The sequence below is a fragment of the Vicia villosa genome, linkage group LG2 (assembly GCF_029867415.1).
Source record: "Vicia villosa cultivar HV-30 ecotype Madison, WI linkage group LG2, Vvil1.0, whole genome shotgun sequence".
Taxonomy (NCBI): domain Eukaryota; kingdom Viridiplantae; phylum Streptophyta; class Magnoliopsida; order Fabales; family Fabaceae; genus Vicia; species Vicia villosa.
The window spans coordinates 178,709,443-178,781,531 of NC_081181.1; the positions used below are offsets into that span (position 1 = coordinate 178,709,443).

The 72,089-nt window shown below is 35.1% G+C and overlaps 3 protein-coding genes across 3 annotated transcripts; all 3 read left to right on the forward strand.

The window, feature by feature from the left end:
* Positions 1-4,768: 4,768 nt before the first annotated feature.
* Positions 4,769-8,693, forward strand: LOC131653115 (probable NADH dehydrogenase [ubiquinone] 1 alpha subcomplex subunit 5, mitochondrial). Its single transcript, XM_058923165.1, has 2 exons — positions 4,769-5,166; positions 8,240-8,693. Exons 1-2 carry the CDS (start codon positions 4,854-4,856, stop codon positions 8,479-8,481), a joined length of 555 nt encoding a protein of 184 aa, XP_058779148.1. The 5' UTR covers positions 4,769-4,853; the 3' UTR covers positions 8,482-8,693.
* Positions 8,694-32,313: 23,620 nt separating this feature from the next.
* LOC131653117 (protein SGT1 homolog) lies at positions 32,314-34,767 on the forward strand. Its single transcript, XM_058923167.1, has 10 exons — positions 32,314-32,602; positions 32,721-32,790; positions 32,874-32,998; positions 33,218-33,335; positions 33,476-33,572; positions 33,703-33,768; positions 33,900-34,038; positions 34,127-34,212; positions 34,293-34,397; positions 34,483-34,767. The coding sequence occupies exons 1-10, from the start codon at positions 32,443-32,445 to the stop codon at positions 34,588-34,590; spliced, it is 1,074 nt and encodes a 357-aa protein (XP_058779150.1). The 5' UTR covers positions 32,314-32,442; the 3' UTR covers positions 34,591-34,767.
* Positions 34,768-34,887: 120 nt separating this feature from the next.
* On the forward strand, positions 34,888-38,119 carry LOC131653116 (cation/H(+) antiporter 4-like). The gene is made up of 3 exons (XM_058923166.1): positions 34,888-35,459; positions 35,554-36,582; positions 36,843-38,119. Exons 1-3 carry the CDS (start codon positions 35,232-35,234, stop codon positions 37,962-37,964), a joined length of 2,379 nt encoding a protein of 792 aa, XP_058779149.1. The 5' UTR covers positions 34,888-35,231; the 3' UTR covers positions 37,965-38,119.
* Positions 38,120-72,089: the final 33,970 nt, after the last annotated feature.

Below are 72,089 nucleotides of genomic sequence, written 5' to 3' on the forward strand. Positions count from 1 at the left end.
GCGACGTTATCAACTCCGCAAACGGCGTGTCGCGCGAGAAGCGAAATTGGAACGGCATCGGGTAGCCGGTTTCAAAGTAGACGAATGCTAGGTGGGGGTAGGTTTGTGTCATTTGTGTTTTGTGGTGTGAAGAGGATGAAGAAGAGTGTGTTGTATTTATAGACTTATTGGAGCAATGATGGCCCAACAAACCTTATCCTACTTCAGTGGACTTTTCGGAAATGAACTTCCGAAAATTGGAGGCAGACTAGCATATTTCGGAAGTTCATTTCCGAATTATGCAGAAAACAGAACTAAATTTTGCATTTTGTTGATTGCTTAGTGTTTTGTGTAAAAAATACAAAAGGAATTCAAAATACACATAAATTAGCCAATGATGACATAAAACATACTTATATTATATATGTATTGAATCGATCCAATTTTACATGATAATCAACAATACATACAAAAATGGTCATTACAAACAAAAAACGATCCGGAACAAACTAAAATTCACCGAACCAATCGGTGGATCCTAAGTCCAAAATAGGCATGTTCTTCGACCGTTCTCTATTTTGCTCGCGCTCTTGGCGCATCATTTCTTCAAACTCCGTCATTCTTGAAACGAAAGGATCCGGCCAAGTCTCCGCCTCATTTGAATGACGCGCCGTCCATTGACAAGAAGTAGCCGGTATAGGACATCCCGGTTTCAAAAACACTTGGACGAAGTGCCGCGATTGTAGATACTTGATGCATATGATCCGGCTCGACGCGTCCAATGGCGGTCGACTATGAAGTGGAAAGAAAGTCTCACTTAGTCCAAACCTCGTCAAATCGACACATACCATATCATATGCACTTGCTATTAGATGACCCATATCGGGGAATGACATCCACGTCGAAACCGGAGCGATACCGGTAAGTGATGGAACAAGTGAATCATGAATTTTCGCAAACTTTTCTTGATTTTCATATAGTCGGACGTAGATGTCCCGATACGAAGTCAACTCCGCAATAAGTTCCCGTCGGACTAAAGTGTGATTATTTTCCCCTTTAGCGAGCAAACCCGCAACGTCCCGATATCCACAATTGCCGTCGCCTCCAACATCAACGATGTTATCGATATATTTGTGCATAAAAAGTGGCATTTCATCAATGTAGACAATGGGTGATTTTTTGATCGGTGGTGTGCGAGGTGGCTTCGAAATATAGGCTCCTTTGTTACCACTACGCTTGGACTTCGGCGTCGGTGAATCCGGGAACGATGCATCAACATGTTCAAAGTAGGAAGGAGATCGTTTTGTTGACATGTCATCTTGTGTAATTTTGGACTTTTTCGGTGCACCTTTCGTTTTAACCGGTTGAGATGGCGGTTTCAAGTCGGTGGTCTCCGGAAATGCAATTTTTCGTAATTGTTCTTTAATGTGCATTTTCGTTGTGTCATCCGCATTAGCAAACTTCTCCATTATCACTTCCAACTCGTCGGAGATGGTGATTTTGGAGTCATTTTCTTTCGGCGGGTCAAAATCATCAAAACGAAGCTTCTTCCAATGGCCGACTACCTCATCCATGCGTATTGGTGAATTCAACTTCTTCTTTTTTGCAAGTATACAAGCACATGGAAGGCCGTATGTCTTTCTAATGGTAGACCCACATAAAGAACTATCCGGCCCCGTGGTCTCCGACCGCTTTGCTTCATGAAACAAAAAATTCAAACCCGATCGGGATATGTTGTAAATCAATTGGGAGAATAAAATTTGGCCCTTATACCGGTGTTCCATAACCATCTTGCTCCGACCGAACAATGTTTGAATTTCATTGTGTTGATTTTCAAGCATTTGGGTTCACGGTGTCCCATCCCCGCCACAAATCTCCCTTGCTATCACCCAACCACCTCTTGAAGACCGCATGTGCGGATTCAACTCGGTTAGTCGTGGTGCAACCAAGATGTCTAACTCGATTTGTCCAAGCGCACACGACTTTTTCTCTAACTTTGTCAAGAATGGTGGATTCGACGTAATGACAAAAAGTCTTAATGGAACCACACAAAGACCTAAAGTGTACTAATTTCTCGGTAAACACCTCTTCGGAATATGCATCCAAAATTTCCCTCCATGCCGCCATTATCCTATCAACCACAACACCGGCTTTGATTACTTTACCATTTTCATCCGGCCTATCTTTTGTCCCAACCGCGGGTTTCAACTTACTTCTCACGTTGCAAGTTATGTGATACCGGCAAAGTAACGCGGTCGATGTCGGGAAGACGGTATCGACCGCATTCATCAAAGCATTGTCCCGGTCGGTGACAATGACGTTTGGCATACACTTTTGATCAACTAACAAAGACTTGCATATGCCTAAAGCCCATGTAAAGTTTTCTTCTTTTTCACACTCCAAAAAAGCAAACCCGACCGAATAAGTCTTGTCCGTCGAGGTCACACCCACTATCTCTAGAAGAGGAAGCCTGTATTTGTTTGTCTTGTACGTCGAATCCATGATAAGAACGGTTGGAAATGTGTTGAATAATTTGATACTTTTGGGATGAGTCCAAAAAATATCACGCACCGTAACTTTGTCCTCGGACGTTCGGAAGCTTGACACATATTTGTTATCACCCAATAGTTTCAAAAATTGTTGCATTTCCGACCGAGGGCCCATTTTCAAAACTTTGAGATTGTGCCGTTCATTGTAAACTTGCTTGATATTTGAAACGCTATCCGGTTTTTTACGCTTCAAATCGGCAAGTATGTTGCGAGGCGCCACTTTGACTATCGTTAAATCCGAAATCACATTCTTCTCTTCGCGGGACAAACGACACGCCATTGGATGTCCGTGTAACTTGGCCTCCAAGGCATGATTATGAATTCCACAAATTACGGTTAAACGCCACAAATCATCAACCCTCCGAGTCGCGCACAACTTAAATGGACACCCACACTTTCTCGATCCCGTGTCTTCGTGTTTTAGAACCCGGTTTGATTGTACATAACTCCCACCCCGTTCCCAATTCAAAACAACGAAAGCATTCCGCCTACTATTTCCATTGTCGGACCTTAAAATAACAATACCAAATCCAAGTTTACTAGCTTCGTTCCGAACCCAATCGATCAATTGTTCGCGACTACCGAAGCTCCGATCATTTGTAAATTGTTGCCGAACATCGACCGCATTGATCATAGGATTAACGTCGATAACCAGATCGTTATTAACGTTGACAACTGCCGGAACTACTGCGTCATTGTCTTGCACATTGTTGTCCGGATGCACCATACCTAAAATATGCAAAAATTATCAAAATTGGCCAAAACTGTTTTTTTTAACTGCCAGGGCATATTTTGGAAGTTCATTTCCGAAATTTGTTAGGTAATATATTTCGGAAATGAACTTCCGAACCATCGCAGGTTCAGCATAAAATTCATCAATCAATGTAGTGAAATAGGAGATGAAATGAGAGATGTTTACCTGAAATTGTAGCTTTCTATGCTCCCTTTAACGTGATCAACGGTTTGAAACTTGATTTTAGGACGAAAAATGGATGGAGATTGATTGGGTTTTGGAGAGGGTTTGGAGAAGTTTTGGAGAAAAATGATGAAATAGTGAAGGAGGGAAAATTGTATATGCAGCAATATTTTCAGAAATGAACTTCCGAAATATTCACGGTTTTGAATTTTTTTTTACTTCGGAAATGCATCTCCGAAAACACCACTTTTTTGGCGTTTTCGGAGATGCATTTCCGAAGTAAAAAAAATTCAAAAAAAAAAAAACTTCGGAGATGCATCTCCGAAGCAGGGGTAATTTTGGGATTTCGCTGGGGGTGACCCCCATAGGGAGGTGGGTAAAGAAATTTTCTTCTAAAAATACCCTTGTGTCTTTACAAGACATTGGTCACTTAGACCGACATGGACAAACGAGCTCACACACTTTCTCTCTTTCACAAGCCTAAAGCTTAAGTCTTGGCTTCATTATCTTTGAGTTTTTCATCACATAAACTTAAGTCTTGATTACCATCATTTGAGAGTTAAGAGGTTAAAACACATGTGATCCTATAAATAGAAGTCTTCACTTGAATGTCGTTTGGCCACAGTTTTAACTTCAAAGAGATGACTTGATCTTCAATAACATATTTAAGATGACAGCTTGATGGATCATCTTAAATATCTTTGATCACTTGAGCTATCTTCACCAGATAAAGACTTCACTAGATATTATTTGATATCAGGAGTTGTCATCATCAAAACTAAACAGCTACTCAGTTGACTCGCATTTTGGCTATCCACAAAGTTTACTAACTTGGATCACCTTGACAATACGTGCAAGCACATAGATTTATAATTTATGTATTTAATATATACAGAGGGCAAAAAGGTAATTGTACACATAAAAATTATCAATTTTGTCACATCACAGACATTTTTGTGACTTGGATAACAATTATGCGTTTATAGATACCACTCATTATTTATTATATTAAATATATGATTTAGTATTATTGTCAACGTCACGAGAACATATAACGTCACATAGATAAAAAAATTAATGAGAGATAAAATGAATAAGTGAAACTTGTTCGATTGTGTGGTCTTAGAATGCACTAGAGTTAATTAGTGAAGTACAATAAACTATAAAAAATGATGTACTTAAGTGCAATACATAATATCGTAATACATGTACGATTATCGCGATTTCGATAATATACTTTGTCACATTTATTTATGTAAAAGTGAAACATATGGGCCAAAACGCGACCCAAATAGATCCAATAAAACCGGACCAAAAGAACAGAAGAAAAAAAAACAAAATCTTAGTATTACACTCCATTTCTGCGAAGAAAAGTGTGCGTGAGAGAGAAAAACAGAAACCGATCGAAGATGTTTCTCCGTGCGGTGGCGCGGCCATTGATGGCGAGGATAAAGCAAACAACAGGGATCGTCGGACTAGACGTTGTTCCGAACGCAAGAGAGGTTCTAATAGGTCTTTACAGTAAGACACTCAACGAGATCCAGAAGGTTCCAGAAGATGAAGGCTATCGTAAAGCTGTTGAAAGCTTTACCAATCACAGGCTTAAGGTTTGTCAGGAGGAAGAAGATTGGGAGAAAATTGAGAGTCGTCTTGGTTGTGGTCAGGTTGAAGAACTCATTGAAGAGGCTCAGGATGAACTCAAACTCATCGGCTATATGATTGGTATTTTTTTTTTGTCTCTTTTGTCTTTTGAAATTGAAGAAAATTTGAATGCATTGGGATTTTGCTGTGAATTTGCATTATTGTTGATTCTTTGTGTGTTAAATGTTGGGAATTGTTTGGGGAAATTCCTTTTAATGAAAATTGGGAATATATTTAAGGGAAATTAGGGTTTCATGATGCTAGTATTCAATGTTGTGTTGTTTAGAATCTGCTCAATATTAATTGTTGTTGCACGGATGTTGTTCATTATGTGGTGTGATGGATTTGTGAGTATTTTGTTTCTTATTTGTGTCCATGCTTTTGTTTCTTATATATCATATCCCTTGTGTCCATGCCTTGTAACAAAAAATGGTACTTATGCTAATAATCTTTGGAAAGCTTGCTGCACTAAAATATGCAGAAGTTTACTGATCAGATCATGCATAGTAAATACAACCCAGGTTACGCTCATTAAAAAATATGAAATATTTGTGAGCGTTAATGTAGCAACGACAGTCTAACAGTGACAGAGTGTTTGATGTGTGTCGGTATCTGGGACTGGTACAACATCGGGGGATATGTGATTATGTTCAATAAGTTCAATTTTCTAAAATTATTGTGGATGTCTGTTTAATGTTTGTGATTGTGTCGGTGCATAGAAGGTACATAAACCCAGACCCCTAGAGATACCCTCAAGTCCCTGAAACAATACACGCCCACCCTTGCAGCAAGACTACATCCAAAGTCACTTTAGAGCTTCTATAGCAATGATACAGCACTTTAGTGTGGTGTAATTTGATCAAATTGCTATTTCTTGCAATCTGCAACTGAATAAAAATCTAAATTAATGGTTAACCACCAAAGTCAATGCCATTAACCTATGCTTCAAGTCATATACCCTTCGAACAGCCTATTCTTGCGGCCTTTTCTTTCATTTTCAATGTTTGCGTTGAAGAAAATTTGAAATTATATTGTCTGTAATTTTTTTTTATTTGTTGCATTTTCTAGATTTTGTTTTTTTTTTTTTCCATTGATTAGTGTTTTTATTGAGGGTAAACATGAATATTTTATTTAAAAATTGTAATAATTGATTTTTTATCAACCAACCAACTAGAATAATTTGTTTCAGTGTATAGTTAGTCAGATCAGTTGTTGATGAAATAATCAATTATTCTAAGTGGTTGATATATCAACACTTGTCACTTGATGAAGCTAAATTTATTGATTTTAGATGACTTCATTTTGGTTGTAGTGGTGGTAGTAGTTATTTGTTGTTTTAATTTATAGGTTTCTTTATGCTGTGTGTTTTGGTTATTTTGTCTTTCTAGGTTTTGAGATGCTGTTTGTATGTTTTTTAATGTGAAAGAGAACTATAATGAATGACAAATGGTAGGCAATGGGAGCTATTTGTGAATTTGGGGAAAATGTGGGGGAAATTGGTGATGGTGAAAAAATGGCATATTTATTTGGGGGAAAGATGGGGTTCTTGATGTAGTATTCAATGTTGTGCTGTTTAGAATTTGTTCAATCTTACCAATCGTTAGTTGGTTCAATGGTGATTGGCGTTGGACTTGGTAGTGATAATCACAGTTCGATCCCCCGCAACTGCGATCGGGAGGGGGCTGAAACCACTTGATGCTAGAACTGACTCCCGAACCGGACTAAACCAGTGGTGATAAACCAAAAAAAAAGAATTTGTTCAATCTTATTGTGATGTTCATATTGTGTCTCTTCTGTATTATCGACTGGTCTAAGATTAAGATCTATTAGGAGTACATAGTACCTTTGTGTTTGTTCTCTATCACATTTCTTGATCAATGAATTGAAACATTTTTTGAGAATCGCCTGGTACAGAATGACCACTCTCTGATAAAGTAGATAAAAAAAATTATAGTATTTGGCAACTCCTTAGATGCCTATTTATTCCCTATGCATTGAAATCAACAATACTAGGCCAGAAAATCTCACCCTTTTGGTGCTGACTGTTTGCTTACCAATGTTAAATGTTTCACTGATGTATGTTGTTCATTCCCGTGGTGTGATGGATTTGTAGGCATTTTGTTTCACATTTGTGTATTTTTTACCTTTGTAGAGTTTGTGTGAATCAAGATTAGGAAAAAGGCAAATGCAAATTTGTATTTTCCTGAATTTTTAAAATTTTTTGTATTTGTTTACTTGTTATTTGGTGTCACTGACACTATCATTTGAAAATTATGAAATATTTGTGATGAAAGTCTATGTGGAACCCTTTGTTTACTTGTTATTTGGTGTCACTATCATTTGAAAATTATGAAATATTTGTGATGAAAGTCTATGTGGAACCCTCACTTTAAGTTGAAGACGTGTTCGATACTAGAATGACAGGGGCACATGTCTTTCTTTACATTTACTCATTTCTATTTTCTCAAATTAATACCTGTATGTACGACATTGTAGTGTCGTGTTCAATGTCATTGTGTGCCTTAGATAGTGTCGAATCCCAGACACAATACATATCCAAGACCGACTATCAAAATCACTACATAGGATCTATTCACCTTTGTAACCAACATATTCATGACTTAACCTTCGCACATTACCTTTTTGGAATGAGAAAACAATCTATTGAGAGTTTAAAACCCATATACTAATAAACACTGAAAGGAAATAAAAAACCAATCACCCACCAAGTTAAAAGCCATTTTCCCATACTTCAAGTCATATACCCTTTGAGCAACCTATTCCCGCCGCTTTGAACCACAACTGCATCCAGATAGCAAACCCATTTCAAAGACAATTTTTCAGTGAATGAACCCCTAAACCCTTATATATAAGAGTTCCTATTTGTTCTTTTCCTTTTAGTTCTAATAGTCGCTGACCTTCTTTGCTTTTGCAAGTCTCCCTAGTTCTCTACTACGACTTTATCCGAGTCTCTTAATTTTTTTGGTTCTTTGTTCTCATTTTTCAATTTGTTCTATGTGGATTTTTCTTACTGCATTGCAAAAATTAAGTTGCATCTCTTACTATCATTATTATGGTGGAAAGTTTTTGCATAAATTGATAAGGAAAATGTTATTTCTTTGACCTATATATTATAATATTGGATTGGATGCAGAATGGGATCCTTGGGGTATCCCTGATGATCACGAAATTGAGATGGTTGAAAATGATGCACCAATTCCAAAGCACGTTCCTCAACACCGACCTCTTCCTCTCCCTAAGGAATTTCGAGATACGTTAGAGGCACTTATGTCTCAACCAGGAATGACAGAAAAGCTTGAGGCTCTTGTATCTAAATCAGTAAAAGATGGTGCTGGTGCCAGCTCTAGTGAAGAACCCTCAAAGCCAAAGCCTTGAACCTCAGCAATGCTTTGAATTCTCCATTTCAACGTGTTTTCCCTTTAATTGCATTATTAAACTAAACTGGTTGTGTTAAGTAGTTTCAGGGACAAATCCTCTGCTCCAAAACAACTTCAAAGGTTTGAAATAACAAGAAATATCATTGTACTCTATGCTTGACATGATTTTTGATATTAAGAGCTTCCATAATGAACTATCTGTTGAATAAATCAGCATTTTAAATATCATATGTTTTATTTATTTATTGATTAAAACAGCAATTGGCATTTTGTTCATGTTCTTCATCAACAGGTGACCTGTGTAAGTTGTAAGATTGATTGATCCTTTTGAATGTTTGCACTTTATATCTTAATCTTATGTAAATTTAATGTATAAAAAGTGAATGAGCTATCATTAGACATTATACATCAAAGGCCATATCAGGTCGTTAGATCTATTAATAGATGATAAAGTCAAATATTTTTTGGTTGAAAAAGTTGAAAGATCAGGTCATAGTCCAGATTCATTTAATATGCATTGAATAACAAATTTTTTATGATCACCTAAGTAGTTGAGAGTGTTGTTAACATTCTTAAAAGGGATTCTTTGACTTATCAACGAGACTGCAAAATTTAAGTGTTGTAGAAATGCACTCATTTTTAAATTTTTTTTATGGATGAAGTATTAAAATTATATTATTAGGGAAATGTTAACAGTGTCTTTTGGACATTAATAGATTAAAATAGTAAGTTTTTTAAAAAATTTGTGTAATCAATACATTTAAAATGTATTGGAAATTAAAATATTAATTTTTGTAAAAATATTTTTTTTATTTAATATTATTAAAGGTGCTTCGGAGGCACTCATTAGCATGACCATATTATTATTAAATTTTTGTGGTCATTTTTATAAACTTTAAAATTTTGAGGTAAAATTTGAAATTTGGGACCAAGTTGCAACTTTAAAGGGACCAATTTGCAACTTTTAAAATAAAATTAAGAGTCAAATTGTAGATTTTTAAAAAAATGGAGACTACTTTGCAAATTTTAAAATAATAACTATTCAATTTAACATTAATTGATATATACAAGGAAGTTAAACTCTTTCAAATTTAAATTTAAATAACAATTCATAGTTTAAATAAGTATGAATTTCATAATATCAGTTTTTAGCATTTTGTCAGCTAACAACTTGTATCAAAATCATTGACTTCATGTCTATTTACAATTGCCAAATTTGACCAATAACAAATATATAAAAATAAATTATTTGATTTAAAATTTCAAATTAACTGATTTCTATACTACTCTATTCACGATATACCAACATTAGATGTTACATACTTGTGATCAAAGGAAGGACAAATCCCTTTCTTAAACAATGTCCTCTCTTTATTAAAGAATACGTAAAAAAAGCCATTTCATGAGTTGGTGTCTAAAGATCCTTTTATAAGACATTAAACTGGAGTATTTTATTTTTTAAATTCTAGATCCTTTTATATATATATATATATATATATATATATATATATATATATATATATATATATATATATATATATATATATATATATATATATATATATATATATATATATATATATATATATATATATAATCAACTTACTCTAAGAGTAAGTGTTTTTAGCTTACTTCACAATATTAACTTTTAAATTAGATTTAATCAACCAGTTAATTAAGTAAAAATGTTAATTAAAATTTTTAACCATTAAATTTTAGTCCAATTAAAAGACTAAAATCTCAATTTTTAACCATTAGATTTAATCAAACGGTTAATTAAATAAAAATGCTAATTACAATATTTCTCCTCTGTTTGATTTGATTCAAATCACACACCTAAAATCTCAATTTTAAAAGTTTTAAAAGATGATTTGAGATTTTACTTTTTTTTTTTTACACAATTTGAGATTTTACTTGTGACCTGACTTTAACAACCTTAGATATGGTTCTTGTTCCAAAAACTCGATTAATTGACTTAAAATATATTGTTTATACTCAATCATAAACATATTGAATTATGCATGCAAAAAATATACGAATCTAAAACTCGATCCTCAAAGATGCGCAATTAAAGAGGAGACTCAATGATTAAGACTAAAATCAAAATAAATCTTAAGAGACAAGCAACAAAACCATTATAAAGACATGTATAGTCTCCCCTTAACGTAGCAGAGACATACAACTTTAAGAGTCATTTCTTTGCTGAGAATAGGCTTTATGTCTATCTTCAAGTTGACCTATCTTAGGAGGAGACCTGTTTGAAGAAGAAATTGTTGGACTTTTGCGAAGTTTGTGCTTTTTTTGACAGTGCCACACCTTCTGAGGCGAATTCCAAGAAACAAAAGAAGCAATACATAGAGACACGTTTGCTGGTGAAGACCGCCACTAGAGAGGATATGTGTGTCTTCTTTGGTAAGTAGCATATAAATGTTTTGGCTTTCTTTAATAAATTTTTGGCAATGGTTTCTTTGACTCTCTTAATCGCTTGCTCGTAGATAAGATGAAGTGTCACAAAACATTGCTTCAAATGAAGAGGATGCCTAGGGTTGCCACTTTGCTTTCAGATGTTGTCCACGTGTCAGCTTCGGTAAGAATTCCAAACAAGTATTTATCCAAAATATTTTATCTTTACTACCTCGTCCAGGATAAAGGTAGCAATTTCTCCTAATCGACTTGTTTTGGGGGTGCCTCACATTCGTAGTCACGTGCAAACAAAGACAATTCCTTGAGGTGGTATTCCCATGATGTGACTTTTGGTAAAGAGCGAAATGACAAAAGACCCCTAACAGTTCTACATTATTTGAGAGGATATGGTCCCAAAGAATGCTCAACCTCAACCCCAGGTGCATGGTCGTCGCTGCTTCTGGCCCACCCTTGTCCCCATACGACTAGGGAACTTCAATATTCTTTCAAGATGATCTTCATGATTTATTTTGACTTATACAAGGAGTATGCCAAGTTTGTGGAATATAGTTATTTTATTTTGTAGATCACTTTTGAGAATGCATTAAGGGAGTAGAATTTTTCTATCTCGAGGTGCAAATATAAAGGGGACATATTCTCCTTGAGCAATTGATGATGGATAGGAGGTCGATTAATATTGAGTCAGACTCGTAGAATTTTTTGTCGAGTTGCTCTCGCTCAATATACCACTTGCTATTGAGTAAATTAATATGTGCATTATTGCTTTTATTTCATTGCTTTTTCTTTATTTTCTTACCACTATGATTACTTGTTATTGCGCTTCCTTAAGTCTCAAGTTCTTTTCGATGGGAATTATCCAACATTTGAGGTCGTGATTAGAAGTTTTATTGGATGTCTCTGAAGATTGTTCCCAGCCAAGGGTTAATCCCCCTTCCTTACCCCCAAGTTTGAACTTGGTTTGAGACCGATGTAGTGAGGACTTACCTTAGTGCTCTAGAGAGTGACTAACTACCAAGACCTTGGGGAGGGGGGTGAGCCCTTATCACCACCCTGATTTATGGTCTATTGTCCTTATCTTTGCGACTTTACTATAGGAGTTTGATTGATTTAGTCATACATCTATACTGTTTATGACAACACCCCTTAGTCATGCATACCCTTTATGGTTATGAAGAAGATAATTTGTTGAAAACTTTATATATCGACATGTAAGAGATATTACATGATAATGCAAAATAAATTTTACATATGTTGAATAGAGATACTTAACCAAGTGACTATGTTACAATTTATTGATATATGGGTAACTCAGTGTGGCATATCTTGGTCGTCTTCAGCCTTCCTTTGCAGTTGTCTCTTGCAGTTATCATCAGTGATTCATGTCATACCTAGTGGGACCACCAACTATCTTATTTGGTGGTTGGTCGTCATTTCTCCCAATTTCTTGACAAGGGAGGCTGTGTTGATCTCAATTTCATTCCTTTAATGGTGCCCTTGGAAGGGTTCCTTGGCCTTGGAAGGGTTCTTCTTTTTCTTCTCACTACTACTATCCTTCTTCCCTTTGGCCCTGCCCACAACCTCTGTAGTTTTCTTAGGAAATCCCATTTCCAAGCAAAGGGGATCTTTTTTTTTCTTTATTTCTCAATCATCTTTCCGACCACTCCCTAGGTGTACTGGACGAGCCTCTTCTTCTTCTTCATAAAGTCATCGATTGGTCTTTCAAATGGACACATTCATTGGTGTTGTAGCAGTGAATCACATAGAAACATCTATATATTATTTTCTCACTCGTGGGGATTTCCTTGACCAAATAGGAGTTTCGTATCCCGACTTTCATGAAGTTGGTATTTGCGCAATCTGTAACACCCTTCTAAACCCCGCGGCAATTAAATAAAAATTTTAGAGTAAACATGAAAACAAAGGTGCCACAATTCAATAAAACAATTCATTATAACTCACTTGTCAGGCTTCACTAGTGAACAATCATCAATTCAATAAAATCATGTTTCTACACAACGGAATATTCATCATACGAATAAGCATAACATCATCTATGCAATATCCCACAAAATTAATACAATAACAACAGAATAGTGTAACATCATAGACTTTAAACTAGCGTTCCCCAGTGTTACAATATCAGAGCATGACACCGACTCTATACTTAAACAAACTGGCCTATGAGCTATCCTCACCGAGCCAAAAGCCGCTACTCGCCAATCTGAAATATCAACAGTAAGGGTGAGTCTCATTCACAATTAACAAATATTATAGAGTCATAAACAATAACACATCATAGTCACATTATTCACCCAATTGTATCATATACAGATATTTCAGACAAGTTTCATCATCATAACAATCAACACATCATCAATATTCATAACACTGGAAAACATCCAATTATGTTATAAAAATCATGCATATGAATGCAACTGACACTATGCATGTGGTACCAACATCATCAATGGGATTAACCCATCGACCGATCCAACATCATCAAGATACGGCCCTGCCAACACAAATTCCACACAATGGGAATTATGCCCTTCACTGAATTCACACATCATTCGGATTCAGCCCTCAAACATATGATTATGAATGAATGCAAACATATATGAAACATACTTATATCCTCGTCAAGTTTATGAGTAACATCATCCAATACTCAAACCATCATCATCATCATCTTCATCAAGCATGTTTACATATGTTAACATCATTCAAATACTATTCAATCATCGTCATCTTACAACCAATAAATCATCACATGATTATTGCTTCAAACATAACATATATTATCGCATCTCATCACATATATGCACAATATATCATCCATCAAACAAACAAAATATTCACATCATACTCATATCATTGCATAGAATGTCTCATAAGCTTCATAATACAATCAAACAAATCATCACATAACTCATGTTTTAAACATAGCATGTATCGTCATATCTCATCATATATGTCCACAACACATCATTCATCAAAACAAGCAAATTATGGTTTAAAAATAAATTCGAGCTACTGCTCATTTCATCATTATAACACAAAGAATATTTCATAAGCTTCATCCTTCTCGAAACGGCACTTAAAACAGGCAAACGGTTTGAAAGTTATGCATCTTTAAACTTTTAAAAAATTATTAGTAGCACGCGGCGCCACACATTGTTCGCGACGCGCTGCCAGGAAACGACGCCTTCGCGGCGCCAACAAGGGACGCGGCGCAAACTGAGTGAAATAATTTTCCTTAAGCTTTCTGCCAAGCAGTTCGCGGCGCCAACAATTGGACGCGGCGCGAACTGACCAGGTCAGAGATCCCAATCGCAAACGACAGCATACAAACCTGAATCCCAAATTCCTCAACCTCGACCAAATCGATTCAAGTTGATCAAACACCACAAAACAGCCAAACAACATATATCATACACACATATAACATATATTATGCATCATTAAGCATCATACAACACCAAATTCATGAGATTAATCAAAAACAGATAATTATCAACAAACATCCCAAAACCCAAACTCTATCATTCGACTCAATTGACATGAAATAATATACCTATATCAGTCCTATTATCCATAACCCGATAATAGATGTTAATCGGAAGAGTCCCCCCTTACCTTAGCCAAGAATCTGGACTTTTCCCCTTCTTCCCCATCAAACCCGTAAGCCCTCTTTCCTCAAATTCAGCAAGAGTCTCCAATCTTCAAACTCGCTTATCTCCCTCATCACGAACTTCCCTGACACGAATTAATATATCAAATCGAAGGAAATTTCGTGTAGAATCCGAATCTTCAAGAATTACCTGGGGCCACGAGCAGAGAGTTATGACTCGTTTTGTGAAGGCTGCACCATGAATACGAAAATAGGTCTTTGTCCATGAGCTCTCTCCTTCTTCCTCTTAGGTTTTCCTCTTCTATTTTCCAATTTCCTTCTTTTTCTTATTTTATGAAAATATATTATAATTTTAGAAAATGGCTTACTAACATAGCACCCCCTCTTTACTAACACCAGGCTTGGCCCAATAGCCCATCTGTTAAGTGCCAAAATGTAGTTATTTTGTGTTTGTAAATAGTGGCACTTATCGATACTTTTTGTTAATACCGTTTGAATAATTCCCCGTTTTTGTGTATATTTGTATCGTTTGTGTTTTGTTACATTTTCGTGTAAATATATACCGTTTGATAGTTTTGATGTCTTTTTGTAGGTATTTATGCGTGTTCGGAGCTTCGAGGAATAAAGTGTCGAAGACACGGTGGCGAACGCGTTTTTAATGAAATAAAAGTTGCTGTTCTGTTGAGCCCGCTTAGCGCGCTCTTGTGGCGCTTAGCGCGGTCTGGAGATTTTGAAGACCAAGACTGGCAGAAAGTTGGGCGCTTAGCGCGAGTTTTTGGCGCTAAGCGCGCTCTGGCGGTTTAGCAAAAATAAAGGGCAGCCCGCTTAGCGCGGTGGGCGCGCTTAGCGCGGTCTGCGATTTTCAGTTTTGCATATATGTTGTAAAATCACAGTTTTTTAGGTTTTTTTATCATCCATTTCCCCCATGGAGTGGCTCTGGTCCAATTTTGATAGTTTAGAGGCATAGGAAACACCATTGGGTGCGACATCATGTGGATTGATCATGGATCTGTCTCGATTTCATTGTACCGGTGAGATCTTTCCGGTTCATCTTCTCTCTTCCCTTTGTTTCATTCCAATGGTGGGTGTTGTATGTATGTTTCTACTCTTATTGTATGTATATTTGTGGATCTTGGGATCATTTATATATTCGCTTTACAAATCATCATTGTTGTTGTTCTTGATCTTTTTGCTTAAATGCTCTGGATTTGTGTTGTTGCAGATATGGACACCATAGATCTTGATTAGGAATGATAACTGTTAGTTTCTGGGTTGCAGACATGGATTTAGGACTAACAATCGTAGTGGGTATCGAGTCTAATGCCTCCGTGTTGTTTGTGTCGGTGGAGAAATCGCTGATGTGAATAGTACGGTTGAGCTTTCGTCGGTGTTGCAGACATGGACACCGATGTGGCATCTCGAGTGATGCCCGGTGATGTTGATGCGTATTGTGAGTGTCGAGCGATAGATCTTCAGATTTAAGTATTCGACGGGTAGAACGAAATGCAATTCCATAACTATTTCTCTTAGACTATTGAGATTGTTTATCTGCTTTTATTTACTTTTCCCGCATTTACTTTCCGCACCCAAATCATGAAACTTAGAACGCGAGATAGTCGAACGGCAGTTTTTCTCAACCAATCTCTGTGGACTACGATACGATATAACCTATATCACCCGGTAATAAATAATACCTATTACTTTTTGCTTGCCGCTTTACCGCTTCAACAAAATGGCGCCGTTGCCGGGGATTGGTTTTGAGATTAATCGCATTGCGATGGTTTTGTGTTTTAAGTTTCGTAAATATGTGTATATCGTATATTTTGTACATAGATGTATACTTGTATAGTTATACTTGTTTCGTTTTGTTTGGTGAACTTACTAAACAAGTTGAACTCGGATTAGCTCTTAAATTACATATCTTCAATTTTCAACTTGTTTAGTCCATTTCACCATTCCTTGTATATTGGTGTTTTTACACATACTTGTATAAACTTTTGCTTTTGATTCGTTTGTTAAGTGTTTGGGCAGGATGTTTCCTTTAGGTTGCGTTTGAGGCGAAAGCATTGGCGTACCGCGAGGAAGTTTCTTACCATTCGCGAAACAATAAAAGGCGTCGAGCTAACGACGTAAAACGAGCGCTTGTTGGGACGCACCCCAACGGTTTTATTTTTCTGTTTTTCTGTAAATGAGTTGTGTAGGTGATTAGTGGAGGTTGCTCTTAGTTTATGTTTTGCTGCATTGGTTTTTCATTTTCTGGTGTAGCACGCTTAGCGCGCTCACCGCGCTTAGCGCGGCCTGGGAGTTTTGTCCAATGAACTCTTTTTAATGGTTCACTCGGCTCGCCTTTTTCCCACTTCCACCAAAGCCTTATAGTGTAGTAATTATTAGTAATATGTGTTAATTCTTTTGTTGTTGTTTAGATTCAAATTTTGGCCCGATTACTTGAAGTCGCATTTGGTAATTCTTCAATTTTGATTGATTCAACATGCCAATTGTGCGGTAATGATTGTTCGAATTTGTACATAGCAAGGTACTCGTTTATCGCTTTCTATAGCATAACATGTTTAGGAGACTTTTCATTTGTACAATTTTCATATTATTCATTCTTTTTGCATAACTTGCTCATGACTTGAATCACATTAGTTTCCCCTTTTACCATAAATGTGAGGTGGCTTTCCATTGTGTACATATGCGAGTGACTGACATTTCTTGTTTTAACTGGATATTATTATGTTTAATCTTTCGTTTGTGTTGATTTTGTGAATGCACGAAAGTGATCAAGGCACTTGTTTGATTTTGAGCACAACTACCATAGCCAAATGTCAATTCACCTTGTGAGTGTGTGACCATTCGTAACCCCTTTGCACCTAATTTGTCATTGTCCATTTTGTTTTTGAACTTGAGACATAGTTCACCTTTTTGATGGATTTTGATTATCGTTTTTCTTGAACCCTCATCTATGATGTTTAGTTGGATTTTTACCTTGCCTTAGAAAGTAGGGAGTATTCACTTTATGTTATGGTTGGATTCAAGTTGGGGAGAGGATGTTTGCTTACTTATATTGTGGTTGGTGTGAGGTTGTGAAAAGAAAAAAAGAAAAAAAAATTGTGAAAAAGAAAGAAAAGAAAAAGAAAGAAAAAAGAAAAAAAATTGGAAAAAGAAAATAACAAAAAGAGTTGGGAATAAGATTGTGCTAATAAGTATTGGGTTTGGTGTGAAACATGTGATGAAAAAGAAAGTTTGATTGAAATTCCTTTGTTTGGAACTTTGTGGAAGTAACTACTCCCTTAGGTTTAGGCAAGTTTTTGTTTCGATTAGCTTTAGGACTTATCGCTTGTTTGTTAACCGAGCCACATTACAACCTTTAAAGCCCTTGTGATTCGTGCCGTTGCATTTTTTATACTATTTTTGGATGAATGCATAATTTTGTCTATTGTTTGCAAGATTGTCGGGTGTGTGTCAAAGTCCTCGCCTTTCGGTGTTTTTCATCTACCGGTGAATTTTTGCTAGGCGTGATTCGTGATTGAGCTTGTTTTGTTTTAGAATGTTTTGTATGAATTTTGTACTTAGGATCCGTTTCATTTTCATGTTGTCGTTGTAGGATTGTGGTAAGTATTTACTTTGTTGGTACATTTTTGTTTGAACAGTACAATTGTTTCGTTTTTCCAAATCTTGTTGATTCTTGATTCTTTGATTTTTACTTTTGCGATTTGAGTGTTTGGCCTTGTTTGAGGACAAACAAAATTCAAGTTGGGGAGAGTTGTTAAGTGCCAAAATGTAGTTATTTTGTGTTTGTAAATAGTGGCACTTATCGATACTTTTTGTTAATACCGTTTGAATAATTCCCCGTTTTTGTGTATATTTGTATCGTTTGTGTTTTGTTACATTTTCGTGTAAATATATACCGTTTGATAGTTTTGATGTCTTTTTGTAGGTATTTATGCGTGTTCGGAGCTTCGAGGAATAAAGTGTCGAAGACACGGTGGCGAACGCGTTTTTAATGAAATAAAAGTTGTTGTTCTGTTGAGCCCGCTTAGCGCGCTCTTGTGGCGCTTAGCGCGGTCTGGAGATTTTGAAGACCAAGACTGGCAGAAAGTTGGGCGCTTAGCGCGAGTTTTTGGCGCTAAGCGCGCTCTGGCGGTTTAGCAAAAATAAAGGGCAGCCCGCTTAGCGCGGTGGGCGCGCTTAGCGCGGTCTGCGATTTTCAGTTTTGCATATATGTTGTAAAATCACATTTTTTTAGGTTTTTTTATCATCCATTTCCCCCATGGAGTGGCTCTGGTCCAATTTTGATAGTTTAGAGGCATAGGAAACACCATTGGGTGCGACATCATGTGGATTGATCATGGATCTGTCTCGATTTCATTGTACCGGTGAGATCTTTCCGGTTCATCTTCTCTCTTCCCTTTGTTTCATTCCAATGGTGGGTGTTGTATGTATGTTTCTACTCTTATTGTATGTATATTTGTGGATCTTGGGATCGTTTATATATTCGCTTTACAAATCATCATTGTTGTTGTTCTTGATCTTTTTGCTTAAATGCTCTGGATTTGTGTTGTTGCAGATATGGACACCATAAATCTTGATTAGGAATGATAACTGTTAGTTTCTGGGTTGCAGACATGGATTTAGGACTAACAATCATAGTGGGTATCGAGTCTAATGCCTCCGTGTTGTTTGTGTCGGTGGAGAAATCGCTGATGTGAATAGTACGGTTGAGCTTTCGTCGGTGTTGCAGACATGGACACCGATGTGGCATCTCGAGTGATGCCCGGTGATGTTGATGCGTATTGTGAGTGTCGAGCGATAGATCTTCAGATTTAAGTATTCGACGGGTAGAACGAAATGCAATTCCATAACTATTTCTCTTAGACTATTGAGATTGTTTATCTGCTTTTATTTACTTTTCCCGCATTTACTTTCCGCACCCAAATCATGAAACTTAGAACGCGAGATAGTCGAACGGCAGTTTTTCTCAACCAATCTCTGTGGACTACGATACGATATAACCTATATCACCCGGTAATAAATAATACCTATTACTTTTTGCTTGCCGCTTTACCGCTTCAACACCATCTCATAATTCTTTCCAAATAATTCCACAAAATACCGAATAATTCCAAATAATAATTTAATTTCCGATTAAATTAAAATTAGAAAATATGGGGTGTTACACAATCCCCTATCCCCATCGTCTAGGCAAAAATTATTGTCTCTCTCTGGCCCACAGTCATTTTCTAGGTGTCCATCTCCTCGACATTTTCCACCTCTTCGAACAAGTGTTTTTCCTCTTAATTTATGTAGGGATGACCCTAGTTAAAAGTGTTAGAACAAGATTTGTTCTGATCAATTATCTTAGTTTTGATGATAACAATAATATGAATTTTGCTTAAGATAATATGGTACTCTAATCCAATGCAATTTCCTTTTCAGGAAATATATAAAGAGTATGCATAATTCAGCGCTCAGAAGCTTTGTCTCAAAGGGTTGAGCATGCAACATCAGAACATGGTCTGGCAAGACATCAGAAGATGGTCGAAGCAGAATCAGAACATGGGTCTATGGAAGCATCAGAAGAACATGAGATCAGAAGCACTGAAGTTCTGATGGTATCACGCTCAGAAGCACTTCAAGGTCAGAAGATTAGAAGATGCTTTGCACCAAGCTGTTTGACTCTGATGATATTCAAACGTTGTATTCACAAACATCAGATCAGAAGGAAGTACATGTGGCAGGCTACGCTGACTGACAAAAGGAACGTTAAAAGCTATTAAAGGCAACGTCAGTAGACACAGCGTGAACAAGGCTCGAGGTAGTTGACAAAAGCGTATAACATTAAATGCGATGCTGTACGGAACACGCAAAGCATTAAATGCACTCAACGGTCATCTTCTCCAACGCCTATAAATATGAAGTTCTGATGAGAAGCAAGGTTAACGATTCTGAACAAAACAACTCATATTAACTTGCTGAAACTCTGTTCTATTCAAAGCTCAGAATCTTCATCTTCATCAAAGCTAACTACATTGCTGTTGTAATATATTAGTGAGATTAAGCTTAAACGTTAAGAGAAATATCACAGTTTGTGATTATAGCTTTTAAGAAGCAATTGTAATACTCTTAGAATTGATTACATTAAGTTGTAAGGAACTAGAGTGATCGTGTGGATCAGAATACTCTAGGAAGTCTTAGAGGTTATCTAAGCAGGTTGTAACTAGAGTGATCGTGTGGATCAGAATACTCTAGAAAGTCTTAGAGGGTATCTAAGCAGTTGTTCCTGGAGTGATCAGTGTGTGATCAGAAGTCTCTGGAAGACTTAGTTGCTGACTAAGTGGAGAACCATTGTAATCCGTGCGATTAGTGGATTAAATCCTCAGTTGAGGTAAATCATCTCTGCGGGGGTGGACTGGAGTAGTTTAGTTAACAACGAACCAGGATAAAAATAACTGTGCAATTTATTTTTATCGGTCAAGTTTTTAAAGCTACACTTATTCAAACCCCCCCTTTCTAAGTGTTTTTCTATCCTTCAATTGGCATCAGAGCGCCGGTTCTAAGGTGCAAGCACTTAACCGTGTTTAGAAAAGATTCAGGAAGAGAAAAACGCTTCAGTAAAAGATGGCTGATGAAACTGCAAAGTCTACATCTACATCTGGCTCTGCTGAGCAACACAACGGTAACAATGGTTATACTAGACCGCCGGTATTTGATGGTGAAAACTTTGAATACTGGAAAGATAAACTGGAAAGTTACTTTCTTGGTCTAGATGGTGATCTATGGGATCTTCTGATGGATGGTTACAAACATCCGGTAAATGCCAGTGGCGTAAAGCTGACAAGGCAAGAAATGAGCGATGATCAGAAGAAGCTTTTCAGGAATCATCATAAATGCAGAACTGTTTTGCTGAATGCTATCTCTCATGCTGAGTATGAGAAGATATCTAACAGGGAAACGGCCTATGACATATATGAGTCCTTGAAAATGACTCATGAAGGAAATGCTCAAGTCAAGGAGACTAAAGCTCTTGCTTTAATCCAGAAGTATGAAGCCTTCAAGATGGAGGATGATGAAGACATTGAAAAGATGTTTTCAAGATTTCAAACTCTTACTGCTGGATTGAGAGTTCTTGACAAGGGATACACCAAGGCTGATCACGTAAAGAAGATCATCAGAAGCTTACCCAGAAGATGGGGTCCTATGGTGACTGCATTTAAGATTGCGAAGAATCTAAATGAAGTCTCTTTGGAAGAGCTGATCAGTGCCCTGAGGAGTCATGAAATTGAACTGGATGCAAACGAGCCTCAAAAGAAAGGTAAGTCTATTGCATTAAAATCCAATATCAAGAAATGCACTAACGCTTTTCAGGCTAGAGAAGAAGATCCTGAAGAATCAGAATCTGAAGAAGAAGATGAACTGTCCTTGATCTCCAGAAGGCTAAATCAACTCTGGAAGAACAAGCAAAGGAAGTTCAGAGGCGTCAGAAGTTCAAAGAAATTTGAACGTGGAGAATCTTCTGATGACAAAAGATTTGACAAGAAGAAGGTCATGTGCTATGAATGCAATGAGCCTGGACACTTCAAGAATGAATGTCCAAAACTTCAGAAGGAAAATCCCAAGAAGAAGTTTCATAAGAAGAAAGGTCTTATGGCAACCTGGGATGAGTCAGAAGATGATTCAGACTCTGAAGATGAGCAGGCTAATTGTGCGCTGATGGCGACAGAGGATGACGGATCAGAATCTACATCAGAATCAGATTCTGAAGAGGTATTTTCTGAACTAACTAGAGATGAGTTAGTTTCCAGTCTAACAGAACTTCTGGAATTCAAGTCTCAGATTAGTCTCAAATACAAAAAGCTGAAAAAGCTATTTGAATTTGAAACAAAGAAGCTTGAGTTGGAGAATTCTGAATTAAAAGAAAAACTTTTAAAATTATCCAATAATGTTGGATCTCCTTCTGATTCAGAAAAATCCACTCCTAGTCTAAACCATATTCTGAAAGAATATGATTTAAGTTTCAGGAAGTTCTTATCTAGAAGTATTGGCAGAAGTCAGCTAGCTTCTATGATATATGCTGTGTCTGGAAACAAAAGAGTCGGCATTGGTTTTGAGGGTGAAACCCCATACAAACTTGAACCTGTTGATGAAATGAAAATCACATACAAGCCATTGTATGACCAGTTCAAGTATGGCCACTCCCATGATATTAGGCACACTTCACATGCTCAAAGTTTTCACATAACACACACCAAAAAGCATGTGACACAACCTAGGAAATATCATGAAACTCATATTAAGAATTATCATGCTGTTCCTCCTTCTGCTTACAATGTTAAACCTAAGTTCAATCAGAACTTGAGGAGAACTAACAAGAAAGGACCCAAGAAGATGTGGGTACCAAAGAAAAAGACTATTTCTTTTGCAGATTCTCTTGGCGACAAAGAAGATAAAAGTCAACATGTCATGTCACCTGGACTCAAGTTGGTCTCAACACTTGAAGGGAAGAAGGACTGTCTTCCAAGTTCTGGTACTTAAATCTGTTGAAGAAACTATGTTCGTAGGAGATCAGAAAAGAAAGTTTATTAGTCTTGGAACCATCTGTTTTGTTTGTTTCTAAAGCAATGGTGTTTCGTTCTTGATTATTCTGAATGCTCTAAATGCTACAGAATATACAATATTGAAACATTGATTGTAGAAGAATCAATCAATATCTGGTTTGATGATAAACTTGGTTCCGATGAAACAAAGCAGCTTAAGAATTTCTGCAGATACAGTTTTGTCTTATCAGAAGCTGCAGAACAAAGAAGTGAATCTCCAGAAGCTGTGTATATCAGAAATAATGGATCAGAAGATCATTCAGATTTACATCAGCACACTTCAGAAGGAGTGTTTCCAGAAGAGTAACTTGATCAATTCAGAAGCAGTGATCGGAATCAGAAGGCGTAAAGCTTATTGAATATTTCACACCTGTCATCTATTATCTGATGATGAACACGTGTCTCTACGGTCAGTACGAAGCGTGCAGTTGAAAAGACGCCGACCTAGGTAACTGTATTAAATCATTTCATTTACCATGCTATCTCTCCTAATGTCATTTCTCATTTAATGCAAAATGATTTAATTATTTTCAAATCTTTTAAATAGCCCGCTTCAACTTCATTTTTTTTTCTCTTTCTCTCTATTTTGTTCTACATCTTCTTTTCGCTGCATCTGTTTTTTTTTCAAACCCTAGTCTTTGTTCTGATCTTACGGCATAATCATCATGAACTCTTCCTCTTGTTCATCTTCCTCAAAAGAAAAACTTACTTCTTCACAAATCCTTCTACGAAATTATGAATATGCTCCTTTGAAAACTTGCTTGATACCCACGAAGGACTTGGAGGTTTTATGTGAAACTGCTGTGGACTTAAACAATCTTAAAGCGAATGGCTTTAAGTGTGATGCAAGAATCCTTGAGCAAGGATGGTCCAAGTACCTTAATAGATTGGTTGGTCCAATTTATCCTGATCTTGTGAAGGATTTCTGGGTACATGCAACGGTTACCCCAACGGCCATCATTTCATTCGTGCTAGGGCATGAAGTGGTTATCTCTGAAAAACTGATCAGGAAGCTATACAATCTGAATGATGAAGAAGGTTGGTCTGGTTTTCGACATGCATCTGTTGATTGGTCGATAGTTGAAAAACAAATCTCTCAGTCTTCTGGGATTGACTCGAATAACACAGGCACCTTGAGGCCATTTTATAGAGTATGGGCTGAGATTATTCTGGGTTCTCTTCACCATAGAAAAAGGATGCTCTCCTCTTCTTACATCAGTCCAGATCACAAGCACACTCTTTTCTGCATTGGCAAAAAGACTGAGATCAACATTTCTCATATTCTGTTTGAGAATCTGAAGACTTCAATCTTTGAGTCAAGAGAAGAGGAAAGGGCGAAGTACCCTCATCTTTCAAGAACGACTATTCCGTTTGGAAGAATGATTTCAGACATTCTTATTGAAAGCAAAGTGCTGGACTCCATCAGAAAACTCAATACATCCCATTTGCTTGGAGTAGTTCAAGGTCCCACTTTCAATGGTGTGGATTTGTTCAGATTAGAACTCATTCAAAATGTACCTTCTGTGTGCTCAAGCTTTCCTGACATTCTCTCAAGAAGACTTGCTGTTGAAGGTTTTGCCTCCTTGTTTCAAGAAGAACTGCATCAGGTTGTCAAGTCTTACCTGGAAGATTGTGTTAGGAAGCAATCAGATATTGATCCTGCTTGGATCCGTGGCAGAGTACTTCCGTCCAAGGCTGACCTTTTGAAGAAGGATCAGAAGGAACAAAAGGCTAGGTTTAAAAGAAAAGCCCGAGAAGATGAGGCTAAGGAAGCCAAGAAGTTGAGAGTCACCTTTGATCCTGACAAGGTGGACTCTGAAGAACGAAGGGAGAAAAGGATTAGAGATTCCTTTCGCAGAACCAGATCTTCTTCTTCTGTGCAAATCTCCAGGCAGGTTTTTACTCCACCTCCCTCTGTCCCTAAACCATCCTTCCAATCACCTCCATCTGAACCAAAAATAAACTTCACCTTACCAAATCCTTCTCCATCAACCTCCTCCTCTCCCATTCTAAATCCCACTCCTCTAAATATTCTTCCCCCAACTCCTTCTGATAGGACTTTCTCACCAATTCCCTTTACAAATAATCCATCCTCATCAATCATTCTCTCAGTTATTCCCTCCTCCTCGTCCACCGCACCTCCACCTTCTGTATCCCATCCCTTACCTACCAGAAAATCAAAACCCTTTTGTCCTCTCTACCCGGACTACAAATTCACCCTTAATCCGCCTGAACCTGAACTCTCTACCTACCTGGAACTTTTCAGATATAAGGTAATCAATGGCTTAGACCTTCTGAAGGAAGCCTTCCTAAATGGTCTGAATGATGTTTCTACAAGAAATATCTGGAAAAGATTTCGCAAGGTGTTTCAAGAAGAAGCAATGGGAGTACAGAAAAGACTAGTGGCTGCTGCCCCACGGCCTCGTGGAATTCTGAGGAATTATGAAGACTTCTGGTTTGCTAGTCTCAAAGGAAGACATCTGTTGGAAGAGAAGCCCTTCTTGGATGAGATGGAACAATTAAGACTGGCTGCTGAAATGGAAGCAAATCCATGCAGGGATATTGTTATCTTTATTCCTGATTATCCTGTTCTGCTCGGAGACTTCAAGACTCTCTTTAACTATCTGAGGGAAAACCCTTCTGAGAAAGACCCAAGCTTGGTCATTCCAGAAGTTGTTGACCCACCAGAAGTTGAAGGTCCTTCTACTCCCAGAAATCTAGCTGCCATTCTTCAGGCACTTGAGAATGGAGACTCGGAAATTCTTGCTGCAGAATATGGAGATGCTTCTATGCAAGAAGCAGATGTTGAAGATCATGTTGCTGAATCAGATCCTGTTGAGGAAATCCCTGCAAATGATCTATCCATGGAAGCTACAGATCAAGTTGCTATTCCTGTGGTTGAAAGCGGTGAAGCTTCTTCTGATGAATCTTCTCGTCTTGCAAGGACTCTGGAAGAAATTCAGAAGAGACAGGATGAGCAAAGCTCACTCAATGCTGAGTTTAGAGCTTTCATGGTGAGGCAAGATGGACACAACAATGAGGTTCAAGAGATGCTGGCCAAGATCCTGTCAAGGCTAGGGCCATCTTAGATTGAGTCTGTGTTGTTTCTTTCTTTTCGTTGCATCTGTTTTTGTGCATCTGATCTTACTTATCTTCATGTACTTCTGTACCTGATGTTTGAACTTCAATGAAATCATCTTCTTCCTCCGTGTGTTTCTTTTTGATTGTCTCTGAATCTTTTCTGTTTTTTGATGATATGACAAAAAAGGGGGAGAATTATGTGATAAATGATTTGATTTAATCAGTTGCTTTCACTAACAAGAACTGCAAGTTCTATATGGTTTAAGTGTTTTGCAGGTATAAATAAGTGAAGAGAATCTTCAAAGCACACAAGAAGCAAAACCATAAGAAGCGTTATTCTGTAAAAAGAATAAGCTCATGGAAACTGAAGCAAGCTGAGTGCTGTCAAGCTTCAGAATCAGAAGCACTGATAATAGAATTTGATCCATATTTGTCTATTTGTTCTGACAAAATTCTATTTGCTCTGATACATTATTTTAGCCTATATGGCTCTGATACATATCATGTGTTCTAATATACATTTTATGTTCTGACTCGTTCATGCTGACTTTTGTCGTTTAGTTTTTGTTCTGTAACATTTCAGGATGTAGAGATGCTCTGATGATGCTCTGGTACATTCAACAATGTTCTGATACAAATCTAGCATGAAGTGATGTTGGTAGAAATTCAAAGCTCTGAAGCTATCCGAGGGAAGCAGAAATCAGAAGCTGTGAATGTTCTAAAGATCCAGAAAACTCAAGTTCTGAAGCTGTCCTAAATGGAAGCAGAAATCAGAAGCTGTGAATGTTCTGAAGATCAAAGAAATTCAAGTTCTGAAGCTGTCCTAAATGGAAGCAGAAATCAGAAGCTGTGAATGTTCTGAAGATCAAAGAAATTCAAGTTCTAAAGCTGTCCTAAATGGAAGCAGGAATCAGAAGCTATGAGTGTTCTAGGGATCTAAAGAAATTCAAGTTCTGAAGCTGTCCAATGGAAGCAGAAGTCAGAAGCTATGAATTCTCTGAAGACAGAAGCTTATGTGATCGTCTCTACCGAAATAATCAGGGAAGTCTTTTATTAAAGTTCTTCGAGTATTTATTTCAGGGGGAGATTATTTATCTCAGGGGGAGATTGTTAATCTCAGGGGGAGACATATTCACATGCTTATGCTATAGCTGTGTAATTTGTCTTTTGCCGTCTGCTCTTTCTGATCGCAAATTCATATCATTTATATATGTTTTTGTCATCATCAAAAAGGGGGAGATTGTTAGAACAAGATTTGTTCTGATCAATTATCTTAGTTTTGATGATAACAATAATATGAATTTTGCTTAAGATAATATGGTACTCTAATCCAATGCAATTTCCTTTTCAGGAAATATATAAAGAGTATGCATAATTCAGCGCTCAGAAGCTTTGTCTCAAAGGGTTCAGCATGCAACATCAGAACATGGTCTGGCAAGACATCAGAAGATGGTCGAAGCAGAATCAGAACATGGGTCTATGGAAGCATCAGAAGAACATGAGATCAGAAGCACTGAAGTTCTGATGGTATCACGCTCAGAAGCACTTCAAGGTCAGAAGATTAGAAGATGCTTTGCACCAAGCTGTTTGACTCTGATGATATTCAAACGTTGTATTCACAAACATCAGATCAGAAGGAAGTACATGTGGCAGGCTACGCTGACTGACAAAAGGAACGTTAAAAGCTATTAAAGGCAACGTCAGTAGACACAGCGTGAACAAGGCTCGAGGTAGTTGACAAAAGCGTATAACATTAAATGCGATGCTGTACGGAACACGCAAAGCATTAAATGCACTCAACGGTCATCTTCTCCAACGCCTATAAATATGAAGTTCTGATGAGAAGCAAGGTTAACGATTCTGAACAAAACAACTCATATTAACTTGCTGAAACTCTGTTCTATTCAAAGCTCAGAATCTTCATCTTCATCAAAGCTAACTACATTGCTGTTGTAATATATTAGTGAGATTAAGCTTAAACGTTAAGAGAAATATCACAGTTTGTGATTATAGCTTTTAAGAAGCAATTGTAATACTCTTAGAATTGATTACATTAAGTTGTAAGGAACTAGAGTGATCGTGTGGATCAGAATACTCTAGGAAGTCTTAGAGGTTATCTAAGCAGGTTGTAACTAGAGTGATCGTGTGGATCAGAATACTCTAGAAAGTCTTAGAGGGTATCTAAGCAGTTGTTCCTGGAGTGATCAGTGTGTGATCAGAAGACTCTGGAAGACTTAGTTGCTGACTAAGTGGAGAACCATTGTAATCCGTGCGATTAGTGGATTAAATCCTCAGTTGAGGTAAATCATCTCTGCGGGGGTGGACTGGAGTAGTTTAGTTAACAACGAACCAGGATAAAAATAACTGTGCAATTTATTTTTATCGGTCAAGTTTTTAAAGCTACACTTATTCAAACCCCCCCTTTCTAAGTGTTTTTCTATCCTTCAAAAAGATTATTTAAGCTACATGCCTTTCTAGCCCTAACTTATAGCGGAACATATAGTTCAGTCGTAGTCCCTTTTTAAATATCCAACATTTTAATCCATCATTCATTCTCCCCACTTCCACTACTACTTTGTTGAATGAATCAATGTATTCCCATAAGGTATATTTCTTCTTCTTTTGAATTCCAATGAGTACAACTATCATAGTGGGTTAGCCCTTTCAAGAAATGAATTGGGTGGCGAAAGAGCCGTAAAGTTCCCTCCATGAGTTTACGCTTTTATTCAGAAGGGTTTTGAACCATATCATCATGACTCTTTTGAGGGTTAACACAAACAATTTGCATTTCACAACCCCCATGCATGGTAGTAATCGAGTCTAGTATCTACATGCTCGATATGCTCGTCTAGGTTTCCTGAGCCATCATAGTTGTCCAATTTAGAAGGTTTCTTAAGAGATTTTTCGGTACCATACATTTCCTCTCTTAAGGAGTAACGCGACAACAAATGACAGTGACGACGAATCTATGGTGGAGTGTGATTGCCTCATCCTCCCTCATACTTGTGTGGCGAGGTGCAGTTTTATCGACTTTAAATACGGGTTGTGGATCCAAGGTCATCTCTACGTAGGGAGAAGGAACTTATAAGTATTGGTTCTGGCTCAACTCATATATTATCGCGAGAGGCCTCTCTGTGCTTAGAATGATCCATAGGAGGATCAAATTGCAAATTTTATTCGATTTTAAGTACCCTTTCAACTAACATGTGTGAATTCAATTGTTGCACTAAGTTGTTGACATGGTTGAGCAGATTGTTCGCCCATTACATGCCAAAATTGGATTGCATCTATTGAAGGCTCTAAAATATATCTTGTTTGGGAATTAGCGGTTGCGAAAAAAGTTTGCTTTGAAGTGGTTGATCGAAAGATTGAAAAATTGAAAGAACTTGGAAAATGCGTTGTTCAATCGTCAGAGGGACTGGATCTTGTGGTGTAGAACTGGGAGGAAAAGTCACCAAGTTAGGATCGTCCTTAACCTCTATGAGGTAGTAGAGTCCCCCTAGCGAGATCAGGAATATTGACGGTTGCAGCGACCACAACATTGGTGTTATCTTGAATAGCTAATTGAGTAGCTCTCGATGTTGCAATTGTTTTAAGAGTTCCATTAGAGATTTAAACGAGGAGATGAGGAGACCAGAGCTTACCGAATTATGGTAAAAAATAGTGGTTTCTCGTGGAATTTCACAAAATTCAGACGTGGGTTCCCGCAGACAATTGTGTGTGCACACAATGGAGAATAAAAAATTCAACGTCTACGTATTATTATCTAAGATTATTTTGTTTCTAGATTTGCATTTTTATAGAAAAATTCAAATTTATAAATAATGTAATATACAAAAGTTGTTATTTCAACAAGTTATTTATAATTTAATCGTCAATTTGATCATAACCAACGTGTGTAGTAAATCATCTAAGGCTTTGTTTGAATTGATGGAATGAGATGAAATGGAGTGTTATTATGTTGTTTGTATTCTGTTTAGGAACCAGAAATAGTTGGTGATAAAATGAACTAGGACTTGAATGCTGTGGAGCGTGCTTTCGATACAACAAGGCGGGATGGACCTGCATGGTTAACACTGGCCAAGTCAATCAATGAATAAAAAGTATATGAGTGTGAGAATGAGTAGAATTCCTGAGTCTTCCCATGTGAAGGACTTTATATAGAAAGGGCGGTTAAACCTCTTTCGCTTGATCACGTGTCTCGTGCGGATAACCATTCAATTAGATCTGACGTGGGACGTTGACAGAAAGTCAGAATTGTGCGCTCATAACTTGAGTGAAGTTGTACTTATTCCTTTGGTCTTTACTTCAGAGCGCTCGTTTTTTAGCCTTGACATGTGAGTCTTGTGAGCGGCTCAAAACTGTTTGGAGTAGTTAAAATCAAGTGGGATGGAGCGAAATTGAATTGTATCAGTTTCATTCAATTCTATCACTTACCGTTATATTTCTTCCCTTTTGATATGTGCAGAAATAAAAATTAGTCTTGTTTTGTCTTACAAAATATAATACTCTCTTCTATTTCATCCTGTTTATTTTATGATATTCAAGCAAATTTTAATTGCCATACCATCATTATTTAAAATGTGGGGTTGAAATTTTTTAAAATTAGGATATTGAAATAATTACGTATTTAAAAGGAGGAGAACAAAATTACAAAAATCATAGACAAAAAATTCAAATGTAGATATAGAAAAGGGGTGTTTATGGTTCATAAACTGCACTAAATTAAACCATATTTATAGTTTGATTCAATTTGGAATAATCACTTATATAAAATTCAATTAACTGCTAAAATGAATTCAATTCAATTCAAAACTAGTTTAGAATCCGTTTATATTTATAAACTAGTTTATAATCAGTTCACAATTTTATATTTTGAACTCTTTTAAAATCAATATTTTTAATGTCATTAAAATTTTGTATTGAAAAACAATATTATCAAAATATTTATTTTAAAAAAAAAATCAAATTTTTACTCTTTTTTATTCACGATTTTTTTTTAATTTTTTCAGATTTTTTTCCAGGGGAAATATTTTTATATAAAAAATTATATATATTTTTTTCAAATTTTCAATATATATATATATATATATATATATATATATATATATATATATTAGAATATTTTTACTCTCAATTAATTCTTTATTCTTTTTAAGAGAAACTAATTTATATAATTACTAGTCTATAAAAGAAAACTAGTTCTTAATCAGTTTTAAATTGAGTTTGAATCGTTTAAATTAAATAATTTAATTTATTAACTATTTAACTGGAGTTTTTTTTTATAATACAATTCAATTCAATTTACGTATACAATTTAATTAATCATATTTTTGACCACCCCTAATATAAAATATATATATTATAAAAAGTAGGGTCTTGCTAACCAGTGCCCTCGGAGCAATGGTTAAGCATTCTTAAAAAAAAATATTTTATAGTAATTTTAATATTTCAATTTCCAAAACAATAAATACGCAGATTACCGAGATAAATTTACTATTTTAAAGTCTTAACCATTGCCTTGAGATATAGATATAAATTTTTTCTAAATCATATGTACATTTGTTTATATTTGATAGAAGAATTTAGATATGAACATAAAATTATGTAGAATATAAATTTTTTAAATTTATATACACTAATAATAATGTAAAATTTTCACATAAATATTTACATATAATTATGTGATATCAAATAAATATTTATAGAGATATTTCAATAGATACTAGATAAGATTGAATAACACAAAAAACTATATATTAAAAAAACTAAAAACCAAAATATAATCCAATTCAAATTTAAACTAGCGTTAAAATATTCATAGTTTATAATTATTTTCAAAATCTATTTTATTTGATTTTTTTAGTTACAGAAAAAGCACTCACTACTCACTAGGGTTAAAGTTAAAGATCACCCATCAAAAAAACAGAAAAGACAATAACAAATTAAAAAAAAAATCAATTTGTTAAAGATTTTTTAACAGATTTCCTCGAAATTTAAACAAAATCTTTATATTATTAAAAGATATAAACGAAATTTCCTCCAATTTTGTTACATATATTTTAATATATATATTATAGAAGACTTGTGAAAGTCTTTCATATTATTGCCTTACAATCTTCCTTCAGTTCTTTATAAATATCCCCTCTCTCTCATTCAATCAAACTCATTCCTCTTCCAAAATTTCACAAACCCAAACCCTTTTTCGTTTATTTTACTCTCTTTTGCGATGGGTTTCGATCTTGAAGAGAAAGCCAAAGAGGCCTTTGTCGAAGACCACTTTGAGTTAGCCGTTGAACTTCTCACACAAGCCATTCTTCTTGATCCTACCAAACCTGAACTCTATGCTGATCGTGCTCAAGCCAACATCAAACTCAACAACTTCACCGGTTTCACTCTTGTTCCCTTCAATTTCTACTTTCACTTGTTTTTCTTAGGTTTTTTTTATTTTTTTATTTTTACATGATAATTTGAAAATTTTATAAATGATATATTAATTTTGTTTAGAGGCCGTTGCTGATGCCAACAAAGCTATTGAGTTGAATCCTTCTCTGTCAAAGGCATATTTGCGCAAAGGGTAAATACAATACCGCATTAACCTTTTCGTATTCTTACGTATTCTGTAATGTTTTGTTTATTTGTTTATGATTTTGGCTGCAGTAATGCATGTATGAAGCTTGAGGAGTATCAGACTGCCAAGATTGCTTTAGAGACCGGTGCCTCGTTGGCTGCAGATTCATCAAGATTTCTTAATTTGATTAAAGAATGCGATAGGCTCATTGCAGGTCAACTTTATTCTTATTATTGGACTTACAAACTCTTTTTATTTGGTGAATATTGATTAGTTTGTTATTTACTTTTTTTTAGTTGTTTGTGGTTTTTTCGATTTTTGTTTGAGTTTGTATGTATCTGATGTTGTATCTTGACGATTGAAAAGGAAACTATGGATAATTTATTTTTTTGCTCGAAAACTGACTGATTTTGGATGACATTGTCTTAAACAGAAGAGTCTTCTACTCAGGAAAAGTCCACCACCACACAGGAGGCAACTCCAAAAGTTGTTGTTCCAGAGAAAAATCTCTTGGAGGAGCCAATAGTGGCGGTAGCTAAGCCTAAATATAGGTTAGTAGTAGTAGTTGTATTCGGAAGGTTTATGTCCTTTGCTAGGGTTATTGCTTTTGCGGCATTTCATGAACCAACCCTTTGTGGATTGATAAAGTTTTATCTAATGGTAGATGCTAATCTGTGAAAAAATTATGCAGGCACGGATTTTACCAGACACCTCAAGAAGTGGTTGTAACGATATTTGCCAAGGGGGTCTCCAAAGAAAGCATTACTATCGACTTTGGTGAACAAATAGTATGGTTTACATTATAATAATATTTACTTGTTGTTTTTATGATTGGTTTTTGTTACACTTGTATGCATCTTGGTTGAACAAGTTGGATATAACATTCTAAGTTTATTTCCTTTATATTTTCTTTTGTAGCTAAGGGTCAAGATTGATGTCCCTGGAGAAGATGCATATGTTTTTCAAACTCGCTTATTTGGAAAGGTATGAACATGAGCTTTGCATTGTTTTTATTTGTTACTAGCCTTTTTATTGGAAGTTTCACATTTAAATTTCTGTCATTGTTTTGTAATTCTATATAAAATGTTAATAAGTGGTTGGTTATCTTCAATCAGATCATACCTTCCAGATGCCGGTATGAAGTTATGGCCACCAAAATTGAAATTCGCCTTGCTAAAGCAGAATCTATTAACTGGAAGTCCCTAGAATTCACCACAGAAGCCACAGTTGCACCAAGGGCTATTGCCTCTTCAGGTAACTTCAGATTTATCTACCATTTTTAAGACTCATTGTTGTTTGGTGGTTTATTTACAGTCTTAATCCCTTAACATAAATTTTACAGTTACTGGAACTCAAAGACCTACTTACCCGTCCTCAAAACCAAAAAGAGTAGATTGGGATAAGCTTGAAGCTCAAGTTAAGAAAGAGGTTTGTCTTCTGCGTACAAAAAACACTCATCTCTTTATATTTTAATGCACTTCTTTCTCCTAAACATTTTGTCATTTCAGGAGAAAGATGAAAACCTTGATGGTGATGCTGCACTGAACAAATTTTTCCGGGAAATATATTCCGATGCTGATGAGGATACAAGAAGAGCAATGAAAAAGTCATTTGTAAGTTTTATTTTAATTTTCTATATTTGATTGATCCTTGCTGCAATGTCGTAAGTTTAATTATTTGTTCGAATGTTGTTTGTAGGTGGAGTCGAATGGAACAGTGCTGTCTACAAACTGGAAGGAAGTGGGAACAAAGAAGGTTGAAGGAAGTCCTCCAGATGGCATGGAGTTGAAGAAATGGGAATATTAATATCTTTTCTAAATTACTTTATTTTGGAAATTTGGGTGCTTAATTTTGTTTACATAACTAGTGAACAAAAGTAGTAAACCTTTTTTTGGTTTTTTTGGGTTTTCATGACTTCATTGGTGGCTGATTTTTCTCTGTTTGGTGAATACAATGCAATTGCAGATTCTGTTTTTGGTGTCATTCTTCTATTTCAACTTTTTATTATTTAATTCTGTCCGGCTTGTATTATAATTATAATAATAAAATTATTTAACTTTCTAAATGGATGAAATTTTTTAAAATTATGATATAAATAAATATTTAACATAATTAAATAATCAATATATTTTTAAATGAATATAGACTTTAATTAAAAGGATTAAGGTAACACTTGTAACTTATACTAAAAATAATTAGTTAAGTTTAGGTCTATTTATTTATCTATATTTAGCACTTTGTTAATGCAATAACGTTATTACACAGCAAAAACCACTAATCAATTTGATACTAGTATATTATTAGAAAGGAAAACTCTATTAGTTGTCTATGACTAGTATTTACTGGAGATTCAACATTTCTAACGAGAAACGAAACAAAATGTTGTATCATAATCAAAATGTTAATAACTAAGAGAAGAAAATTGATCAAAAGAAATATTCTGCAGCATGTCTTCGAAACGAAATGACACGACTATTTACTTAAGAACATGCGTAGACCTGCCACCGCAGGTGAATTCCCATGTACCATGGTGGGACGTTACAGATTCAAAGACGATTTTAGTAAATTCTTTGCCAATGTTGCAGATGCAAATGTGCTTGATCTTTTTTGCAACTTTTTTCTTTAAATCGATCTTGTCTTGTTTTGGAATCCACAGGTTCACTTCTATGAGCATTGTAAGTCCTTTTTTTTCCCCTCATGTTCATGTTTGTGTCAATGTTTGATAGACAGAACATTAATTAACACATTCTAGTTGTTGTTTTATGTTAGGTTGGTCTTATCTTTGCAGCTACATTCAATGAAAACTGGACGAAAACGATGAAGACGTTGTTCTGGTCAGATTCACAGGAAAATCTAGGACTAATTTCAATATTTGGTTACATGCTGTTCCTATTCTACATTGGAGTAAAAACAGATATGAGTGTAGTCCATAAAACTAGGAGTGGTGCCACCAACATTGGTTCTTTAGCTATAATGGCTCCTTTTCTATGTGGCATGGCTACTCTAAGTTTTTTCTCAACAAAACCTCTTCAATATTACCAAACAAAAATACTTGTAATTATCATTGGATTGTTCTCCATGACTCCTTTCCCTGTAATCTCCTCAACTTTAAGCGATCTCAAGATCCTGAACTCTGAATTGGGTCGAATCGGGCAATCAGCGTCGTTAGTCAGTGAAATTTTCAGTGTCTTCTTAGCATCAACACTAACGTTTGGTAAATTATACGAGGACCATGGTTTAGCGAGAGCGTTGATTTGCATTGCGGCTGCTGTCTTGTTTATACTCTTGGTTATATTCATTATCCGACCGTCGATGTTTTGGATTATTAAACAGACGCCGGAAGGTGATCATGTGAGTGATAACTATGTTTATGGCGTACTCATATTAGTCTTGTTATCATCCTATGCTTCATCCAGATTTGGATTTTTCGGTCTCTTCGGACCTTTTGTATTGGGAATGGCTATACCTGAAGGACCTCCATTAGGCACTGCTATTATTAAGAAAATTGATACTTTTGTTAATGGGATTTTCATGCCAACGTTTATGACTACATGTGCAATGAGGGTAGATTTGAGAGACTTGTTGTGTTGGAGAAATAAAGTTGATGGAAGTGTTGATGTTTTTATGGTGCAAGCTTTGGTTATTGTCACGGTTTGCTTTGTTTCTAGATTTGTTGCTTGTATGATACCTCCTTTACGCCAAGAATTGCCTTTGAGAGATGCTTTTTCTTTATCTTTGATTATGAGCAGCAAAGGCATCGTTGAAATGGCTACGCTCTCTGTCGCCAGAGATACTACAGTAAGCATTTTACTTCATTTCATTGTAATATATATTTTTTAAAATCTTGATATCTGGTCTTGCGACTGATTAATCCAAGAGGACAAATCCCACCGTCCATTTGCGGGGACCAGTTTAAAGATAGAGCAAAGCTAATATTGAGGCCTTGAGAGAAACACACTCTCAGAACCTCTGGGGTTATTTCATCATACTATTAATTCAATTCTATCGTCGTCGTCATCATTTAATATTAATTGAGTTCTATATTTGAATGCATGCAGGAACTACCTAATAACATATTTGCCTTATTGATGGTATGCATCATAGTAAACACCACTATGGTTCCAATGCTGTTGGGTTATATGTATGATCCAACAAAGAAGTACACAGGTTACACAAAGAGAAACATAGCAGATCTGAAAAACAACTCAGAACTTCGAGTTTTAGCATGTATTCACAGGCCCGACAATATTCCAGCGACGATAAATCTTCTCGAAGCAGCATATCCAACGAAACAAGATCCGATATGCACTTATGCACTTCAACTGATCGAGTTAATAGGACGAGCTTCTCCTATATTCATCAGCCACGAACTTCAAAAAAAGAAGAAATCGAGCACAAACACCTCGATGGCAGAGAAGCTTCTAGAGTCATTTCAAATCTTCGAAAAAGAGTTCAAAGGTTGTTTACTCGTCAACACATTCACAGCCGTATCACCAGCAGAAATGATGTATGACGATATCTGTACACTAGCACTCGACAAATTTACATCACTTATTATCCTCCCTTTTCATAGAAAATGGTCGTGCGACGGTAGCTCGGTCGAGTTGGAAGACGAGTCGTTGAGGGACTTGAACTATCGAGTTATGGAAAGAGCACCATGTTCCGTTGGCGTGTTAATCGAAAGAGCACAAATGACACATATATTCTCACTAGAAACACCATATAATGTGTGTTTGTTGTTTATAGGTGGGAAAGATGATAGAGAAGCACTTATATTCACAAAGAGAATGACCAAGAATCCACATGTTAAGGTAACAGTGGTTAGATTCATTAGTTTGGAAGTTGATTCAAAGGTTTGCTGGGAGCGTTTACTTGATAATGAGTTGTTGGATGAGATAAAGACAAAGAATAAAGTTGGAAATGTTTATGTAAAATATGTTGAGGAAACAGTGAAAGATGGACCTGAAACAGCATTGATAATAAGGTCTTTGGTGACTGAATTTGATTTGATTATTGTTGGGAGACAAGCAGGGATTGAAACACCTCAAACATGTGGATTGTTGCAATGGAGTGAGTATCCTGAACTTGGTGTTTTGGGTGATTTGTTGGCTTCTACTGATGCTGCTGGTAAAGCATCTGTCTTTGTTATACAACAACAAAGAACAGCTATGGATATTTGAAATTTTATCAGGATCACTGATTGTACATTTTGTAATCATAGGAATTCAATTCATTTTTTTAGTTAATCATAGTATTAAAATTCATAGTTAGCATTTTTTTGAATGAATGCCAAAATGTATATAAAAAAAAACTTTCTATTTATTTGTTTGATAAAAGGAAATCAGTTTTAAAAGTATAATGTATATTATAATCAATACGAATGTCGAGAATTTGACATGCCATCCCCCAAATTATACATGTCACCTCCCTAAACCTATGAAAAGATCAAATTATTCAACCAATTTTCATTACCACATTTTCTAAAATTTATGTGAAGAATCGATTTTTCTGACGATACCGAAAATTTAGAAGACTTACCAGAAATTTGACGAAAACAAATAAGATTTACGGTATATTTTGTGAAATTTTCGGTATTTACTACTGGAAATTTTAAAATTTCCAGTATTTTCAAAATTTCTGGTATTATTATCATTCGCCAACATTATCAGAAATTTTGAAATTTCTGGTGCCTATTATCATACCAGAAGTTTCAAAATTTCCAGTATTTCAAATTAAAAAAAAAAAACTATTTCCTTATATTTTTAAATTTTGCAGTGAGGACCAGAGGCAGGGACGATTCTGTTGCGGGACAGACCACCGATTGAGCTCGTGCAATTGTTCGACCTGCTGATGAGGCGCATGCCTCAGAGCTGTGTGCTGGACGCCTTCCTCCGAACGGTTCTAATCGTAAACGGATGGCTGAGCAGCAGGTGGTGGCGGGGTTCCCCGCACCTCGTCGCCGAACTGGTAGAGCATCCACTACAATGGAGGAGCCGGTGGTTCAGGTGCAGAGAGTTCAGGAGCCGGTGGTTGAGGAGCAGGTGGTTGTTATTTCGGTGGTTCAGGTGGTCCAGGAGACGGTAGTTGTTGAGCCGGTGGTTAAGGAGCAGGTAGTTGAGGATACAGACATCACCACCCGTGCATCTACAGAGCCATCAGTACACACTGATGGAGGTTTCTCCGAAGGACCTTATGACAGGTCCGTGTTGACGGGATACGCTAACCATGTTGCTTAGAGGATATCGTAGGGCGAGGTATGTAATATTGGTCTTGTTTAAATGCTTAATTTTTATGTTTATTATGCGATTTGATGTATACTAATTTGATTTAATTGTATTATTTTGTTACAGGATTGTCTAGTGTTGAAGGTCGCTTCTCACAGGTCGAAGTTGAAGAACTTCACTGGGAGTCGGATGTCTGAGCAGGTGAGGAGGATAGTTGAGGATTTCCATCGGATGGACTTTGCTGGATACTCCTTGACGATGTTGGACGCCTCCCTGTTATCAACTTTTGTTGAGAGGTGGCACCCAGAGACATCATCCTTCCATCTTCCATTTGGGGAGATGGTGATGACTTTAGCTGATGTGGATGCTCTTTTTTACCTTTCGATTGCTGGTACGTTTTCACACCAGTTTATAGGGACCAGGCGACGGCGGTGCGCATGGTTATGAATGCTTTGGACGTTGATGAAATGGATGTGCTATGTGAGTTTGGTGAGACTCGGGGCTTTCATATTAGAATGTCTTGGTTGAGAACTACTTATCAGGAACTTATGGATGCAGAGGGGTACCAGGCCGCCGCTAGGGCGTACATGCTACATCTAGTGGCATGTACTCTAATTGAGGACAAGTATGAAGTTTATATAGATGTTTGATACCTTTCTCTATTCAGCGTCCTTGACACCTCATGTTGGACTTGGGGAGTAGCGACATTTACGAAGTTGTACACGGCGCTCGATGTTGCATCTCGACCTGACACCAGACAACTTGCTGGTTACTTAAGCTTGTTATGAGTATATTATAATTTATTAGATGGTTTTGTGTTTAATTATTTAGGTGTATTTATTTTATTAATTTTATTTATGCAGTGTTGGATCTACGAGCACTTCCCTCACATCTGTGAGCGGAATATCAAACGTGTTATGGCTACTAACCCATGTACGAAGAGGTGGAAGGCCAAACAAGCCATTCCAAGAGGGTCGATGGAGTACAGGCGAAGGCTATATGCTCTGAGCTTGGATGATGTCATCTAGACAACGTATACAGCTCACCGCCCTCATCGTCCTTTTGAGGTATCTACTTTATATTCAGGGTATCTCATATGGGATAGCCATGTGGCTAGACACTTGCCGAACAGGTGTCTACGCCAGTATGGTTATATACAGGGCATCCCACGTCCGGTCCCTAAGGCTCCAGCTGGTGGCATTGATCGATGGTTTCATAGTCACATCATCAGCTCCCCCGTGAGATCATTGATACAACAGTTGAGGTTCAAGAGCATGGGCAGTGCGAGGGTGGATACTTGAAATGGTTCTACAGTGAGTCACACCCTAAGGTCATACCACCTGCCATAGCATTTGATGTTCCAGGGCCTTCTGCTACCAGGGATTCTTCTGATCCACCACCACCTCCACCTCCCGTAGGTGACCAGGACAACCGCCTACAGTTCATCGTTGTTCACTTAGATAGTCTCATGGGTTTGGTGAACCCTGATGGTGAGGTTCATACTATTTAAGCTAGGTTAGACGATGTTTCCCGTTGAGGGGCCTATGTAGATTTATTTTTTATGGTTGTATTATATGTATATTTTGGACATACATCTTTTTTATTGCATAATCTTTTTTGTCAGTACATGTTTCGTTTAGGTAAAGAAAACAAAATAACATCAATAACAAACAAACATCACATGACAAACAACAAGCATAAACAGTACTCTGAAACATAAAAACCTAGGCACTAATGAATGACTCTGAACGTTTTAGAAACTTCATTATGTCATCCACGGATCTGCGCATCCAACTCGATAAGACCTTTAGTTATCCTACGGTGAAATGATTTCCACATGGCCTTCACATGTTTATCATTCTTCAAATCGATTAGGTTGTATTTCACTTTTCCATTTGTATCAATCCAGTCCTCCATGGATAATATATATATAATAAAATATTTACGGTTGACGTTTTTTGTTTGTTTTATATACAATATATATAATTCATTTTAATATTTTAATAAATATAATACTTACTGTGTCGTGAGTCTCCTTGCAAATATGTATGTTATTGTGGAATGGATATGAGGTTGTAATGATGTTGGTTGTGTATTGAATGTATGATATGTTGTGTGTTTATCTATCCTTGCGTTCTTTACACCATTTTATATCAAAGCTTATTCTCACCCCTTTTGCTTAATATCATCCACCATGGACATCTTGCAGATAATCAGGAGTTGCGTTGTTGTTGTGTTTGGAAGGTGGCTTGTTGGAGCTATTCTTCGTTTATTTTTCATTTTATGGGTTTTAGAATTTTTTACTCTAATTTGTAACTCCGAGATGGCGAACGTTGGTGATATTTTATTATGCGTTGTCATGGCGAGCGTTAGATGTTATCACTCCGTCTTAAATAAAATAAATAAGAGAATAAAGCCTCAGAAAGATAGAAGGATAAAGCAGAACTTGCGTAAGATAGAATGATTTATTATCCCATTTATTGCCTAAAAAAGGGGCCTACTCTCTTTTCTAAATCCAATCAATAGCTCGTTCCAGTCTAACAAGATTCCTCCCTTTCACCTTTCAGTCGATTAAAAAATTGATCCAATCGTTGACGTTGCATGTGATTCTTATGATTCCCGTCCTGGCCACCACCGTTTTATTTAAAATCTGGATCCATAATTATGGTCAATTAGCTACTGAGATAGCGTGGTTATTTAGTTGTTTTGAATGTTGAAGGCTTTTGCCATAACAATAATTAATTTCAAATAAAGGTTATTAAGTGAAATATTTTAATTGATAAGTTGTGGTTATTGAATAATTTTGTTGTGGTGAGCCTAAGTAAAGGCGAGCATGTGATGACAAGTGTATTAAATCATAAGTTTTTATTTAATAAAGTGTTACAGAGCAGGTTCATGATGTCTTTTTTAAAGGGTATTTGTGACTTGCCGTCGAAGCACAGAGTTGAGTTTAACATAGACTCAGTACCTAGTAATAGTCTTGCGCCAATGGTTCCATATAGAATGTGTGCTCAGAGGTTAGTGAGCCAAAGAGTCATTTAGAGGATCTACTAGAGAAGAAGTTTGTTTGGCCTAGTGTTTCACCGTGGCGAGCGTGTGTGTTATTAGTGAAAAATAAAGATGGTAGTATGGGGTTGTGTCACAGAGATCATAAGTTTTTGGGTTTGATTGGTTACTATAGAAGGTTCATCGAAGGCTTCTCAAAATTAGCTTTGCCTTTGACTCAGTTGACTCAAATAGGTCAAGCTTATGCTTGGGATGTGCATTGAAAAGAGTGTTTTCAAGAACTTAAGAGGAAGTTGACGTGTGCTTCAGTTTTGTTTTTTCCGAGTCCAGGTGAATCCTTTGTTGTGTATTGTGATGCTTCAAAGAGGGGGCCTAGGTGATGTTTTGATGCAAAATGGTTAGGTTGTGGCTTATATGTCGCAATAGCGAAAGATTCATGAGAGAAATTATCCTACCCAAGATATAGAGCTGGAAGTCATGGTGTTTGTGTTAAAAATTTGGAGGCATTATTTGTTTGATTCCATATTTGAAGTTTTCAGTGACCATAAGAGTTTGAAGTACTTGTTCGATCAGAACGAATTAAATATGAGACAGATGAGGTGGCTTGAATTCCTAAAGAAATAATTACTTTCTTATCTATTTGGTCATCCGTGTTAGCCTAAGAATCTTTAAGGAATAATTCCTTCCTTCTCCTTAGTTGGGCCTTTGTTGTAAAATGTGAGTTTGTTGGATTATACCTATTTTGCTTTGTGTTTTATATATGGGCTTAGTTTCCTTCTGGAAAAAACCCAAATCCCACTCTCCTTACTAAGATTTTTTCTCTGAGTTCATTTAACATATCAATGTCTACCAAAATTCTAACGCAGTGTCCAAAAAGTATGTCAAAAAGAGGTCTGTTGGAAGTGGAATTAATGCAAATAGGTGATCAAACGCTACTAGCGATTTTAAATATGATTTTGGGTCTCAAGTACTCCTGGGAAAGATCATGTATTCTTACCCAAACTTGGCCAGAGGTTTGGTTCATGTTATTTGGGACAAAGTATTTAGACCATGGGAAGAGTTTCAATATTCTAGGGTTAACATTCCATGAAGGTAAATATCTGACCCTTATAACATCCTTTATGCTAGAAAAGGAGAATTCAGAAAAATCCTTACCTAGAGAGGTGATTCCCTATTTCACAATTAAGTTCCATATAGTGTTCAATTTAAGCATGAATTGTTGAACTGTTAATGGGGTGGTTCCTTTCGGCCAAATAATTCTTCCATGAAGATTGTGTTTGCAGGCTTCCAACCCTATGAGGTATTCTTCTTCTGGGGTCGAGACGGAGAGCATGTTCCCTTTAAAGCATGGATTTGAGATATGACTTGTGAGAATGTTGCAGACGTTTTCTAGGGCTTCAACAAACGATTTGTTGGGTCTTTTCTAATTCGTATTAGGGTAAACTTCCTTTGCTGTTATTGATGTTTCAGTGAAGAGAGATTAGATGCGAGCGACGTCCATCTGGTAGGATGAATGAGAATATAATTAGGTTTTTGGTAGGGCAAAGCTCATCATCGCTATCATGAGATTGATTAGGTCTCACTAGAGTTGTCAAAGGATTTCTAAACTAAAAAGCTATTTGAAATAGCTTCAAAATGAAGTGATTTTTTAAAAAAAAAAAATTGATGTCTAATCTTTTTTTCAATAAAATGATTAAAATACTTGAAACAACGTTTTAAAAATATTATTCAAACCAAATTTCATTTAAAGTTTTTATAAAAATTTTCTTTGTAAATTTATTCAAACAAAAATTTATAACAATATAAAAATCATTTTAAAAAATAGTTGAAACAAACAGAACCAAAACTGATGATTTTTTTAATTTAAAATAATATCTTGACTATGTTAAATAATTTTACATTGTTATTCTGATAGAGAGTAGAATTTAGTATATAAGTTCATTAAGAATTTATAGAAGTAGTCATTTTATGTGTATTGTTATTTATTTGGGCATTTATTAATATTTAGACTTTTTAGTTTGTAATCCGCTAGTAACATTATATATTGTAGAGAATTTATCTTGCCACCCCCTTTTATACATGTCACCCCTTAGTATGACATTTTTACCAAATTATCCTTGTAAAATACCAGATTTTTTTAAATTTTTGATTGTACCAAAAATTTCATATAAATATCAAAAAATTTGATGGATTTATCAATTTATCGTGTCTAATGCTACATACCGGAAATTTAAATTTTCCGGTACCGGATATTTCAAATTTCTGGTATATAAAAAATACCGAATATTTCAAATTTCTAGTGTGACCTTTGTTCATAAAATTATCGGAAATTTAAATCTCCGTTATTGGTTTTTCTACCAGAAGTTCGTAAAATTTTCTGGATGGGGTAATAAATTTTGTAAAATTACCGAAAATTTTAAAATCTCCGGTAAATCGCAGTAGAAAATTTGAAATTTCCTGTAAATGGATACTTGAATTTTGTAAAAAAAAACAAAGAATTTCTGGTATCAGCCTAAAAGAAATACCAGAAATTTGCTTTTTGATGATTTTGGCAACAGTTATTTTTTTTTCTTCAAAAAGGTAAATTTTTTTAAGTAAATAGTATCATGGGCATTTTGAGAATAGTGTAAAATGGGGGGAGGGGGGGACATGTATAACTTGAGGGTGACAAGATAAATTCTATATATTGTAATTTCATTGGGACATCAGAGTATTAAAGAAATGAAATAAAATTTTATTTTTCTTAATTAATTTTATTTGTCTTCTCTAGTTCTTTTACTGTCTGTTTGTTTGGGATGAATTAAGAATGAGAGGGGTAAGTGAGAGAGATACTTGAGAAATATTTTCTCTTGTTCGATTCATCAAAGAAATAGAGGCGACAGATTAAATAGGATGGATCCCATTCGCTTTTTCTTTCTCTCCGCATATTGAGAAAAACAAAACTGTAACTATTATTTGAATACTTTTTCATATATAACCTTTCTCTCATGCATACAAATAATTTCAATTTGTATAATATGTACTAATACTTATGTAATTTATATATACATTTATAAAAAAAATTGAATTAAAGAGACATATATGACAGTTAGGAAAAGAGATAAATCATGCAGGTTTCATAAATAGGAGATCTAACATCGTATACATATGTAGAGGAGAATGCAAGGGATTGATTCAAATAATGCAATTAAGTGATTCATGTCCGAGTAATATTAATGAATTTCTTTTAGGACTATTTGTTTGATGGATACAAATTATACTTTTAGGAATGTGAGATTGGGAGTTTTATATTCTTATATTTGTTTTAAATTTTAATAAAATAAATATCTAGAAATTTTAATAATTTATCGAATAATAATCCTCAAACAAACAGTCTTATTCTATCTTTTATTATTTTTTATATCATTTAATGAAAAATAATTTTGTATAATTATACATGATTTATTTTTTTATAAAATTAATTATATTTTTAATATGGTGCAAAAATTTAAAAAAAAAGAAAGAAAAGAAATTAGGGGTGGACAAATTTAAACCAACCAACAAATTCATCATTTTTCTATACAACGGATCAGGTTGGATCAGGTGTTAGGTTGATTCATCGCAAATTGAAGCCGATAAAATCCAATTAATATTTATTTTATTTATTTTTATTACTATAAAACTGATTTGTTATAAAATGAAAATCATAATATTGTTTGATTATTATTTCTTATAATCTAATAATAATAATATTGTGCACTCACAAACTCACAAGGATATAAAATATATAATATAAAATTTTGAATATTATTTAATTTTTTCAATCAAAATTAAGTTTATAAAATAAAACTCCGATTTATGTTAGATATAAATTTTGAGCATGATATCGATACCGATTACCGATTGACGATTGTCATACCCCACCTCAGAAGGAGTACTTAAAAAGTTGAAAAACAGCAACATGCATCTGTGCCTCTTAATTAATTAATTAAGCACGAGTAGTATGTAGTCACTTTGAGTACATAATGTGCTCACAATAGGGTGGGAATAGGCCAGGCCGGCCTACAGGGGCCTACGGCCTAGCCTACATAGGCCTAGGCCAGGCCAGACCTATTTAATAAAGAGACCAGGCTTAGACTTTTTTAAAAGTCTATTTTATTAAATAGGCCAGGCTTAGGCTATTAAAAAAGCCTATGAAGCCTTATAGGCCGGCCTATATTTTTATATATATTAGAAATATAGCATTTTTGTCCTAATATATATATATATATATATATATATATATATATATATATATATATATATATATATATATATATATATATATATATATATAAAACAAATGCTAAATAGGTTTACTTATATATGACCTATAAGACTTCTTAAGTTATATAGATTAATTGAAAACTTTAATGAGATACAGGCTTTTTAAATAGGCTTTCAGGCCAGGCCAGACTTTTAAAAAGGCCAGGCCAGGCCAAAAAACTGAGCCTATGATAGGCCGTAGGCCAGGCTTAGGCCTTCTAACTTTATCGTAGGCCAGACCCAGGCCTTCTAAAGCCTAGCCTAGCCTAGCCTATTTCCACCCCTAGCTCACAATGTCAACATTATTAAAATCATCATGGTATCTACATTAAAGATATTCATAGTTGTATTATTATGGTATCTGTATCTGCATTAAAAATATTCATCATCGTATTATTATGGTATTTGCATTAAAAATCATCGTATCATCATGGTCTCCACCTACCCATAAGAATTCTTTTTCGTATTTTGTAATTTTAAGAATAATTAACCAAGTTTCTTGTAAAAATATTATATTTAATTATATTATTTTTTAATAATTTCGTTTTAAAATATCCCTAAATATACATGTTTAACTTTTAATAATTCTTATATTATAATGAAACGAGGCTTCAATTTAAAATACAATTATAATTTTATTAGATTAAGAATAACTAATTTTTTTAATAAACATGAAATTATAATCTTTATAATGTAATTAAAAATAAATAAAGTATATTCAATGGTGACCGAAACAATTAAACATAACTTAGAGAGTATAAAAATGTAATTATTTGTGTATTAGATCGAATTCTAGTGGGTCGAAGAGTAGTTTCGGATTTGATAGAGATTAGTATATAGTTGAAGGTTGCTCAAATGCTGGTGTCGAAGACCTACATACTGTAGTTGATGTGTGTTCGAGTATGTGGGAGTCGAGATGCTAGGGTTATTAGTATTTCAAATTGTGTATTTGTTATGTCTAATTGTTTACGTTAACTTGTACCATAAGTTGGCTTGTAATGAGTATTTATAAAAAGTTCATTAGTTTAGTATGTTAGGTTTATTATAAATAACATACTAGTCTCTCAACATTGCATACTGCGAATCTTAATTTAGGGTGAGAGGGTTATTTGTTATTCTTGTAACACTTATAATCTTAATTGAAGAGAAAGTAAAGAATAACAGTTATAATCAATTCCTTTGTATTCTTATTGCTCACCTACTTTTTCTTACCTTGTGGATTTCTTGCCGAAAGAAACCTATTATACTTTGTGATTTCGGCATCATTTTTTACAACAAATTAGTGCGGCGAGCGTGGAGAAGATGCCTTCAACAAAGATTATATGTGCAAACTAAAGAGATCTTTATATGGGCTAAAACAATCTCCTCGACCGTGGAATAGAAGATTTGACAAGTTCGTTGCACACATTAGTTTCGTTAGAAGATAGTTCGACCACTGTGTTTACTTTCGATTTTGACCTAGTAATTCATTTGTTATTTTGTTGCTTTATGTGGATGATATTCTCATAGCGAGTAACAATGTCGAAGATGTAATTAGGATGAAGGATGAACTCAATAAAGAGTTTGATATGAAGGATCTGGGAGCTGCATCTAGGATTCCTTGAATTGACATTCGAAGAGATAGGAAGCAGTCAAAATTATGCTTATCTCAAGAGGCATACCTACGAAAGATTCTCAAAAAGTTTGATATGTTGAATTCAAAGTCTGTTGTGACTCCAACAAACCCTCAATTCAAGCTGAGTATAGATGAGTGTCCCAGTACTGACGTCGAAAGAGCTTATATGAATATCATTCCATATGCTAATATAATAGGTTCTTTGATGTATGTTGTGATATGTACTATACCCGACACAACATATGTAGTAAGACTTGTAAGCAGGTACATGTCGAATCTTGGAAAGGCTCACTGACAAACATTAAAGTGGATTCTAAGGTACACAAATGGGTCTCTGAATAGAGTCCTTATTTATGGTGGAGCCTTGGGTGAAGATAGTAAAGCAGTAATTGAAGGATATGTCGACTCTGACTATGCAGGTTGTATGGATTCTAAAAAAATCTATTTTTGGATATATTTTCACTATGTTTGGCACAACAGTTAGTTGGAAAGCAACACTTCAGAAGGTTGTTGCTTTATCAACCACTGAAGCGGAATATATTGCCCTCAGTGAAGTTGTGAAAGAAACATTGTGGTCTGAAGGTTTTGCAAAGGAGCTGAAACTTCAAGGTCGAGGTATCACTGTTAAATGTGATAGTCAAAGTACAATACACCTGTAGAAGAATTCAGCCTATTATGAGCGAACCAAGCACATCGATGTGAGGCTGCATTTTGTTAAAGGAGTAATCGAGCGTGGAGAAGTCCAAGTGCTGAAGGTTTCGACATATCATAATGCTACTGATATGATCAACAAGACGTTGCGCAATTGCAAGTTTTTCCACTGTATGTAGTTGATAAAGTTGCATGAAGAAAGCTAGTTTGTTCTTCGATGTTTTAGAGTTTGTTTCAAGGTGAATATTTGTGAGATATTGGATCAAACTCTAGTGGGTCGAAGAGTAGCTTCAGGTACGACAAAGATTAGCATGCAGTCGAAGGTTGCTCACATGCTGGTGTCGAAGACCTACATTCTGTAGTAGAAGTGTGTTGGAGTGTGTGGGGGTTGAAATGCTAGGGTTGCTCGAATTAGGCCTGTTTGTTATGTCCAATTGTTTAAGTTAACTTATATCCTAAGTTGGTCTATAAAGGATATTTGTGAAAAAACTCATTAGTTTAGTATGTTAGGTTTATTATAAATGGCATACTAGTCTCTCATCATTGCATACTGCGAATCCTAATTTAGGGTGAGAATGTTATTTGTTATTCTTGAAACACTTGTAATCTTGATGGAAGAGAAAGTAAAGAATAACAGTTATAACCAATTCTTTTATGATCTTATTGCTCCATTACTTTTTCTTAACCTTGTGAGTTTCTTGCCGAAAGAAACTTATTATACTTTGTGATTTCGACATTATGTTTCACAACAGTTTGTGTTAAAATATAATATTGAAAATCAAATTTACTTATGAGCTTTCTTTAAAAAGAAAATATATCAATAATATTTTAAAGACAAATGCTAACATGTGTCCCAAGAGCACAAGTTAATAAATAATTTATAAAATTATTTTATTAGAATGCGTGTAATTAATTTTTAAAACTTTAAATATAACTTTATTCCACTCAAAATTTTTAATTATGATATTCTTAATATACGCCCTTAGGGCATAAAACCCGACCCTTAAAATAATAATAATAATAATAATAATAATAATAATAATAATAATAATAATAATAATAATAAATCACTGATGATTAATATGTTGGATCAACTAACCCTTAAATTGAGAAATTAAATTTGATTTCAAAAACAAAATTCCACAAATTGTTGTAGCTTGAGTTGGTTTTATTCATAAATTAATTAATTTAATTAATTTATAAATTGATTGGATTTAAATAAGTGAATTGAAGGATCAACTCACACCCATGAATACTTCTATCAAGTAAAGTATGTGAATTGACCATAAAATAAATGTGTATTAATGAGATATACATTTTCAAAATTGCGATTTGATACTTTGACAATGATACTTTTGAGATTAGGCGACAATAATTTAAATAAAAATTTAAAAAGTTAATTTTTTATATCTGCAAAATATAAGTATATTTATTATTTCATTTGATTTTTTTTTTCTTCTATGCGATAAATAGTTTGAATACCTGTTGGTGAGATAATCCTATTCCTTGCATAAATTTTTGTCAAGTTATAGTAACTTTAATAGATTAGAATCTCTTGTCTCTTTTTTAATAAATTATTCACATACAAAAAAACAAAGTCATGTGAAATTTAGATTTTCCCCTCTATCATTTTGTACTAGTTGCCATCTGATGTTGGTGGTTGTGTGTTAATAAAACAATTCTATTTAAATACTACAACTTGCTTTTCAACATATTTAAAAATATGTTTACGTATTTAAAGGAGATCATTTATTGTTATTTTTTTTATAAAAGAGATAAATTCAAACTTTGTGTCTAATCAAATAATTGGACTAGATTCCAAATATATAGTATCAAAGTTTGAACTTCAACATATAGAATTAGTCACATTTAGCATATGTTTAATTCTATTCAATAATAATTGATTTTATTTGAATTAATTTTCATTAAAGTTAATATCAAATAAATTAATTTTTAATTAAATTTAATTATAAATAGAGGGTGCTCTAACCTTTAGACAAAGGATTTAATTCTTAGAAAGACAAACTATAGGATCTAAACTTCAAGACTATAAATTATAATTTTTTTTTTTTGACAAGATAAATTATAATTTTTAAACTCTTTGAAATTTACAACCAACAACTCCAAGTTAAAACTTGGTTTAGTATCCTTCTAGCATCTTTAATTCCACCTTCAAATAATACTTTAATTCTACTAAACCACACAACCAATAAGAAGCAATGCAAATCATTACTTACTTTAGATGAAACTCACGGTCATAATAATTGGTCGGTTTTGATCGATATCAGACTCAAAATTTAAATCTGACGCTGATTACAGTTTCATTTTTAAGGTCCAATTTTGACCGATAATTTTTTTGGTTTTTTACGGATTCGAGTAGATTGATTTATCGGATAAATCGGATGGACTTAATTAATTTAATAGTTTTTAAACTAAATTTATAAAAATTATTTTTTATAAAATTCAGTAACATTTATTTTTTAATTTTAGAAAAAATTAAAATTTTAAAATAGCATTATATTTTTATTATTGAAAAAAATTATTATCACGTGATAATATTTTCAATATCATTTGACATTAATTTAAGAGAAAAGAAGTGATGCATTGACAGTGTAAAATATTTTACACTGTAAACCAATCACCACCCATATATCTAATTAAAACATTTTTTTATTTAAAAAAAACTTAATGACATGGCACATTTATGATTTTTTATTGGATGACCGTGTAAAATTATTTTACACGGTCAGTGCACTACCTTTTAACTCTTAATTTAATCATTGTCATACTTTTAAACTACAAAGTAAATAACAATAAAAAGTTTGTATTTCATTTTCTCGTATTCTTTTAAAAAAACTATATCATTATTAGATATGTTATTGAACTCCATTTTAAAAAGGAATCAATATAAAATAATAATAATAATAATTTAAATATTAGTTAAGTTCGGTCGGATCCGGTTTCCGACGAATTTAAAATAATTATCGTGTCCAATTGAATCAACTTTATACTATCTAAATTAAACAACTAAATTAACCCGATATTCAATTAAATCCTAACCGTTTTCATAAAAATTACAATGAATCAATCAATTTGATTCGGTCTGCTGAAATTTGTGCAAACATAATAAAACTCTACTTTAAGAGACTTACAGAATTTAATAAAATGACTAGTCAAAGAAACTGCTAAATTTGCTTGTAGTTGCGCCAAACAAGGAGCAATTAAATTCCTCAAATGAATAGCTACTACACGCACAAAAAGATGCAACCCCGCTTCGTCTCTGAAAAACAGTGACGGCAAATCAAATCATGATTTTTGACTAGAGGTGAAAATCGTCCACCAAACTATAAAAAACGTTGCTATCAAATCACATAAGAAATATAGTACTGATTTGATAACACAATGAACTAAAAACAAAAACATTCAAGTTCAAGCAAACAATTCAAGAGGGTATGATGAAATAAAATTATCTAAGATGATACGATGAAATAAAGAGAAAATGGGTTATATACAGACGGTTTAAAAGAGTTTTACATGTCAATTAATCACGACCATAAATTCCATTAAAATTTTTAAATAATTGATATGACATAACAAAAGAGAAAGGCTATGTTTACACTTGATTTTGTACAACTACACCGTATAAATATATATGGTTCAAGTACTTTTTGTATTTTATTTATTATTTTTATATAAATTGAAATATGTGCCACTTGAAAATGATGTTTGGAAAGTTACGGTGTAGGTTACAGTGTCATAATTTTGGTGTAGATATAGCATTGCTCTAACAAAATGATGTATTTCTATTGGATGACATTGTAAAACTTTTTTACACTATCAGTGCATCTTCTTTAAACTCTGAAATAAAACAATTTAAAACAATATGATGAAATAAAAATCATTCAAGATGGTATGAAGAAGTAAAATCATTCATTCAACAATCAAAGATCACACAAGGTAATAATGTGTTATTACAAAATATTCATAGGAAGGTGTTATTACAAATGTATTAATGTTTTGTACTGGTCAAAAGGTACAATGTGCATGTTACATCTGCAAGAGAATGAGTACTCAGAGGCCTTAGTATGTTTATAACAATTTGTGGTGGTTAGGGCTTGCCCACGGTGGCAGAAGCTTTGTATGGTAGTTTATGTTGGTTTTAGAGGACATGCTCACGTGAGGTGAGAGACTATGGATCTCAGTTTAATGTTTAGGTATAAGTGTAACATCCCAATTTTTATTAATATTTTTATTAATTATATTAGTAATTATATTATTTGGTGTTTTTAATAATAACTTATTTATTTAGTTATTATGTGATATAATAATTATTTAAGTATTTAATTATGTGAGTGTTTGTGTTGTTTGACTTAATTGAGTTATTAGAGAGATATAACTAAATGGGCCTAAGTGATAGAAACATAATGGATGGATTGGTGGGTTAAGCCCAATTGACATAAGTGAGATAGTAAGAGAAGGTTAGGGTTTTAGAGGTTACTATTTTCATTTGGGGGAAAATATAGGAAGAAGAGAAAAGAGGCAAGAGAACAATGGTGGAAGAGAAAAGCTAGAAGAAACCTCATTTTCGCAGCTATGTTTCAGCAAAGAGTCACCTTAGCAAAACGAACGTATCTCTCAATCCAACCGTTGGATCGTTGTGGTACTTGGACACAATGTTCCTGACCCATAGAGGTAAGTTCTGACCGGAGCGATTTTGATTTTGAGGATTTTAAGTTCGTCTGATAAGCTGATTCCCGAACTGGTTTTTAGGTGTGTCTCCTAGTGATGTTAGAAAGGATTTCTTTTGGAGAAAAGCTTAGAGCTATGGTGAAAGATTTCATATTTGCCAAGGTAAGGGTGGGGTTCTTTCATGCTAAAGGGTTGTATGATAGTATGTTATAGTGGGTTTAATTCTATACTTTGATATCCATGTTCTTCTATGTTGCAATTTTGGGTATTTGATGATTTGTTGGAATGTGATGATATAAATGTGATAAGTTGTGTGCAATTGATAATCTATGTGTATTAGATTGTTATGTTTGTTGTGAGTAAACCATTGATAGTGAAATAATGGGTTTTGTTATAGAATTGGAAAATAATGGAATAAAAATATAATAGTTGAATTGAAATTAATATAGTTTAATTATTAATTGGATAGTTAAATTATTAGTTGAATTGATTCCAATAAGTCTATGTGATTGGAATATACTTGGACTTGGACCAATTATTCGATTTATCGGTAAATTACGGTATTTTGAGAAATTGTTTGTAATTGTGTTTTGGCTTGAATATGTATGTTGAGAAATATATATTGTCATGCCAATGATGTTGTTTTGATATTGATTCTTTATGGTTAGTTGGTTAGCATTAATTCTAATGATTAATTGCTTAATGTTGAAAATGTGTGTTCATGTATAATTGACAAAAATGAGAATTAACATGAGATAGTATGATTACTAGTGTTAATTGGATTTTGTGAATCGTAATTGATTAATTGGCCTCTCATATGTGAATGATGTGTGTGTGTTGTGAATATTGTGTACAATTGGTGGATAATTCATAGAGTTGAATTATTGTGATATGTGGAAAGTTAAGATGGTAGAGATGATCTTAATTGCATATATTTGTGAGATTGTACATACATTCATATCATAGTGTGCCTTGAAACATAGGTGGGATTGCTTTGAAACACAAGCGTGGCTTAGATTCTAGAGTGAATCGGAAAGCGGTAAACTATATGTTTACATTTGGTGGCTTTGGTCTTGTCCGGATCTGAAGCGTGGCTAGATTCTATATGAATCGGAAGCGGTGGAACTTTGGGTCCATATTGGGTACCACATGCATAGAGTCACATGTCTTGCATTGAGTTACATTGGAGTTATGTGATGTTTGAATATATGTAATTATGTGATTAGGTGATTGTTATGTGTGCATGAGATGTGATAATTAAATTTGGTGATGTTTGATACATGATTTTGGTGATATATGTAAATGAAACGTATATGATGAGAATGCAAATATATATATGTATTAATGATATATGTATATATGTGGAATATATGAACCATGTTTTGCCATTGTTGATAGTTGTATTAATTTACGTTGTGATTATGAAGTATATGTTATTATGTGCTTGAATGACATACTTGTAAACTTGAATACATTGTTATAGTTGATAGTTAACATTATTGTTGTGATGCAAATTGCTTATATTGAGAAGTGGTGAATTGTGTATGATTTTATCTTTGCTATATGTATTATCATACTTTCCTTTATAATGTTTGATATCTCACCCCTTCTGCTGATGTTTCCCCTACCATGGGAAATGGGCAGATACTCAAGTATAACTATGGAAGTTTGTAGGTTGATCGTATTCAGTTGGTGTGTCGCTCTGATACGTAGCACTCGGGGGTTGTCTATATTGTTGTTTCTATGTTGTTCATGTTTTAGTTGTTGAGTTTCAAATTGGATAATGAGAAGTACTATGATGTTTGAAGTTGTTTCCGATTAAATAAGATGATTTGTTTATAAATTCGAATGTTATGATTCTGCTGCATATTAAAATGAAGTTGGTTTGTCTAAGAGCTGTTGTAAGTTGTTTTGTACTTCTATGAGATTAAAGTGCTATGTATCTGTTTATGAGTTGTTTATATGAAGTAAATGTGATATCCCAAATGCTTGTTGATAGTTTTTTAAAATACTCTGATTTCTCGCATGATATTTTCGGGTAGAATTTGGGGTGTTACATTAGTGGTGTCAGAGCAGGTCGGTCCGTCCGGCCAAGTTGTTGAGTCAGTTGGGTTGTGTGACAGTTGAATGTTGTTAGTGTTTTATTCCTTAGTACGTGACATGTGTGTGAAACACTGTTGGTACTTGTTCGTTTTGTTGCAGGGTTAGTTTGAGCAAAGTGGGGGAGAAGTTGTGCTTCTCGGATATGTTTCAGTTGTAAGTTGTTGGTGCAATATATTGCTTAAGGAGATAGAGCAAGCAATGCAAAATTTTGTTGGTTTCCGAATTCGAAGGTAACATGGATTTAAGATTTTGGTTGTTTAACAAGTCGGAACGTCTTGGAATAAGGATAATTGTTATAAGATGGAATTTAGGAAGTTGTCATATTCAGCATTATTGGTGGACTGTGAAGTTATCAGTTTAAGTAACCGTTGCGTAGGATGTTGACGTAAGAATAATTATTAAGCGAAGAATTACGGTAGACCTTGTCAAGGGATCCTTGGCAAGAGATTGGAAAAGTTGTCGAAGTTGTTGGAACGTTCAAGTCGGAGTTAGAAATGCGAAGGGACGAGTATGATTCCAAGAATAAAAAGTGTTGATGGTGGTGTAAAGGAATTATGTTCTAATGTTATCACAAGGTGTGTGTTAGCATGTTCAGATGATTTTGGGAGTTAATGAAGTATGGTACTTTTGGTGACGTAAAGGATTCTATTGCAGTTAAGTAACGATGGTTTACGCTACCATTATGGTTGTCGGCTATCTATTGACAAATTGAGGAACTGATCACCCTTAATCTCTTGTTGATAGTAGACGGAATCGTATTGGAATGAGATAAACTTGTCTTACCAGCTTGATAATATTGGAAGTGAATAAGTCTGTGCAAGATGGTGCGATGTTGTTTAGGTTGTTTGCAACTTTGGATGTTCATGAGGAAATAACGATTGGGGGATTATCGATAGTTGGCGCATTTGCATAAGTGTTTCCTGAAGATATAAGTGATTTACAGTCAGAAAGAAAAGTTGAGTTTTCGATCGATTTAGTTCCTGGAACTAGTCTTGTATCGAGGGCTCCATATAGGATGTCTGCTTATGATGTTGAAAGAGTTGAAGAGTCAACTTGAAGATTTGTTTGAGGAGAGGTTGATTCGTTCGAGTGTGTCGTCTAGAGGTGCATATGTTTTTGTTGGTTAAGAAGAAGGAAGGTTTTGCAAGGCTTTATGTTGAAACAAAAAGGACAAGTTGTAGCTTATGCTCCAAAGCAACTTAAGATTCATGAGAGAAATTATCTGACGCAAGATTTTGAGTTGGCCGCCGTTGTTTTTGTTTTAAAACTTTGAAGGCAATACTTATTTGGATCGAGATTCGATGTGTATAGTGACTACAAGAGTTTGAAGTATTTGCTTGATCAGAAAGAGTTGAATATGAGACAGAGAAGGTGGTTGGAATTCTTGAAGGACTAGGATTTTGCTTTGAATTATCATCCGGGAAAAGCGAACGTTGTAGCCAATGCATTGAGTAGGAAATAATTGCATATGTTTATTTTGATGATTCAAGAATTGGAATTGTTGGAATAATTTCGAGATTTGAGTTTGGTATGTTGAAGCTTACTTGTGGTATTCCTGATGAGATTAAAGAAGGTCAAAAATCGGATTTGAAATTGGTTGACAAGATGACATTGATTGATTGAAGACAAGGTGATAATTTTCGGATTGATGAGAACGGTGTCATGAGATGTAGTGATTGAATTTGTATTCCTGAGGTTTTGGATTTGAAAAAGAGAATTTTTGGATGAAGGGCATCGAAGTGATTGAGTTATTATCCCGGTGCTACTAAGATGTATCAAGACTTGAGAAAGTTATTTTGGTGGCGAGGTATGAAGAATGATATTGCGAAATTTGTGTATTTGTGTTTGACTTGTCAGAAGTCAAAGATTGAACATCAGAAACCGTCTGGTTTGATGCAACCGTTGTCCATTCCTGAGTGGAAGTGGGATAGCATTTCTATAGAATTTGTTTTGGGTTTGTCGAGGACATCGAGTAATTGTGAGGCAATTTGGGTCATTGTAGATGGATTGACGAATTTTCTCACTCTATTCCGATAAGCATGGATTATCCGATGGAGAGACTTGCAAAGTTGTATTTTAAAAAGATTGTGAGTTGGCATGGTGTTCCGTCGAGTGTTGTTTCTGATAGAAATTCGAAGTTTACTTCTATATTTTGGAAAGTTTTGCATAGTGCTTTGATTATTAAGTTGTCTTTGAGTTCTATTTATCATCCACAAGCTGATGGTCAAACGGAGAAGACGATTCAGTAACTTGAGGATCTTTTGAGAGCTTGAATTTTGAAGCTTTGTATGGTCGAAGGTGTGGAACGCCTTTGTGTTCGTGTGATTCTGGGGAGAGTAAGTGTAGTTTTGGAGATGAGATAGTTGTGTCAATGGTATTTTCGAGGACGAAAATATTCTAAGTGGGGGAGAGTTGTAACATCCCAATTTTTATTAATATTTTTATTAATTATATTAGTAATTATATTATTTGGTGTTTTTAATAATAACTTATTTATTTAGTTATTATGTGATATAATAATTATTTAAGTATTTAATTATGTGAGTGTTTGTGTTGTTTGACTTAATTGAGTTATTAGAGAGATATAACTAAATGGGCCTAAGTGATAGAAACATAATGGATGGATTGGTGGGTTAAGCCCAATTGACATAAGTGAGATAGTAAGAGAAGGTTAGGGTTTTAGAGGTTACTATTTTCATTTGGGGGAAAATATAAGAAGAAGAGAAAAGAGGCAAGAGAACAATGGTGGAAGAGAAAAGCTAGAAGAAACCTCATTTTCGCAGCTATGTTTCAGCAAAGAGTCACCTTAGCAAAACGAACGTATCTCTCAATCCAACCGTTGGATCGTTGTGGTACTTGGACACAATGTTCCTGACCCATAGAGGTAAGTTCTGACCGGAGCGATTTTGATTTTGAGGATTTTAAGTTCGTCTGATAAGCTGATTCCCGAACTGGTTTTTAGGTGTGTCTCCTAGTGATGTTAGAAAAGATTTCTTTTGGAGAAAAGCTTAGAGCTATGGTGAAAGATTTCATATTTGCCAAGGTAAGGGTGGGGTTCTTTCATGCTAAAGGGTTGTATGATAGTATGTTATAGTGGGTTTAATTCTATACTTTGATATCCATGTTCTTCTATGTTGCAATTTTGGGTATTTGATGATTTGTTGGAATGTGATGATATAAATGTGATAAGTTGTGTGCAATTGATAATCTATGTGTATTAGATTGTTATGTTTGTTGTGAGTAAACCATTGATAGTGAAATAATGGGTTTTGTTATAGAATTGGAAAATAATGGAATAAAAATATAATAGTTGAATTGAAATTAATATAGTTTAATTATTAATTGGATAGTTAAATTATTAGTTGAATTGATTCCAATAAGTCTATGTGATTGGAATATACTTGGACTTGGACCAATTATTCGATTTATCGGTAAATTACGGTATTTTGAGAAATTGTTTGTAATTGTGTTTTGGCTTGAATATGTATGTTGAGAAATATATATTGTCATGCCAATGATGTTGTTTTGATATTGATTCTTTATGGTTAGTTGGTTAGCATTAATTCTAATGATTAATTGCTTGATGTTGAAAATGTGTGTTCATGTATAATTGACAAAAATGAGAATTAACATGAGATAGTATGATTACTAGTGTTAATTGGATTTTGTGAATCGTAATTGATTAATTGGCCTCTCATATGTGAATGATGTGTGTGTGTTGTGAATATTGTGTACAATTGGTGGATAATTCATAGAGTTGAATTATTGTGATATGTGGAAAGTTAAGATGGTAGAGATGATCTTAATTGCATATATTTGTGAGATTGTACATACATTCATATCATAGTGTGCCTTGAAACATAGGTGGAATTGCTTTGAAACACAAGCGTGGCTTGGATTCTAGAGTGAATCGGAAAGCGGTAAACTATATGTTTACATTTGGTGGCTTTGGTCTTGTCCGGATCTGAAGCGTGGCTAGATTCTATATGAATCGGAAGCGGTGGAACTTTGGGTCCATATTGGGTACCACATGCATAGAGTCACATGTCTTGCATTGAGTTACATTGGAGTTATGTGATGTTTGAATATATGTAATTATGTGATTAGGTGATTGTTATGTGTGCATGAGATGTGATAATTAAATTTGGTGATGTTTGATACATGATTTTGGTGATATATGTAAATGAAACGTATATGATGAGAATGCAAATATATATATGTATTAATGATATATGTATATATGTGGAATATATGAACCATGTTTTGCCATTGTTGATAGTTGTATTAATTTACGTTGTGATTATGAAGTATATGTTATTATGTGCTTGAATGACATACTTGTAAACTTGAATACATTGTTATAGTTGATAGTTAACATTATTGTTGTGATGCAAATTGCTTATATTGAGAAGTGGTGAATTGTGTATGATTTTATCTTTGCTATAAGTATTATCATACTTTCCTTTATAATGTTTGATATCTCACCCCTTCTGCTGATGTTTCCCCTACCATGGGAAATGGGCAGGTACTCAAGTATAACTATAGAAGTTTGTAGGTTGATCGTATTCAGTTGGTGTGTCGCTCTGATACGTAGCACTCGGGGGTTGTCTATATTGTTGTTTCTATGTTGTTCATGTTTTAGTTGTTGAGTTTCAAATTGGATAATGAGAAGTACTATGATGTTTGAAGTTGTTTCCGATTAAATAAGATGATTTGTTTATAAATTCGAATGTTATGATTCTGCTGCATATTAAAATGAAGTTGGTTTGTCTAAGAGCTGTTGTAAGTTGTTTTGTACTTCTATGAGATTAAAGTGCTATGTATCTGTTTATGAGTTGTTTATATGAAGTAAATGTGATATCCCAAATGCTTGTTGATAGTTTTTTAAAATACTCTGATTTCTCGCATGATATTTTCGGGTAGAATTTGGGGTGTTACAATAAGCGTATGAATTATGATCTTCTTTTTCTTCTGTTAAGAGATAAGTATTTATAGAGGCCTTGAGCCTAGGGTTTTCTTGAGAAGGGTCATCGCCCACTCAATCAATAATGGACTATTGAATCCTATTTTCTAGGGAGACGTGGATAAGCTACTGACATTGACTTTTCTCTACCTAAGAAACATATTATCTCATGTTTCCTATGACTAGGCGAGAGAAAAATATTAGGGCGAGACAATACCTCCCTGAAGGCAACACATGGTCGTCGTCGTCCTTCTTGGGGGCGGCATAGCTCCCGCCCATTGCCAGATCTTTTACAAATAAAATAATACACGGTCCTCTAACACAAGGTCTTTGATAGAGGGCGAAGTGTTTTTAGACCATGGAATGAGGGAGTATCCCGAGGTTCTAAGTTTCTTAATGATATGCGTGAGGCGCTACGCCGACTATGCTTTGAGATATTTAGGAGAGATTATATTATTTGGCTGATGAAATATGTAAGTCTCTCGGGCGAGGTGTTGGATCTCTCAAGTAGGAATTCTATCGAGCCCTCAGACAAGACTTAAGACTAAGTCCCTTAGGCTAGACTTTGATAACACCTCTTGGGCGATATTTCTATGTTTTGTCCTGCCCGAGGAAACTCTAAGTCCCTTAGACTGGGAGTTTAAGTAGCCTAGGAAATCTAAGTCCCTCAGGAGAAGTTATATGTAGAATGACTAATGAGATTATAAGTCCCCCAAGTGAGGTGTTAGACCTCTCACAAGGGACTTATATCAAGCCCCCAAACATGACTTAAAACTAAGTCTTTAGGCTAAACATCGACCGTGCCTTATGCAATATTTCTAATTTTAATCTTGTTTGAGGAAATTTTAAGTCCCTTATGTGAAGAGTTTAAATAACATCGTAAATCTAAGTCCCTTAGGCGAAGTTATATTTAGTATAGCTAATGATATTATAAGCCTCTCAAGTGAGGTGTTAGACCTCTCAGGTGAGATTTCTATCAAGCCCTCAGACAGACTTGAGACTAAGGCTCTTGGACTAGAATACGGTCGCGCCTCTTGGGCGAGATTTTTATGTTTGCTCCCTGTTAAGTGCCAAATTGTAGTTATTTTGTGTATGTAAATAATGGCACTTATCAATGCTTTTTGTTAATACCGTTTGAATAATCCCCCGTTTTTGTGTAATTACGTTTACTTTACGAATACTTGTATTTTCATACACTTTTATACCGTTTGATAGTTTTGTTGTATTTTTGTAGGTATTCTTGCGTTTTCGGAGCCTTGAGGAATAAAGTGTCGAAGACACGGCTGCGAGAGCAAAAAGGAAATAATTCTGCTATTTTGGTGCAGGGCGCTTCGCGCGCTGCAGGGCGCGTCGCGCCCTCTTTGAGTTTGAAAAACATAGTCTGGCAGAAGATTGGGCGCGTCGCGCGGTTTTTAGGGTGCTTCGCGCGTTAGGGCGGTTTGGTACATAAGTGAGATGGCGCGTCGCGCGCTGCATCCGGCGCGTCGCGCGCTGTGCGTATTTCAGTTTGTATAAATAGCTTAGAACAGATTTTTCTAGGTTTTTTATCACCTCTTCTTGACAAGTTGAGCTCTGATCCTTTCTTGGTAGTTTAGAGGCTTAGGAAACACCATTGGGTGCGACTTCATGTGGATTGATCATGGATCTGACTCAATTTCATTGTACCGGTGAGATCTTTCCGGTTCATCTTCTCTCTTCCCTTTGTTTCATTCCAATGGTGGGTGTTGTATGTATGTTTCTACTCTTATTGTATGTATATTTGTGGATCTTGGGATCGTTTATATATTCGCTTTACAAATCATCATTGTTGTTGTTCTTGATCTTTTTGCTTAAATGCTCTGGATTTGTGTTGTTGCAGACATGGACACCATAGATCTTGATTAGGAATGATAACTGTTAGTTTCTGGGTTGCAGACATGGATTCAGGACTAACAATCGTAGTGGGTATCGAGTCTAATGCTTCCGTGTTGTTTGTGTCGGTGGAGAAATCGCTGATGTGAATAGTACGGTTGAGCTTTCGTCGGTGTTGCAGACATGGACACCGATGTGGCATCTCGAGTGATGCTCGGTGATGTTGATGCATATTGTGAGTGTCGAGCGATAGATCTTCAGATTTAAGTATTCGACGGGTAGAACGAAATGCAATTCCATAACTATTTCTCTTAGACTATTGAGATTGTTTATTTGCTTTTATTTACTTTTTCCGCATTTACCTTTCCGCACCCAATTCATGAAACTTAGAACGCGAGATAGTCGAACGGCAGTTCATCTCACCAATCTCTGTGGACTACGATACGATATAACCTATATCACCCGGTAATAAATAATACCTATTACTTTTTGCTTGCCGCTTTACCGCTTCAACACTCCCACCTGAGAAAACTTTAAGTCCCTTAGGAAAGAAGTTGGACAATTTATTCGTATTGCCTTGAAGGGTGGCAAATGTAACACCTCAATTTAGAAATTATGTTGCTTATGTATTTATTTATGAATATTTTGTAATTTATTCTATTTATTAAATTATTGGTGGGTGTGTGAGACCTTGAGTTAGAAAATATATTAGATTAATTAAATAATACTTTCATGTTGTTAATAATTAAAATAATAAGAAATATATAATAAATTAGAATGCATAGGGATTTTAAGGGCATATAGGTAATTGCATGAGGGTAAGAGAGAGTATATGAGGAAAAGCATATTAAGGAACAATTCATAATAGAAAAAGAGAAAAATAGGGAAAAAGGAGATCATTATGTGTTGTACGTGAAGAGTTAGAGGGAAAAGAGAAAGACGCTAGGGCAAAGAGAAACTCAGGGAACATCCATCCATAGAAAAAGAAGAAGAATTTTTAGAGAAAATCTAAAGTAAGGGTGGATAATGGTTCTCAATTATGATTCATATGAGGGGATGATAGACTTAGGGTTTTAGATTTTTTAGATTTCTTTGATTTGATGTTGAATTGTATGAATTTTCATGAGATAGGTGAAATCTGGATGATGATTTGTATACATATGTAGTGTTGTGAAAACTTTGATGATGATGTTGTTATTTTATGAATTATGTTTATTGATGTAAATTATTATGATAGATTGATGATATTATGCCATTGATTGATGTTTAAAGGTTGTGACCTTAAGTGTGCTAATGGTGATTTAGAGATGATGAATTGATGTGTTTATTTCCCTCGATTCATGTTTTGGGATTGTTGGAAGTCAAAACTTGGGGTTTGGGGTCTGTTGAAAGGATGAAAATTAAGAGAGATTGCACAAAATCGCATGGAAAAAGTGAGTTTTTGGGCTCAATTATGGCCCGTAATAACTATTACGGGTGGTCGTAACAACCCTCTTAATTTTGGTATCAGAGACGTGCAAAAAATGAAATTATGGACTGGGAGCATTACAGGTCGTAACAACCATTACGGGTGACTGTAATAGCTCTCTGGATTTTATACTGTGAAATCATTTTTGGCCATAACTTTGACTCCGTAAGCCCAAATAGAGTATCATTCGAAACGTTGGGAAGCTAACGCGAATTAATATCAAATTAAGTTGTTTCCAGAGGCTGATCATGATAATTAGTTGATTGCTTTGATATTTGAAATAAATGTTGAACTTGAAACTTATTTATATTCTGACAGTTTTTGCCGTAACGTTTTAACCGTGTATCAAAATGATGTGTCGTTTGAAGTGTTAGGAAGCAAAACACTTAGAGCGATAACATGATAGAGATAGGTGATTTTTTTTTATATTATTCCTATGTCTAATATTTTTGTGAAGTTGATTATTTACATGTTTTGTAATAAATTATTGCATCGTTGTGATAATGTTATGACGACTTGTCATGATGATGAAGTTTGATGTTATTGTTATGGTGTTGATGTGATGATGATGTTGTTGTTGTTGAATGTTATAAATTATGCATCCATGTTGTCAGAAATTTGGTTCTAATTATGATATGGCCTCAATCCTATGGTGGTGGTTCGAGTGCAAGTAACTAATTTTCTATGGTGGGGAATTAGTGAAGCGTTACCCTTAGTAACTGTAACAATTTTTGTGATGTGATCTGATTCAAGAGTGAACTAAATCCTATGGTGGCAGATCCTGTATCCTATGGTGGTGGAACAGAGAGCGAAATGAACATGTGTGTTCATGAATTTGTACCACATGCATTAAGTCAGTGTTGTTGCATAGCATTTATGTTGAATTACATAATTTTGTTGGTGTTATGTGATTTGGTGATACTTGTGTTTGTTATATGATTATATGTGAGCATTGTGATAGAAATTGTACATAAGTTACTTGTGATATTTATGGTGTGAGTTTATGATGTATTTGATGTTGTTAATTTGTAGATTATAATTGTTTCAAATCTATTCTTTCTTATATCTTTTATAATTGATTATGATTACTTACCCCTTCTATTTGAATGCATCTACGTGGATAACATGCAGATACTCAGGAGTAGATTTCGTGGAAGTAAGTGGAATCTAGTTGTGGAGACATTCTTATTTATCATTTTTGTAATGGTTTAACTCTGATCATGTAACATCGGGTTGGGGTTGATGTTTGAAATTCCTAAACTATATGTTGTTTATTTTGGAAGCAAGTTGTTGAACTATATTTAATATGTTTCGAGTTGAATGTTTTAAGATCCAAAGTGTGTTTTGTTCTATAATAAATGACTAGGATTCCGTTGCAATGTTATTGTATGAGAATTGATATTGTGGAAACATCATTAATGCGTATGTTTCAAAAGGTTGAATCTTAATCTGTGTAACCTGTGTTACATGGCATGATACTTATTCGTAAATTATACGTAAAGTTTATAAGAGTGTTACAACAAGGATCTCCTCCAAGAAGTCCATCATACAAATATTTCCTTTAGAGGCGACAATCTTCGCCATGAAGTCCATCATATAAAATATTTCCTTAAAAAGAAGCAAAGATGAAGTCCAACATACAAAATGTTGGCTTAAGAGGCGACAAGAATCTTTGTTGTGAAGTCCAACATATAAAATATTGTCTTAAGATATGGTAAAGATCTTCATCGTGAAGTCCAACATATAAAATATTGCCGTGAAGTCCAACACACAAATTATTGCCTTAAGAGGAGGCAAATATATTTACCGTGAAGTCCAACATACAAAATAATGCCTTAAGAGGCGGTAAGGATCTTCGCCATGAAGTCCAACATACAAAATATTGAAAATATCCTTATTGGTCATAAATATTCTGAAAAATTGTTCATAGATAAATAATTATATTTGTTAAGAAAATACAACAGTTTAACTATAATAATACTTAAATGGAAATCGTTCCAATTTCTGGCTAAGAGTTATCCTTCAAGTTCCTGAAACATATATGCTCCGTGAGGGAGCTTCTGGAATATGTAATATGTCCCTTCCCAGTTAGGTTGTAGTTTTCCCTGTTGTGCATGTATGACCTACTGCTTTAAGACCAGGCTGCCTTCCTGTTAGGAGTAAATTAATGGTAAATTCATGTGTTAATATAAGTGATTTCTTCTCTAAACCAATGCAAAAATGTGATGAATCCATAGGTTTTTATTAAGAATTGAACTGAATAAGTTTAGTTCATGTGTAAAGCAAATCGAATCACTTGTGGGTGTTATTGTTGCAGGTTTTGAGCTGAATTGGAACTTAAGAAGAACATGAGGAGGATAGAGAGCTTGAAGTCTCAAAGGCAAAGCAAAAAGTTGAAGTCTGACAAGGGCGCGCCGCGGGAGTTCTAGCCAGCGCCGCGCCAAAGTTTCTGTTTTTGATCGCGCCGCGCCAGCCCGTTGCCGCGCCGCGGCCTCGGCGTTAAAAGCCCAAAAGTTCTGTTTTAAAGCCCTAGTTTTCCAAGTGGTGAGATACTTTTGTGGGAGCGAAATTAGGAGATCTATCTGATTCTGAAGCTGAGAACAACAATTGAAGGTGGATTCTTTACCAATCGAAGACATTCTATTGATGAAGATGAATTCCTCCATTGATTCTTGTATGTTCTTCATGTCTATGGAGAGCTAAATCCCTCTTGTTGAGTCTAAGGTAGTAGTTAACCTATGAATATACATTACCATTGATTAATTCCTGTGAACAATTGTTTGAATTTATTATCAATAAGAAACCTTGCTTTTAATTTACATCATTGTTGAATCTTTGATCGAAAGAAAGGATTTAACTTTTGCCCTAGGTTACTATATTGATTCAATTGCAATTTGCAGAGATGGAATTGTAATTGGGTTTTCATAATTATCGTTCTTAATTACTATTATCGTTATTGTGATTTGGAGAGATCGAATCTCATACCGGTAAAAGTTATCTAATTTGATTTGCAGACATGGAATCTTATTTGAGGATAAGTGAAGATAATGATTCAAAGGATTGTTCTATTGAGAATTAATTGATAATTGTATAGGATTAGGTTGATGAACCCTAAAGACTCAACATCTTTCTTTAATTGTTAACACAAAGTCCTTTACTTGCTTTTATTTTATTATTTGCTTTTGATATTATTATTAGTATAAAACAAACCAAACCAAATTTCTTAACTCAAAATAAACAACTATAGAACGGCAGTGATATTAACCAATCCCTGTGGATACGATATATTACCGAAAATATTTACCCACAAATACTTCCAACAAATTGGCGCCGTTGCCGGGGATTGGTGTCAATATTGCATGCATTGCAATAGTTCTTATTTTGAGTTTTAATTTTTATTTTCTCTATTTGGTTGTTTCACGTGTTTGCTAGTTTTGCAGAAGATTGTGTATGCGCAGCAAAGTTTCTAGCGATCAACTTCTTTTTGATCCCGAGATCGAAAGGACCGCTAGGAGGTTAAATAGCAAAGCACGAAAAAGAGCGAACATAGCAAAAGCAAGAGACAACGCAACCGCGACATCGTCACAACAACTTGAAACCATTGACGAGTCGCAAGAAGGATTCTTCTTTCACGAACTATTCACGGAGGAAGAACCGGAAGTTTTTATACAACCTCTTGTTGGCAACATGGCTGCTAATGGTCCATGTGCTAATAGTCCAAGACTCAATCCTCAGTTCGCGAGAACTGCCGCCAACGGGCGACCGACAGAACTGAAGACCGGTATCATACAATTGATTTGTGCAAGTCCTTTCGCCGGATTGGACCATGAAGACCCGTACACGCATCTTACTCGATTCTATGAGTTAGCGGGTACTACGGGTGTCGCTCAAGCTGATGAGGAAGCATTATTTAAGAGGTTGTTCCCACACTCTTTGCTATCTAAGGCAAAGGATTGGTATCTGGATCAACCCGAGGTAGTGATGACAAATTGGAACACATTGGAAGAAAAATTTCTGGAAAGGTTTTACTCTCAAAACCGATTCTTCGAAGCAAAAACAGCAATAGCAGTATTTTCTCAAGGTAGTAATGAATCTTTGAATGAAGCATGGGAAAGGTATAAAGCTATGTTGAGAAAGTGCAAAGGACACGGTTTTTCAGACGTTGACCAAATCCATATGTTCCGTAACGGTCTCACAGCTACAAACAAGACACTTTTGGACGCCACAGCTGGTGGTTCTCTCATGTCCAAAACACCTGAAGAAGCTACTCAGATAATAGAGCGAATGGCTCTAAATGATCGTCAAGGCAATCATGATCGAACAGTAAGAGATAAGAAACCCGGAATGTTAGAGTTGAACAACAGTGATGCTCTACTTGCTCAGAACAAATTGCTAACTTCACAAGTGGAACTTTTGACACAACAAATGTCTAAATTACCACAACAGATCAAGGAGCTGAACTGGGTATCTAATTCATATCAAGTTGCTAAGTGCGAATTGTGCAAGGGAGATCATCAAACAGGATTCTGTCCACCAGTGCAAGAAGAAGAAGTGAATTACATGAACAATAACCAAGGACAAAGGCAGAATCAATATCAGAACCAGCCATACCAACAAGGCTATCCACCAAGATATAACAATCAAGGGTACCAACAAAGGCCACCGAATCAAGGGTATCAACAACAAGCATTCCAACCATACACTCAACCACCACAACAACAGCAAGGAGGACAATCCAAGTTAGAGGAGACAGTGAATCAGTTCATTCAAACATCAGTAATAAATCAAAAGAACCAGGAAGCGGCAATTAAAAACCTGCAAACTCAAGTGGGGCAAATAACACATCAGCTTACTCTACAGGCACAAGGAGCCTTGCCAAACTCAACCGTGAAAAAACCGCAAGACCAAGAAAAAATTAATGCTGTTACAACAAGGAGTCAAAAGGGTTTAGAATCGGAAAAAGAGAAAGAGGAGCTAGGTAACCCTATAGCGATGGAGGTAGATCTGGAAATAAGAGAGAACCTAAAAGAGCCAGAGGTTGTAATACTACCAATGAAACCAGTTGAAGAAAAAAATAAGAAAGATGTTGAACAAGTGATTAAATCACCCCTCCCTTTGCGAGTGACAAAGAAGGATTCAAAAGAGAAAGCCATTCGGAAGTTTACGTCCTTGTTCAAAAAGTTAGAAGTGAATTTACCTTTCTTTGAAGCACTGGAGCACATACCTGTGTATAAGAAATTTATGAAGGAGGTGTCGGCGAAAAAAAGACCACTAGAAGGAGAACCGAAAATTGCAATCGAGAAGTGTAGTATAGTCGCTGCAGCAAGAAAGATCCCAATTAAGAGAAAAGACCCTGGGGCGGTGGCGATACCATGCACTATCAAGAATATATCATTTAAAAAGGTACTTTTCGATTCTGGCTCTAGTGTGAGTTTAATGCCGTTATCCATTTTCAAAAGGCTTGAATTAGACAAGATCAGTGAAAGTAAGTCGCAATTACGGTTCGCCGATCACACTATTAAGAAATCTTATGGAGTAGCGGAAGATGTACTAGTAGAAGTTGATAAGTTTGTTTTCCCTGTTGACTTCCACATCATGGACATTCCGGAAGATGAAGAAACTCCGATCCTTCTTGGGAGACCCTTTTTGTCGACAGGACGCTGTAATCTTGACATTGAAAAGGGAACGCTAACGCTAAAATCATTTGATGAAGAAGTAACCTTAAAGATGCTGGGAGTCAAGAAACACAGGTCAGGGGTAAATGAGAAAAATTCAACCGGTATACCGGAAGGTGCACAAGAAAACAAAAATCTCAAAAACCTCCAAGAAAAAGTCTCTAACATATCTTCTCCAATGAAACCAAATTATGATGATGTCAAAAGTCCTAAGAGGGCTAAGGAGAGTGATAAGAATGGGGAAGATAAAGTGAAGAGAAAAGCTATCCATGCTTTTTATCTTCATGAGTTTGTGGGTATGGAAGTACAAAGTAGCGAGTGTTGGAAAAGGAAATACCCTCCATAAAACAAGGGGTAATGGACCGTCGAGCCATGCGACGTTAAACGAAGCACTTCGTGGGAGGTACCCCACACTTCTAATGTTTTATTTTGTTTTGTTTATTTCAGGAAATAATAAGGGAACCTTTCTGGTGAAAGCTAGGAAGAGGCAATTGATATTGCAATACCCTCTGTGAGTCAACCCTATCGGGCTTGTTACGAAACATTGAGGTCAATGTTTAGTTCAAGTTTGGGGGGTGGATTTATTTATTTTTGAATTGTTCAAATTTTCTGTTTTTATTTAGTTATGTACTCCCAGTTAGAGTAAGTAGTCCCATAACAAAGCGAGAATCTCAAGCGAAGTATCAACAAGGAAGCAACATGTATGAAAAGTGGTAGGAAGTGAATGTTCAAAAAATTTTCACCTTCACTTTCTTTTTCAATAAGTAACAAAGCAGGTATGAATTTTTGAACTCAAACTCTTAATGTGTGCAATGAAACTTAAGGTGTTAGTAAATACCGTCAGAAGTTCTTTATGGTACATTGTTTGTTGGATCGGCTTAGCCTTAACCATTGTGAGGAAAGCTTTCCATTGTTTACTATATGCAGGAGACCATCAATTATTTTGACGTGTTTGTATCATGCTAAACCGTTTGTTGCATCGTTTGTGGAAATCTGTGGAAATGATTTAGGCAATTGTTTGAATTTGAGAGTTCTTTGAGCCGACTCCACCGTAAAAATTATTTTCTTCTGTGAGAGTGTGATCCTTTGCTAACCATTCTTTGGGCCTGAGGTCAAGGTAAGTATCATAATATGCACCAAGGAAATACCTGGTGAGTTTGATCTCAATAAAAAGTTTTGTTTTGGACCATCAACCATAAAATTTGGTGATGTGTTTTCTCTTTGACCTTTTTAGAAAGTAGGGGAGCATTCATATAATCTGAATACAGGTTGATCTCCAAGTTGGGGAGAGTCACATTCAAAAGAAGAGTAAGTACTTATGGTAATCGGTGAAAGATAAAAGAAGTCGTAGCTTGAGAAAAAAGAGAAGTAACAACGTTAGAATATAACGGTTGCTGAAAAAAAGTGAAAAAGAAAAACCAAGCTACGAATGAAAAAAGATGGACAGGTAAAGGAAGTAGAGTTTTAGAGAAAAAGAAATAAGTTATGAATTGGATGCTTCCCTATATTAGGAACAACCCTTGATTATCTTCTTTTCTTTGAATCTAAACCGCATTACAACCATAGAAAGACCTTCTGATTCTCAGATTCCACAAGACTTGATGCGAGCAATTTGGTGAACGTATGATATGGATCTTTGTTGATTTAATTGTTTGGATGAGTGTTTAAACCCTCTTTTATTCATCATACTTTTTGATGAGAGTGATTAGTGCTGATTCAATTACAATTGTGTAGTGTTTTGAACTTCTGGAGGTAATTTGCTTTCAACGTTTGTTTCATGTGTATATTCTGAGTTTGCAGGTAGAAGAGGAGTATCTGACTTAGTTACTGGATTGAACCACTTGAGAAAAACTTTTTGAAAAACTTGTTGCTTGATTGTCGGTAAACTTTGCTGGAGGTAAGTAATTTTGTTTAGGGACAAACAAAACTCTAAGTTGGGGAGAGTTTGTTAGGAGTAAATTAATGGTAAATTCATGTGTTAATATAAGTGATTTCTTCTCTAAACCAATGCAAAAATGTGATGAATCCATAGGTTTTTATTAAGAATTGAACTGAATAAGTTTAGTTCATGTGTAAAGCAAATCGAATCACTTGTGGGTGTTATTGTTGCAGGTTTTGAGCTGAATTGGAACTTAAGAAGAACATGAGGAGGATAGAGAGCTTGAAGTCTCAAAGGCAAAGCAAAAAGTTGAAGTCTGACAAGGGCGCGCCGCGGGAGTTCTAGCCAGCGCCGCGCCAAAGTTTCTGTTTTTGATCGCGCCGCGCCAGCCCGTTGCCGCGCCGCGGCCTCGGCGTTAAAAGCCCAAAAGTTCTGTTTTAAAGCCCTAGTTTTCCAAGTGGTGAGATACTTTTGTGGGAGCGAAATTAGGAGATCTATCTGATTCTGAAGCTGAGAACAACAATTGAAGGTGGATTCTTTACCAATCGAAGACATTCTATTGATGAAGATGAATTCCTCCATTGATTCTTGTATGTTCTTCATGTCTATGGAGAGCTAAATCCCTCTTGTTGAGTCTAAGGTAGTAGTTAACCTATGAATATACATTACCATTGATTAATTCCTGTGAACAATTGTTTGAATTTATTATCAATAAGAAACCTTGCTTTTAATTTACATCATTGTTGAATCTTTGATCGAAAGAAAGGATTTAACTTTTGCCCTAGGTTACTATATTGATTCAATTGCAATTTGCAGAGATGGAATTGTAATTGGGTTTTCATAATTATCGTTCTTAATTACTATTATCGTTATTGTGATTTGGAGAGATCGAATCTC

What these genes read in the sequence shown, in the direction of transcription:
- LOC131653115 (XM_058923165.1), top strand. Translation starts at nt 4,854, where the DNA reads ATGTTTCTCCGTGCGGTGGCGCGGCCATTGATGGCGAGGATAAAGCAA. An exon ending in ACTCATCGGCTATATGATTG is followed by an intron (nt 5,167 to 8,239) that starts GTATTTTTTTTT and finishes GATTGGATGCAG; the next exon opens with AATGGGATCCTTGGGGTATC.
- LOC131653117 (XM_058923167.1), top strand. Translation starts at nt 32,443, where the DNA reads ATGGGTTTCGATCTTGAAGAGAAAGCCAAAGAGGCCTTTGTCGAAGAC. An exon ending in GTAGCTAAGCCTAAATATAG is followed by an intron (nt 33,336 to 33,475) that starts GTTAGTAGTAGT and finishes AAAATTATGCAG; the next exon opens with GCACGGATTTTACCAGACAC. An exon ending in AAACTCGCTTATTTGGAAAG is followed by an intron (nt 33,769 to 33,899) that starts GTATGAACATGA and finishes ATCTTCAATCAG; the next exon opens with ATCATACCTTCCAGATGCCG.
- LOC131653116 (XM_058923166.1), top strand. Translation starts at nt 35,232, where the DNA reads ATGTCTTCGAAACGAAATGACACGACTATTTACTTAAGAACATGCGTA. An exon ending in GGTTCACTTCTATGAGCATT is followed by an intron (nt 35,460 to 35,553) that starts GTAAGTCCTTTT and finishes GTTTTATGTTAG; the next exon opens with GTTGGTCTTATCTTTGCAGC. An exon ending in CTGTCGCCAGAGATACTACA is followed by an intron (nt 36,583 to 36,842) that starts GTAAGCATTTTA and finishes GAATGCATGCAG; the next exon opens with GAACTACCTAATAACATATT.